Source organism: Odontesthes bonariensis, chromosome 8 (assembly GCF_027942865.1).
Source record: "Odontesthes bonariensis isolate fOdoBon6 chromosome 8, fOdoBon6.hap1, whole genome shotgun sequence".
Taxonomy (NCBI): domain Eukaryota; kingdom Metazoa; phylum Chordata; class Actinopteri; order Atheriniformes; family Atherinopsidae; genus Odontesthes; species Odontesthes bonariensis.
Genome location: NC_134513.1, coordinates 5725070 through 5786017, shown reverse-complemented (window position 1 = coordinate 5786017; position 60948 = coordinate 5725070). Strand labels below are relative to the sequence as shown.

The following is a 60948-nucleotide window of genomic DNA, read 5'->3' as shown; positions in this document are numbered from 1 at the left end:
TAATTATGAAGTTGAAATGAACAAAATATAAATAAATATGGATAAAGAAAAATCTCTATGTGAGGGGTGGATTGTCATTGAAAGGCAACAACATGATCAGCGGGTGCATGTGTTGAAAAGTCTGACAGCTGCCGGGATGAAAGACCTTTGGAACCTCTCCTTCTTGCACCGTGGGTGTAAAAGTCTGCTGTACAGGGACCCCACAGTGTCATGGAGGGGGTGAGAGGAGTTGTCCATGATGGATGTCAGCTTAGCTAACATCCTCCTCTCACCCACATCCTCTATGGAGTCATGGGGACTCCTGATCAGTCTCTCTCAGTCTCCCTCTGTCTCTGTCCGTACTGCCCCCTCCCCAGCAGACCACAGCGTAGAAATGACACCCTACTGCTAATTAATATCCCATTCATTGTCTGTTTCATAGGAAATTCTAAAATGTGAGAATTGACTTTCTTTTCTGAGCTTAAAGTTTTTACGCAATGCAACATGTTTTAAATCATTCACGTGACCAGAAAACAGCTGTCAAGCTGTCAAGATCTTGTAAAATGCTTCTTCTTGGCTTGAGGACATCAGGGATTCTACACCATTAAAAATGGGAGAAGACAATTGTCTGTTTACTTGAGCTGTAGTTTGTGATGATGTGGCTTATCGCACAGTGAAATACATCTATGAAACATAGAAACAAAGAGAAAATGTTATCCATGTTTCATAAATACTGCAATGCTCATTGAAGTATCTTCCTTTCTTAATCTTAATTAGCATTCACACATATGTTAATCCCTATATATTGTTCATTAGATGAGTTAAGTCATTGAGCCGAACTGCTCACAATAAGTAATGAGTGGCAGTGAATTGTGTTATAACCTCACTTAACCCATTTGGACTGATTTGAATGACAGTTCGGTGACTGAAGAGCTGTGGGTTGTTTTAAATGACGTTACAAGTGATGTGCCATTTGCTTATGACAATAATCCATCCACCGTCTCACAGATCCAAGCATATGACTCATCTGTTAAAAGTTAATCGCCCTACATTTGGAAGTGCTGTTTCAAAAGTACCTTGCACACATTATGACGGATAAAATGCATTCTTCGTTTGATCAATCACCTTGAAATATAACATCCTGTAAGAGGCGCAGAGGCAGCTTTGCAAACTCATTCATCTCTGGAAGATGTTTCTTCTGTAACAGTAGGGTGTCAGTCATTACCAGTGGTTTTTCCAAAGAAGTTTGACTATACTCAAGTTAAAGTGAAGTCTCATTTCAGTCACTTTAAAATGCCCTAAAATGTCCATGGCTAATTTCAAGTACAAAGTGATAGAAAGCGTAGCTAGTCTAGATGAGAAACCTACAGAACAGTACATAAATCTTGAGAGAGCCCTCATTTCTTTATTTACTGCTAATAAAATAGAAAATGGTTGCAGCAATATAACGCAACATGTGCACGCAGAAGTGGAAATACGGCATAACAACCTTGAAAGTCAATATTTGGTCTGAGCACCTTTATCCTCCAACACAGCCTGAACCCTCTTAGACAAACCTTCTGTCATTTCTTTAAGGAGTCTTCACAAATAGTTCTCCAGGCTTCTTGAAGGAACTTCCCAAAGCTCTTCTTTGGATGTCACCTGCCTTTTGTTCCGTTCTCTGTCAACATGATCCCACACTGCTTCAATAATAATATAATATAATATAATAATAATGTTGAGGTCCGGGCTCTGGGGAGGATTCATCTCGCCATCAGACCTGTTGCCACTGATTTTCAGCCCACTTCTTGTGTCATTTTGCACAGCTCAGCCTTTTCTCCCTGTTTCCCTTCAGTAAGAATGGCTCTGAGACAGCCACCCTTCCATGGAGACCATTTCTGATGAGGCTTCAGTGAACGGCAGATGGATCAGCAGATGGTCCAGCTGCATCTCTCCTGTGTCAGATCTTTGCTGGATTTTTTCCAAATTCTCAAGACGATCTGTTGCAGGCACTGTTCATATGCAGTAAATATTTTTTTTTAGGTCTGCCACTTCTTGTTTTGTCCTCCACTTATTCAGCTTCTTCAAATTTTTAAAGAATATACTGCACTCCATGGTGCAGAGGTGGAGCTAGAGGGGGGGCTGGGGTAGCACTGGTGGATTCCTAATGAGTGACTGTTTAAAATTGTCACGCCCATGGACTCTCGTTTTTAGTTTTATGTTTTAGGTTACGTTTTTGTGTTCATGCCTTGGTTTTTGGTTCTTAATCCATGTTTAAGCTGGGCATACACTGTGCGATTTTTTCAATCGCGGTATTCAGCTGCTGCTCATACTGTACGAGTGAATCGCAAGGGTTAAAACGTCACAGCTCACGATTCCTGTTCTCACACTGTACGACCCGATGGTCTTATGCGATCTGGCTGCTCACACTGCACGACACGTCGGACTCGGTCGCCGGTCGCTGCCATGCTGTTCTGTTGTCTTCTTCTTCTTCTGTTGACAATTTTCTCTTCCGTACCTATGTTTGCGCATGCGTAGTGTGACAGGATGAGGTAAATCGGCTCGTGCAACTGCTTCAACTGTGCGAGAGGCTCACGAGGGGCGACCAGGAATTCAAACAAGTTTGATTTTCATCCGATCGATCGGGAGGTGGTCGGGAGGGCTTAATCGTTTGTCGTTACCCCATGTATACTACACGATGCGAGACGCACGGTTGAGCCAAAACTCGGCCCGATCTCCAAAATAGTCGCACGAGTGAAAATCTTGTCGACATTGGGCCAAAAATCGCACAGTGTATGCCCAGCTTTAGTTTAGTCATGTCTTAGTTTCCCTGCACTCTGTTTATTAGTTCACTCACTTCACCTGTGTTTTTTCCCTCAGCTGCACTCACTCTCACTCCCTATTTAGTTTCCAGTCTCCCCTCTTAGTTTGTCGGATCTTTGTTTGTCATCCATGCCATGCAACCAGGTTTTCCCATGTTCCACGTCGTTTTGTCAAGCTAAGTATTTATTTATCCATGCCATGTTAAGTTCTTTGTTTTGTCTTCCAAGTATTTATTCCCAGCTAAGTTTTTTGATATCCGGTTCGGCCGCGCCTTTGGTTTGTACTTTGTTTTTTTTATTTTTGTAAAATAAATCCAGTTTTTCTTTCTTAAGTCCGCATCCGTGTCCTCCATCCACCCCACCCTGACAAAAATCACTTGCGTGTATCAAGCTAACGTTAACAGTACATCTCATGACGTCTAAAGATGACCAGCGTCAGATTCCTACGGCCGCTCCACACTAACGTCTGCATTTAATACGGCTTACGGTATATTTACGTGTTTCTTAAATGATTTTAGAGGAATTAAACTAGCAGACAATCAGCCAGCTAGCTTTTTCGTGCTTTGTTGGCTTAAAGGTGGGGTATGAGATCTTGGAAAAACGGTTCCTGGAAGCTATATTTTTGAAAATATACAACCTTGCCTCTCCCTTCAGCCCACCCCTCGAAACCACGCCTTCAAAACACATGAACGAGTCACAAGTCTGTGAACGCGCAGGGGGGAGGGGTGAGGGGGGCTGACGGCTGAAGATGCTAGACGGTCAACTAGCTGAAAAGTGGACGGCCCAGATTTCCGATCACGTGATCGGATCGGGACATCCCTATTACTAAGTTGTGTTTTACATTTTGTATATTGTTAATAAACTTCAAATTACATACACAAATCTCATCTCCTGTGTGCTTAATATGTCCTTAAATATATTTCAACATGTAGAGACTCCAATTGCAATTGACTGTTCGAAAAAACAAATTCATTGTCATAGTCTGTGGCCCCCTGAAATAACCTTGGACACCCTCTGGCCACCCCGAGGATAAAAGTCTAGCTCCGCCACTGCCACAGTGAAACATGCAAACAACTCCTTAGGAATCACCTTGATTGTTCCAAAGTTCCAGCTGTGCTAAATTGTGTTATTTTTGGCATTTTTTCTAAATGCAATAGGAGCACTTGAGTGGAGAGGTTAATGACAACGTAAGTTTAAAACTCTTGACTGTCATATGATTCATGTTGTTCAATCACATTGCTTCAGAAAGTGCTTAAATCCAAATATGCATAAAGAGGCCCAACTAGAGTGATATTTGGTAAGCAGTTGCATAGAACTGTCTTGATTTGATTTAAAATAGTTGTATAACTCTCTAACGTGTGTATACATTCTACTGGGTTTTACGTGTAGTTAAATCAATGTTCTGTTTTTAATGAAATTTGTCAGAATTTGAAAAGTTTGAGCAGCTACAGTAGCGTAATCCCCTTTGTTGATATATCTTCGACTTTCATTACCTTGACAGATCTTTTTGCGCTTCCTGTTGAAGTTTTAAAAATCCAGTTGTTACATGGAAAATATCATGTAATATTCAGTAGATCAGTTGTCTTTCCTTTTCAAAACTGGTTCCAGTATTGCTATGGTAACCATGGTGATAAGGGCATTCGTGGGGGCCTATTTGATCTTAAAGACTTTATGACTAATGGCGTCTCTGAGACTTTGACATAGAGGTGAAGACCAGCAGGTGACTGTTAATACTTGTCAAGTAAAAGCACAATGGGTCAATGGACAACAGCAATATGTAGTGGATGTAATATCCAAAATTTATTGCAAATAACTGGAGGTTACCTAATAATACGGGTTTATAATTTCTAGTTATGTTAGAGCTTCATGTTTGGTTTGATAAAATAGGTAACATGGACAGGTTTGTACAGCTCAGAGAGAAGAGACGCGGGAGGCAGGGTGAGGGTGCCGAGTCCCTGCAGAGTCCGCAGGCTCCATTTGATCCTGCTGTGCTGAACGGGAGGAAGGAACTACAGAAGGGAAAATGTGGAAACTCATGTAATCAGTGAGTGACGGGTGTATAAAGGTGTCACTTTTAGAAGGCCCTCAGATATGCAACATGCTGTGCTGTCTTGCACCATATGTATGAGGATAGAGGAAATTAAGCAGAGTGAGTCAACTTAAATCACTCTGCAAAGAGTGACGCATAGGCGCCGATTTATATTTTTGACCGTGGGTGCCCATGGACTCATGGCACAGAGAGGGTGCTGTTCTATTCCGCCGGGTCAGAGGGAGAGATGGTCCTGGGTCGAGGTCGAGGAAGGAGCCGTCGCCCGTCTCTCTCTCCTCACTTCAAGTCGTTTACATCAATAGAGGGAAAACTGAATTTGGGCGTAGCCAGAAAAAAGACAAATACTGGGTTTGCCAAATTTATTTTCAACAGTGTGTCACAACCATGGGGTTTTCCCCATGTTTTTAGTTTTATGTTTTATCATGTTTTAGGTTGTCATGTCTTGGTTTTTGAGTTCATGTTTTGTTTTAGGTTTTGCCATTGTTTTTCCCTCACTCAGTTCATTAGTTTCACTCACATCACCTGTTTTCATTGTCCCCAGCTGCACTCATTTACAATCACCCAGTTCACTACTTAGTTCCCAGGCTTCCCTGTCATGTTGGGAAATCCTTTCTCTGATTTTCACACATCATGCCACGACGCTACGTAGCTAAGATAAGTGTTTTTCAATGGCATGCCAAGTCTTTTTGTTTTCTTTAGTCATAGTCTTTAGTCATTTTTGTCCCACAGTTTGGTTTTTGTCTTCCGGCTCAGCCGCGCCCTTTGTTAACTTTGTTTTTTTTTTAATAATCGCACTGAGCTGAAGGCCAGGTGGGTGTGTCTCGATGCAGTGGGGGGCAAATAGCCCAGGGAAGGCATGCCAGATATTTGCACAATATTGCCATGAACGAGGGTCTCCTACAACCTGAAGCAGCCCAGGCAGACCAGAAGGTGTGGTGCCAGAAGACCCCCCTCATTAACCGCCCCATCATCATGATGAGGCAACAACTGATTGCACGGCTTTAGTTGCAGTCATTGAGTGCCTGGCCATGGCGAGACGTTTTTTTTTTTTTTTTTGAAGCTATTTTCATATTAAACCATTTCTTTTTTATTTCGGTGACATTACAGGTGACACAGAATAACAGCACACCTAATTTCTTCGCTTTAGCAGGTCCCGTAATTCCACTGCTGACACTGCTAAAAAAGACAGATTTTCCTTTTTGGATCTCTGAAAGCAGAACTTCAATCTCAGAGCCTGTAAAGTTGTTCTATTTGCGCCTTGATGCCATTCTCATGACTCAACACTTTCTGGCACAGGAGCGAGGAAGCGCAGCCTTATAGAGTATAATTTTGGGCGTGGAGTATGCAAATCTACTATCCTCGTGCGCATGCACTTAAATACACACGGGTGGGATTCATTATTTACGCAGGTCGTTTACACACTTTTTCCGAAGTTAAGAGCGCTTGTTGAAGCTGACGTGGCGTGTTCGTACGAGACCTTCGTACGAAAAAAGTGAGAGAAATTTAGAATAAAAATACGAAAATGTTCTTGCATGAGGCCCAATGTCTTTTATGTACTTGTGGCTCTGTTTTGACAGATGGTCAATTAGCACTGATTGGTTACTAAGTCCCACTGAAAAAAATAAGACTGGACAGTCCCAATTTCCCAATTTGTATTTCTTTATCATTTAATTTTACCTTTCTTTTTGATCTGTGGAATTCTTTCACCAAAGATCCAGAAGACAAAGCTCTGTGTTCTCTGCCTCTTGTTCTGTCACATTCCACATCTCTCATTCCAGAATCTTCACTTGAGCCTGAGCTTCACTGTGCAAGTCATTGAGCTACTGATAACGTGCAAACTACCGCACACAGGTGATGTGGTGGGTGGGTCCAATCCCTCCCACATGTATATGCTTAACTAGATCCAACTTGGCCTAGTTGCACTCTACATACTCCATTCTTTATCTTTCTGGAAAAAGTCTAAGTGCATTTTAATACAGCCAAATTCCAAACACAACGGCTCTCATTCACACATTTTTCTGTTTCTTTTGTCACTCAAATACTTACATCTCTCTCATCTATATAGATAGAAGGGAGGAGACTGGATAACCTTTTAGAGTGGCATAACTTTCTATTGCAAATCTGATTCAATAGCTGAATGACACATTCAGTGTTCACATATATGAAACAAGTGTGAGGCCACTTTGTGTAAGTGCTGCAGCATCTTTGGTAACTTTGGCAAGGATGTGTAGCTTTTCTCCTTAGCAATAAAAGTTTCTGTTACCTCATCATTTGCTGGGAGTTTGGCAACTGCATTGGTCAGCGGCTGGATGTTCAACTTGTTTCAACTCTTAAAGCTGGCAGATTATGTAAATACATTTGTGGTCAACTTTAACAACAAATTGAATTGTGACACCAAGAACTGAAATCACATGTAATCATGTGACATAAAGTTCCGTAGGCTTTGTTGAAATGCATCTGCTGGCTACCCATCAGCCCTTCTTAGGGCACACTGCGAACATGATGTCGAGGGTGAGTGCACAGGTAGACTGCCTGAACACAGCCATAATTAAAAGAAAATTGTTGACTGTGCACTGTACTTAAAAAGTATTTATTTCATGTGACATTTAAAAGAAAATAGTACATAGTCAGGCTCAAACCACAAGAGAGACATCGAGTTGCTGGCGGTAGGACTCAGACCGTATTACATGCCCAGAGAGTTTTCCCACGCCATTGTTATTCGTGTTAACGTTCCTCCGCGGGCTCATCCCGAGACCGCGTGTGACGTCATCCACGACACCGTATCCAGGCTGCAAACACAACACCCAGACGCATTCATCGCCATCTCTGGGGACTTTAACCACATCACACTGGACACCACACTACCAGACTTTCACCAGTTTGCAAGCTGCCCCACCAGGACTTTAGACCTCCTGTATGCCATCATGAAGGAAACTTACATGGCCACTCCTCTGCCCCCACTGGGAAAGTCTGACCATTACCTGGTCCTGCTCACACCACACTACAAGCCAAAGATCCAGAGACAGTCCACAATCACACGCTCCTTCAGGAAATGGTCTCCTGAGGCAGCTGAGGCTCTGAGGGACTGTTTGGAATATACTGACTGGAACGTCCTGCAGGACACACATGGTGAGGACATCGAGGGGGTCAGCCACTGCACTACTGACTACCTGAACTTCGGCATGGATATTGTGGTTCCCATTAAAACTGTACGCTGCTTCCAAAACAACAAGCTCTGGATCACCAGTGATGTTAAGGACATCCTTAACAGGAAGAAGAGGGCATTCAAGGATGGTGACAGAGACGAGCTGAAGCGCCTACAGGGGGAACTCAAGGTCCGGCTGAGAAAGGCAAAGGACGAATACAGAAGGAAGGTGGAACAGAAGCTGCAGCGGAACAACATGAGGGAGGTCTGGAATGGCATGAAAACCATCACAGGCTGCAAGAAGAAGGGCAGCAGCACAGATGAGGGGGATGCTGGCAGAGCAAACCAGTTTAACTTGTTTTTTAACAGGTTTGATTTTCCAGCTCCCACAGCCAGTGACTGCCCACTTCACACCCCCATCACAACCATCATCACCTCAGACGGCAGAACACCCCCACCCGCCACACCCACGGACATTTCAACCCCCCTCCCCTTCACTATCACCAAGGAGCAGGTGAGCAGAGAGCTGAGGAAGCTGCGCCTAGGGAAAGCAGCGGGCCCGGACAAAGTGCGTCCAAGGATGCTCAAGGCCTGTTCTGCTGAACTGGGGGAGCCGCTTCAGGATCCACTGCAGTTTGGATACCAGGAGAAGGTGGGCGTGGAGGATGCCATCCTCTATCTGCTACATAGGGCTTACTGTCATCTGAACAAGGAGAGCGGTGCGGTGAGAATCATGTTTTTTGATTTCTCCAGCGCCTTCAACACCATCCAGCCCCTCCTGCTGAGAGACAAGCTGACAGAGATGAGGGTGGACTCACACCTGGTGAGATGGATCACAGACTACCTCACAGAGAGACCACAGTACGCCAGACTGAAGAACTGCATGTCGGACACTGTGGTTAGCAGCACCGGAGCACCACAGGGGACTGTGCTCTCTCCCGTCCTCTTTACCTTGTACACATCTGACTTCCAGTACAACTCTGGGCTCTGCCACATGCAGAAATACTCAGATGCGTTGGCTGTATCAAGGATGGACGGGAGGGGGAGTACAGGAGCCTGGTGGAGGACTTTGCGGGGTGGTGCAGGTCCAACCGCCAACAGCTGAACACCTCCAAGACCAAGGAGATGGTGGTGGACTTCAGAAGGAAGAAACCACAGCTCCAACCTGTGCCCATCGAGGGGGTCGATGTGGAGGTGGCCAGGACGTATAAATATCTGGGGCTGCAGCTGGATGACAGGTTGGACTGGTCAGCAAACACAGACTCTGTACACAGGAAAGGACAGAGCCGTCTGTACTTCCTGAGAAGGCTGGGGTCCTTCAACATCTGCAAAAAACTGCTGCAGCTGTTCTACCAGTCTGTGGTGGCCAGCGTCCTCTTCTACGCTGTGGTTTGCTGAGGAGGTAGCAGCAAGAAGAGGGACTCTGCCCGACTAGACAGACTGGTGAGGAGAGCTGGCTCAGTGGTGGGCACAGAGCTGGACTCTCTGGTGAAAGGGGCAGAGAGAAGGACCCTGTACAAACTGCTGTCCATACTGGACAACGCCCACCACCCTCTGCACAACACCTCCATTAGGCAGAGGACTGAGTTCAGTGGCAGACTGCTGACTCAATCCTGCTCCACCAACAGACTCAAGAACTCTTTTGTCCCATCAGGCTGTACAACAGCTCTCAGTGATGGTACTTCTGTATTTCCTTACTATCTGTACGGTCACTTTATATTTTTAAATAGTTTTTTAAATTGTTGATAATTGTATAAACATTTTTATTGCTTTGTTATGTCTTACTACTGGATGCTTGAATTTCCTTCGGGATCAATAAAGTATCTATCTATCTGTTGGAGCTATTTATTCCTTATCTTTCTTTACTTTGAATTTTGTTTATATTTATTCTTGGGTTACTTTATATTTTGGGGGGTTATTTACAGAGTTTATTTGAAGATTAATAATTGTTTGTTTTTTGTTTATTTGTTTTGCATTGGGCAGAATAACTGTGGGTCCATTCCCTATAAAAATAGGCACTGGTATTGGACCAGGATGGATTGGGGTGGAGCTATGGTTTTTTACCAGAGTAGGAGAAGCAGCAGAGAACAAAGGAATGTGGTACCTGTATCATTTGCTTGCCAACTGGAAAATAAACCTTCAAAACGCAGTTTCAGGTATTGGACATTGGACTTCTTTTCTTTGCCTGTGTACGAAACCCAACCCCAGTCCAGTAGTGGCACATGTCAAAGGATGTTTGATGTGACAAACAATTGCCACTACATAAAGTAAAAAACCTGCCCCTGGACCACAAAGGAATAATCCCTCATCATTGGACCTATTGGATATATGGACCTGTTGGATGTATGGATCTTAAGGAATACCTTCCGACAAAGCTATTGGAGCCTCTTATGAAGAAATCAAATGACTTGGTGCGTCAGGCCTAGATCAACACGTCACTCATTCATCAAAACTGGTATGTGGCAATATTGTGCAAGCTGTAAAGGAAAACGGTGAAACTATTGGAGTTTAAAGACATTATTTCACTGCAAAAGACTGATGGGATGAGTTTTGATGTGTCAAATTGAATCGTAATTGGATCAAGACGTGTGCCGAAGCGCATCAGGAAAAGTTTGTTATCAAGAATTGATCTCCTTCTGCTTTTTGCTGTGTGTTCTCAGTCGATTGTACAGTTTTGGAATGATTCAGATAATTCAAAAGATCGCTAAAGATGTCCGATGTAAAGAGCAAACAAGATGATGACACTCATGATCAGCTGTCACAAGAGAAAAGAAGCATCAAATTCACACCAAAAGGTTTGGAGCTTTATATGAAAACATGTCAAGAAAAGCGGAGTTTGAAATGTAAACAAGCTTCAAAGTTCATGGAGAAAATATCCGCGTTAATGAAGACACAAGAAAATGTCAAGGAAGTGTCTTCTCACTTTGCCAAGTTTATTAATTGCACTCAAGACGCAACCGAGTTACATGAATCCTTTTTGAGTTTGCCATTGCCAGAAGAGGAAGTGAAAAGACAAACATTGTATTTTCAGTCCAAGGTGACAGCATTTTCTGATTTTATGGACAATGTAAAGATTTGGTTGCAGAAAGCAGGCGATCCGTACACTGAACAGAAAACCAATGTTGATGATGATCAAGTTGATGCAGATCTGGATGAAATAAATCCTGAGGACAGTGTCTCTAATATTTCCAGTGTAAAGCCACGTTCAAAAGCTTCTTCACAGCAGTCTCGGGCTTCATCCACCTCTTCTGCTCGCATTAGAGCTGCGGCCGAAAAGGCAGCGCTCATGGAGCGATTCGCTGCATTGAATAAAAAACATTTGATTGAAGCTCAAGAGGAAATACTGAGTAACAAAAAGGAAAAACTGAGAAAAGAAAAGGAAAAATTAGCTTTGGAAACAGAGTTGGCAGCAACTAATGCAAAACTTCACGTTTTACAAATAAAGTCAGTTGCTGGTTCTAAACAATCTGACGGCATGAACTCTTATTTTGAAAGAGGCCAAGAAAAGGACACGCTCCAGTTAAACCCCCGCGCTGATGCGTTCAAGAGAGTCTGGCTGCAGACCTGCACTGTCAGGACCCACAGACCTGCACTGTCAGGACCCTGTTGCAGACCGTCACCTGCACTGTGAGGACCGGAAGTGCACTGTGAGGACCGGAAGTTGATTCGAAGCCTTTCAAAATAAAAGCGTGTGTATCGGAAGCACGTATTTTTAAACTATTTTAAACGCTATATTTTTCAAGAGGTCCTCACAAATGAATTAATTAGTTAACAGTATTCCCGGTCTATTGTTTTTATTTGTATTGTAAACTTTTGTTTGGTCACTGCACACATTTTCTCTTAGGCTCATATTCATAAGCCAACATCTCACAAGATGCCATAGGCCTATACTGTACATTTTATTGTATACTATAGAGTAAGTCACTGCTATTTCATTATCATTTCATTTTGACTTTATCGCACTGCTCTTTATATATATATATGTATTTGTTTCAATTAGTTTTTCTGTTGTATTATTCTGTATTTTTATCCTTAACCACCATAAATTTCATGTTTGGTTCTATGTCTATGCCAATTATGTTCTTGTGCTGCTGGAACACCTTAGTACCACTAAATAGTACCCTAACTCTTGATATCTACAGTATAATCTTAGTCAAATTATTAAGGGATCAATGAGAAAACATAAAAAGCACACCAAGTCACAACATGATCAAATGTTCTGTAGTGTTTATTCAGTCAAACATTCACAATATGACAAAAAATCTTTGTTTTTGTCGACTACCTGTTCACAAAATATCAACATGTCGTTAATATTGTGAAATATCATTTTGAAAGGCTCCAGGATCGCTTCTCTTTCATCCTCGTCCAGTTCTTCGTTCCACAACCTCCCTAGCCTGATTAACATAGACTTTCAAATCTCTTCGAGATTCTGGTCTGACCAAGACCATAACGAATACGATTCGAAATGGCCTGGTCAACCCGCCTCCCTCGGGTTGCTACTGGTTGTGGCCAGAAAAGGCTGTGCCTAAGCTTAAGCCAATCACACCACTCTTTCCTCTGACGTATGATTTAGCTACCAGCGGGGCCCGGCTAACTGGTAGATTAAACTCTTACCAAAGCCAGTAGGGAGCAAGGCGAAAACGTCTTTCCTGTCAAGAAATGATTCAAGGGCTGTTCTTTGCTCGATTTTTAACGAGAATCTCCCGTCGAACACTTTCATTGCAGCATCTACAGCAGTGTCAAAAGCTTGACGCTGCTCCATGTTGATATTGAATGAAGCGCTTCCGTGTACAATCCATGGGTTGAGTGGCAGTTCAACCACGTCACTACCTTGAACACGCCTCTACCCTGGGCCGTTGGCGCTGCTCAAAGTTGATTGCTTCCCGACAAAGTGGGTGGAGTTCCCATTTTTTCGGGAACTCGAATCCACCTGAATGAGCAGTTTGCCTGAGTAAGTGTAGCAGAGCCGAAGGTGTTGCGTCACTGCGAGGGCGGAGCCTGGGTACAACCTCCCATACTGTAGAGCAGCCTCTGCCTGTTCCTCTTCCCCCATGCCCAGAACGTCAGGCAGGTCCACTCGGGCAGACAACAGTGGTTTGTTGGCCTCAGCCCACTCTGCTGCATGTCTGCAATTTTGAAGAATGCGATCTTCAACCGAGTCCTATGGAAAAGACAGAAAGAAAGATGTCTGTCCTATAGCTGCCACACCAACAGTATCTGACCAATAGATACTGTGCAAAAGCTTACGCCTTCCACTGGTGTGTCCACATCAGCAAGTCTGGCTCTCTTGGAGACCTCTGCCTGCTGCTCTTCTTCCTGAGTACTCAACTATTAATATGAATACATGCATTATACATACTTTATACTCTTACCTGAATTTGTAGTCCAGTTTTCTCTGTCCAGTTGCCAGGATTTAGTGACTGGGATAGGTTTCTAAAAGACAGAAAGTGAGGTGTCAGATGTTCTTCACTGCAACCTACATTCCCTTCATTTTCCTTTTACCCTTTTACAAACCAAACCACAACCTGCCAGAAGTTAGAAGCGTTGGCTAATACTTATGAGTACAAACAAACAGACAAATACATTATGCTTACCTTTAAATAAAATGCCACCTTTTGTATGTGCCTCTAAGTGGCTCTGCAGCTTGGACAATTTTGTTGGTTTAAATTGTAGGCACAGAGGGCAGTGAAACAGTTTGCAACATGACGTGCAGCGTTCGATTTTTGGCGTAGTGCCGGCGGTTGTTATTGAAATGTGCATCTGTAAGAGACAAATAATGTCGTAATAAGTAAAACTAAATTATATATATATATATATATATATATAAATGGCGCATTTAAGTGAGCACTATCGATACGATAACAACGCTAAAGACTAGCCAAAAGTAAATAAACCTCATTCTTTAAAATTAATATAACTTTACAGTATATAGTTATTGAAATATGCATCTGTAAGAGACAAATAATGTCGTAATAAGTCAAACAAAATTATACAAGTCAGCACTATCGATACGAAAAATGGCACATTTAAGTGAGCACTATCGATAGGATAACAACGCTGAAGACTAGCCAAAAGTTTAAAAAAAACCCTGATTCTTTAAAATTAATATAACTTTAGAGTATATAGTGTGCAACGTAACGTTCCAGTGAATAAAGACTGTTTCTGTTTCTTCGTATGAAAGAAAGAGTAGTTTTCACTCGACTTTTACTCACCTCGTCGTCTCCACAGTTCAAATGGGGAACGAAAAATACGTGCTCCTCACTTGTCGCTTCGGGTCCTCACAGTGCAGGTGACGTCACAGTGCATGTCTGCAACTAAGGGTCCTGACAGTGCAGGTCATGGGTCCTGACAGTGCAGGTCTGCAGCCAGACCCCTCTCGATGCGTTTGCTCCAAAGGGAAGAGTTCACGCTGTTGCAAAACCTCAGATATCGGAGTCACCTGTCGTCAGACCAAAACAAAGGCAGAAACGGCCTCAGATGGATAAGATGGTGGCAAGAATGGATGCTTCAGCCCAAGCAATACAGCAAATACAGACTCAAACTCCCCCTTTGACTGAGAATTGTGATATTGTGAACGTCATGCAAAGACAAAATGACATCACAGCCTTACTTGTTAAACAAAACTTATCGTCTATTCTTCCAGTCAGAAACATCCCTGTGTTTGATGGGGACCCTCTACAGTATAGATCATTTATGAATGCCTTTGAAAACGGAGTGGAAGCTAAAACCGATAGCGGGAGCGACTGTTTGCACTTTTTAGAGCAGTTCACCAGGGGACAGCCTAAAGATTTGGTGCATAGTTGTCAGCACTTACCTCCTGAGCAAGGTTATTCCACAGCCAAAGATCTTCTCGAAGAACATTTTGGGAATGAAAACAAAATTGCTTCTGCATATATGGAGAAGATTATGAGTTGGACACCAATTAAAGGCGATGATGTGGAAAGTCTTCAGTCATTTTCTCTTTTCCTTCAAGGATGTTCAAATCTAACACAACAAATTGTTAACATGAAAGAGTTGGATTTACCCTCAAACATGAGAATGATTGTTTTGAAACTTCCATACAAATTAAGGGAAAAATGGAGAGTTGAAGCTTATGAGCTGCAAGAGCAAGATGGTCACAGAGCATTATTCACTGATCTGGTTGCCTTTATAACAAAACAAGTGAAAATAGCATCACATCCAGTGTTTGGAAACATTCAAGACTCACAACGTGGGAGCAACTCTAAAGTTTCAAGTTCCACCAAGCAAAGTAAAAAAGGAAGCAGTTTTGCCACTAATGTCAGCACAGTTCCAGGAGCCAAAACTCAATTAGCTGAAAACAAGACCAAATTCCCAGTTCAACAGAGCTGTTTGTTTTGTTTAAAAAGAAATCATTCATTGGAAAACTGTATGCAGTTCAAAGCTAAAATGCATCGGGATAAGTTGACCTTCATTAAGCAAAAGGGGATTTGTTTTGGTTGTCTGAAAGTTGGCCACACAAGCAAAGACTGCAGGAGTCGTTTGGATTGCAACGTGTGTCACCAAAGGCACCCACAGGTTCTTCATATAGAGCAAAAGGAGCCAGGAGCCTCTTCAGAACAAATCCAACAGACAACAAGATCTCATATCAACTTCTCAACTGCAACTACTCAGACATGTGGGCATATTGGGGCCGGTCATGATGATGATGCTGTTTTTTCTATTGTTGCAGTTAAAGTTAAAAGCCAAAAGAGCAATGAAGTTGTACAAACTTATGCATTTCTTGATCCAGGAAGTTCAGGTACATTTTGTACAGAAACCCTGGCAAAAAGACTGAAGCTAAAGGGAAAAAGGACAAATATTCTGCTGAGAACAATGAGTCAAAATAAGATCGTTAATGTACAAGTTTTGTCTGGTTTGGAAGTCGCTGGTTTGGAAACGAATGACTTCATGGAGCTGCCAGATGTTTTAACTCAAAGTACCATGCCAGTTTCTACAGTGAATATTCCTCAGCAAAAGGATATTGATCAGTGGCCTTATCTAAAACCTATTAAGCTTCACAACATTAATGCAGATGTGGAACTGCTGATAGGAACTGATGCCTCAAACGTTTTAGAGCCCTGGGAGGTGATAAACAGTGTGGATGGTGGGCCCAATGCTGTAAAGACCAAAGTAGGCTGGGTCATAAATGGTCCCTTGCGCACTGTGAGTACTGTGAGTAACAGCAGAAACAAAACCCTCTGCACTGCTGTAACAGCCAATAGGATCTCTGTTGAGCATCTTAAAGAAATGCTGGTTAAACAATACAATCATGACTTTAATGAAAGATTAGAGGAGAAAACTGAAATGTCCAGAGAGGATCTACACTTCATGAACATTGTTCGTAGCTCAACAAAACTTGTTGGAAACCATTATCAAATTGACTTACCTTTCAGGAGTGAAAGTGTCAGCCTACCTAATAACATCTGTGTTGCAGAACAGCGCCTCCAGAGCCTCAGGAGGAGATTTGAAAAGGACTCTCACTACAAGGAGGAATACACTGCATGTGTAAACAACATGGTGCAACAAGGATATGCGGAAGTTGTACCAGCAGATGAGCCACTGAAAGATGATGGAAAGATCTGGTACATTCCTCATCATGGAGTGCATCATCGCACAAAAGAAGAAGATGCAGTGCACATGGTGAAGAGGCTGACCGATATCTGTTCTAAAGGAGGATTCACGCTTTCAAAATGGGTCTGCAACAGTCGTACAGTGCTCATGACAATTCCAGAGGAAAGGAGAGCAAAGGAAATCAAGAATCTGGATTTGGACACAGATCAACTTCCAATTGAGAGAGCATTGGGTTTACAGTGGTGCATCGAAACAGACGAGTTCAAGTTCAAAACCTCTGTGCAGAACCGCCCTCAAACCAGAAGGGGCATTTTGTCTGTGGTTGGCTCACTGTATGATCCTTTGGGAATCCTGGCTCCCTTCTGTATGCCAGCTAAGCTGTTACTTCAAGAACTTTGTCGACAAAATTTGAAATGGGATGAAGTAATTCCCCATTCTCTCTCGAAGCAGTGGTGTGATTGGCTGGAGGATCTCCAGCTGATTTCAAGATTTAAAGTGAAACGTTGCATCAAACCAAGTTGCATCATAAAGTCAGACAAAGCACAACTTCATCATTTCTGTGATGCAAGTCAAGATGGATACGGAACAGTGTCGTATTTAAAACTGGAAAAGAATAACATCTCACATGTTGCTTTCATCCTAGGAAAAGCTAGAGTTGCACCTCTTAAGCAAACTACAATCCCCAGGCTGGAACTGACAGCTGCAGTTCTTGCTGTCCGAGTGAACAAACTACTGCAAAAGGAGCTGCAAATAAAGATGGAGAAACCTGTTTTCTGGACTGATAGTACAACAGTACTAAAATACATCTCTAATGAAACCAGAAGATTTCACACCTTTGTCGCAAACAGAATTTCTGTCATACGAGAAGCTACAGATGTAAACCAGTGGAGACATATTCCCTCAAAGGACAACCCTGCAGATGATGCATCCAGAGGCATGGGAGCTGAGAAGTTCCTCAAATCCAGGAGATGGATAAATGGACCAGAATTTCTCCACAGGTCAGAAGAAGAATGGCCCAAACTGGATGAGGATCACCATGCAATTCCTGTAGACGACCCAGAGGTCAAAAGGGGCCTAACAGTGAGTGTTATTGTGAAGGAATCACAAAATGCTACGAATGATCTGATTCAATACTTTTCATCTTGGACTAAGCTTAAAACCTCTGTTGCCTGGTTTTTAAAACTGAAAAACATCCTGGTGTTGCTGCGACAAAAGAGGAAAGAGTTGGCTGCTGCATGCCTGAGTAAAATGAATCTGGAAAATCCAAAGAAAGAAATGGAAAAGCAAATGGAAGGGTTTAAGATCACTCTGAAGAAAGAAAATCTGACACCAGAAGACTTGGACAAGGCAGAAAAGGCTATTATTAAACGCAACAGAGGAAAGTTTATTGAACAAAGGATGGCAGATCTGCCAGAAGAAAGAGTCCTGCCAGACACCGCTCCCTTCACAAACGTTGGAGTGGATTATTTTGGTCCTATAAGTGTCAAAAGAGGACGAAGTCTCCTTAAAAGGAAAGACAAAAATGGACAAGAACTAAAAGATGTCTCCTTCCTGGAGATGTTGTCTTAATTGCAGACTCTACAGCTCTAAGAGGATCATGGATGATGGCTAAAGTCTTAAGTGTAAACCAGGATGCAAAGGGCTTGGTGCGTTCTGTGAGACTACAAACAAAGACCAGTGTTTTGGAAAGACCTGTGACTAAACTTATTTTGCTATTGGAAGCATCATCTTGAAGAAGTAACATCACCAGCAAGAATGAAGGATATGTTTGAGGGAATAGCTCCTTTTCTTTAAAGTAATTGTGATTGTGTTCACAATTAGGGGCCGGAGTGTTGGAGCTATTTATTCCTTATCTTTCTTTACTTTGAATTTTGTTTATATTTATTCTTGGGTTACTTTATATTTTGGGGGGTTATTTACAGAGTTTATTTGAAGATTAATAATTGTTTGTTTTTTGTTTATTTGTTTTGCATTGGGCAGAATAACTGTGGGTCCATTCCCTATAAAAATAGGCACTGGTATTGGACCAGGATGGATTGGGGTGGAGCTATGGTTTTTTACCAGAGTAGGAGAAGCAGCAGAGAACAAAGGAATGTGGTACCTGTATCATTTGCTTGCCAACTGGAAAATAAACCTTCAAAACGCAGTTTCAGGTATTGGACATTGGACTTCTTTTCTTTGCCTGTGTACGAAACCCAACCCCAGTCCAGTAGTGGCACATGTCAAAGGATGTTTGATGTGACAAACAATTGCCACTACACTATCTATCTATCTATCTATCTATCTATCTATCTAATAATATCGGCTATTGGCTGTTTCTTAGCAATGCGACTATGCTCACGCACATAGCTGTAATACTTTTCATGGGATAATGTGGTTCAAATAGGTGCAGTTCATTTTAAAGATGCAGTTTTATCTATTTTTTTTTATTTTTTATGGCTATCCCCCAGTGGGTGCTCAACCTTTTCAGTGGGTGCTCGAGCACCGGAGCACCCAAGGGAACGGTGTCTATGGTCTAACGGGCAACAGATGTGACAGATGTTTCAAAGATCAGTATGATGTTAAACTGTCAGTAAGTTAATCATGTTAAAATGATCAGGGACTCAAAGCTAAATGAATGAATGACTGTGGTTTTTGCTGTGATTAGGATAACATAATTACTTATAATACAGTAAAATTATACATGCCTAAAGATTCCTTATGAAAAGTGACATTACAGAACACATTTAGTATTTAGTGTGATTCATGATAGTCTGAATTGGAACATATCTCGTCATGTATTCAATCACATACCTTGGTCCACTCAGCGTCACCTGCTGTTTAACAGAATCATCAAATGATATCTAAGGAGTCTTTATGGATAAATGTACTCTGTGGAGGACATGCTTTTGTATTCATTTACAGTTAGATTTCTATCACTGCCTCCTCAGTCTGATAGCAGGGCTTTTATTACCACTCCAAGTGTAATCACTGTACAACCTGCCCAATAACGGTAATTCAGTTGGTTCTGAATCATTCATTCCTTCAAAATCAAATGAGAGGTAGGCCCATAGGCTGTCATTTATGCAGAAAGTTTCATGAAAAAGCACAGGGACCTTAATGATTACATTATTAAATGCATACCATATACTGCATCACGGTTTCATTGTGACCTTATACAGAAAACTGTGATAGACAAAAGCATGTGTAGTTTTTTTGGCATGTAAGGCGATGTCTCGGCACTGTTGACAGGACAGTGCGTGATTAATCAGGAGGGACTTTCTTTGGATGTAATGGGTTAACTTTAAAATGATATATTAATTTAATCAGTTATCATTTTTATAGTTGTGTTCCATAACAAAGGTATGCAGTCACACTTCACCCTCCCTCCATCCTTCAAGTCGAACCCCCCCCCCCCCCCCCCCCCCCCCCTCACAGTCACCAGTGACGCCTTCAGCGCTTGAGGAATAGTACGCTGCGCTTTATCAACGCCAGCATGGCCAAATCCCAACGCACGGTCAGTGTGCAGGAACATTAGCCGAGATCTGCTGTTGGGGGACATAAATAAACGTCAAGAATTCGTGCCCAAATGGATGGCAGCATGAACAGCCCTGTAAAGGCGCCGGATGAAGATGGAGCTCTGCACGAGCGTTTTGCGCTCGTAAGAGCTGGAGTTTTGGGATTGGTTTTCGTGCTCGCAACGTGCAGTAACCTCTTCTTCTTAGGTACCCTTTGGAAGAGAAGAAAAAGAAACACAAGGACCCAGCTATTCCTCCTGCACCTGTGCTTGGCGGACCTAGTGGTCGCCTTTTTCCAAGTCTTACCGCAGTTTTCCATTGAAATTACGCACAGGTTCCGAGGGACAGACTTCCTCTGTCGCTTGGTAAAATACTTGCAGGTGGTTGGAATGTTTGCCTCCCCATACATGATAGTGGCTATGACTATAGACCGCTACCATGCGGTTTGCAAGCCCATGGTTTCCTTCTTGGAGGGTTCATTTAGGAGGTATATCTCCATAGGCGCAGCGTGGCTCATCTCTCTCGCCTTCAGCTCTCCGCAGCTCTTCATCTTCTCTCTCCAGGAGGTAGAAGCGAACCAGTACGACTGCTGGGCGACATTTATCGAACCATGGGGGAGCCGGATCTACATCAGCTGGATCACGCTAGCAGTGTTTGCACTACCTGCCGTTATTTTGCTCTACTGCCAAATGAGAATATGCACAACAATATACTTCAACATGAAGAGAAAGGCTGTTCAGTCAGGACGCGCAGGCACAAAGGGGGTCTCCAACGCAATGCTTAAGACTGTCAAAATGACTTTTGTTATTATAATGGCATATACATTGTGTTGGAGCCCGTTCTTTGTTGTACATTTATGGTCTGCGTGGAGTCCCAGCAGCGCGCCTTCACAAGGTTAGTCTGTGTCTCTTACGCAACTTGCTTTTGATTTGTTTTTAAAGACCTGTTACTCCTTAATCCACTAACCTGCAAAAAAAGAGTCTTCTTTTTTTATGTTGTATGAAAGTTTGTTCACATATTTCTGTCTCTCTGTCCCCCAGGTCCAGTTTTTGTCATCATCATGCTGCTGGCCAGTCTCAACAGCTGCACCAACCCTTGGATATATCTCTTCTATAGCTGAAAAAAAGTAGTTCTGAGATTAAAAGAAACAAAAAAAAAAAACATTTGCATCTGTAATGTTATCCAGATTCTCTCTTGTGAAGTCTGACGTTTATGATAAACATCTTCCTGCAATTGTGAGACCATGAATGACAAACACTTCTGTTAAGAGGAAAATCCTGTAATAGGCTGTGTGAAAGCATTGTAAATTGCAGCTGTGAAGCAGAAAAGTATTCCAGCACAATTATCCTTTTAACGGGTTTTACAATAACTTTGCAGAGCACAATACTACCATTTTGAATGATGAGAAAATGAAAAAGAACAACAAGGAGACATTGATTTTCATTCTGAACACGTTTTACAGATAAACAAACTATCTGGGTGCTAAATTATAAGCACATCATTTAAGCTATTTTAATACATATATGCAACTAAATTAACTGTAATATTAGTCAATGAACATACACAAACATTAACAGAAAATACTTTCTCCTGTGTACTGCAAGCTGTTCAAAGTCAACAGGAGTCTGTTTCACAATGGCAGATTTAAGAGTCATAAGTCACTATTTCATCCTCAACCATTCTTTTATGCTGTGATTGTTGTTTTGCTTAAAAACAAAATACCTTTGCCTCAAACCTCATTTCTGACCCTATCACATTTTGCCAAAATGGTATTTCTGAGGCAGCATCTTAGCAATGCAGCCCCACAGCATGATAGAACACCACCATGTTTTACTGTGTGGAGGAGGATTTTTCCTTTGGGGCTTCTTTTTGCTGCCTTTAAAAAAAATAACCTGATCTTCTGTATTACCAAACAGCTCAACTCCAGTTTACCTGAGAGAGACAGCGGTTTATCTTTGAAATATCACAATAAATCAGGAATTTAAAAAAAATTATTTAAAAAAAAATTGTAGTCTTTGGCTTAAACATATATGACATATATATATACTGTATATATTTCAGATTTCTCTTTTATCATCATTATTTATCGAGAAACAGCCTGCCCATTTTTATGCAGTCAAACCATAATTCACTGATTAACTCAACTCTCACATTTGAGTCTTTACTCTTTAAATTTTTTTTGCTGACTAAGATAAATCAAAAGGATGCAAATAACTGTATCAAGGACACGTGTTGTGTTTGTGTGTTGTTTTACGATTTTTCTTTAACTTTGTGAATACTTTTGGTTGTTATGTGATTTAGGGAATTTCATAATAATCAAATATTTTGAATTTAATTATTTATTCATTTGCTTTTATTTCTCAAGTTATTCTAAATGTGTGTATTATCCAGGTGTGCCAATAACTATAAAAAGCATCGCTTACATCATGAAAATCTGACTTTGTTGTGCAGGTTTAAACAATGTTATGATGTTGGGAACTTTGCACCACTTGTTTTGGACCAATTCAAATCTTTGTTTCATAAGAATTAAACAAAAAATGCAGTCATTTATTTTCTATATAGATAATTTATCATGTTCTTCTTCACCTGTGAAATGTATCATCCTGTAACCTTTTCCCCCAACGGAGCACTCTGGAGTCACTTGAAAGGGCACTTTGCAAACCAGCTCACAGGTACAATCAAGTATTTTGGAATCGAGTTAAAACCAATTTACCGCAGCCTCGCTCCAACATACACTTGAGCACACTTCATCATGCCAGCTGAATGACTGCACGCTCCCCTTAAAACGAAAAGGGAAATTTTGCATGCAGAGGATAATGCAACGTTGACTAAAAACAACTTTTGTGTTTTCTGGTTTGCGTGATGAAAAGGGGATAGATAAGAAGATAAGATGTTATAGTATTGTTCACTGTTCCTCAGATTTTGTAACCAGACGGCCAGTGGCAATCCTGTATTCTGGAAAGCTGCTTCAAATGAGATTAGGTATCTCATGTGGCCAAAATACTATGGCCACTAACTCGGGGCCTGAGGGTGGAGAGGCGGCAGATAAATCCGGCTGCAGGCTTATGCTCATATAATTGTTGGCTTTAAAACAATCACTATAGACATGGTGGAACAAGGAAAAAAAAAATGACTTCAGAGATGCACATGTTTTTAAGAAATGCATTTACAGTAAAATGTCCTCATTTATATCTCAAGACAGCAGCCATTTATTTCAGTCAGGCACAGTATTTTGAGCTTACACAGACTGACAGCACAGTGCAGACATTTGTGATGTTACATGAAATGATAGCTACATGCAAATGTTTGGGCACCCAGGTAAAAAATCCTATAATTTTAAATTATTTAATTAAATATGCCTCCATTTAAGTAAAAGGTGACATATTTCTTTCATACTTCTACGGAGATGGCCGTCTTGTCCCATTTCTAATGGGTTCAAAGTAAAAAAGGTAATGGTACAGGGAAAAGTTTGGATGTATTTTGCTGACAGCTAAGAGTCTTCCAGGTCTTCCCTTTGATCTTTATGTTTAGAGGAGTTTGCTGGTAATTAGTTGAACACATTCTTTTCTCTACTAAAGTAATGTTAATCGACCCAGTTGCTGCAACGGAAGCCAAAAGCATAACAGATCCACCCCCGCGCCATACAGCTGGAGATGATCTCTTTTTGCAAAACTCTCCCCTCTTTGCTGATGTTAGGTATGGTATGTAAGGTTTCAGCTTTGCTTAGATGTACATTTGCAAACCTCTGAGGCAGAATCATGCAGAGAGAACGCAGGAAGCTCTCCTCTGACAGGTCCCCCATGGGGTCTCAGTAGTGCAGGTGTGGCTACACAGTGGAACAGTTTGCTAAATTAAGGTGTTGAGCAGTCAGGGGTTCGATTTACCTACCTACCACTCCTACGAGCAGTCCCCAAGAAAATGTTGTGTTGAAGACCTCAATGTGACCTCCATCATTCCTCTAAATAACCATTTCCTAATCACATTATGAACTGAAGAAGCAGCTGCCTGAAAACGCTCTGCTATCCTCTTATAACTCTCTCCTGCCTTGTGGGCGTCAATTATTCAAATTTTCAGAGTGTACAGCAGCTGCTTCTGGGAGCTCACTAGCTTGCCGAATGTAGGGATGAAGTTTGAGGAGTCACAGTACTTATAACACATTAACAACAGTTGGGTTTCAGATTTTGGTAGAAGTTATCCAAGAGCTCAAACTTACTCATTTTTGAGTGATGTTAAACTCTCAAACGCACAAACATAATTTGTCTTTTAATGTAGTCCTTTTTCCTGCTCTGCCTTGACCACTCGAAGTAAGAGAATGATCAAAAGAGTTAATAAATAAATATATTTAAAAAAAGAGCAATTACGTTAATTCATACGCAACATGGGACCACTTTAACAGCAGGGTAGTCTGAGAGCAACAAGTGTTATTTTGTTTCTTATGTGACTCATAATGAATCATCAAAGTTCAACACATTTCAAGCATAAAAGTTGAAAATATGAGGACCTAAAGAACAGGTACACTATGTACTGGTCCAAATATCTGAAATAGAAGCAGGTGGAATGCAGCATTGAGCACAAGTTTTGATTAACCACTGGGTTTTCAAGTAATAAAACAGTTTTGATAATCAACTTAAGACAAAGTGCCGTAAAGAGAAAGCTTCTTCTCTGAGGAACCTTATGAATACGTACTGTACTGTACGTACTGACCTTATAACTTTACTGTGGATTCGAGCTGTCATACGCCTAATTTAAGGGGAGGTGTCAATGGGAATCCCATTATCTGCAGAGGGACTCCTCATTTCTTCATTAGTTTTTTACAACTGCGGCGGTGTTTTGTATGGTTGTCATGTCGCAGGATGAAACTGGGATCCGTTCAGTCCTGCAGACTGATATAACATAGCAACATGCTGAAGGAAAAGCAATGTTCAGATAGAGCAATGAAAATTCAGAAGTGCCACCATGTGGACACAATCAGACATACATCTGTATGGAGTACTTTTGCAGAACATTCCAAACTAATAGACTTTTGTAAACCCGAGCAGAGGTTGTGCAACAGTGCTTTATGTAAGGTAGCAGCTACGATACACGCACACCAACAATCATATCTCCAAATATCAAAGCAACACAGCCGATATATAATCCTCTAAAACTTTCTGCTTCTCTTTAAAATCAGCACCGTCACGTTTCAGGGAGGCCATCTCGTTCTCCAGAGCTTGGATTTTGGCCACGGTGCTCTCCTCCCTGCGATCCAGTTCCAAAATCTTCGCATGCAAACCCAATATCTTGTTCCACAGCTGATCTCTGTCAGTGTCTGGTCTGCAGTATGAGTGCTCATAAACAGAAATGTGCTCTCCCTCGCTAGGTCGCCTCCCCTCCAAAACACAACCTGAAGGTTTGTCCTTGATTGTTTCCACAGGGGAAAACCGAAAAGTCTGTCCCAGTACTCCTTGGAGAGCGGCTGCCTCCACATGTGCCTCTTTTTCTGAATAAGGGCCCAGCGTCTCACAGCACAACACGACTGCAGTAGAGTCAGCCGGCTCTGAAGAATGCGGCTCGCTGTGTGGGGACAGCGCACAGCAAGATACTGTTGATATTTCATTGCCACCGGTTCCCTTACAAACAGTACTTTGTGTCTCTGGGAGATTTAATAGACAGCTGGTGCTGGCATTCGACAATGCAGACTTCATCTCTGAGTGTTCTGCAAAGATTAAACTTTGTGCATTCGGTTGAACTGTCTTACACACCTTCCTCAAAATAAGTGGCCTCTTACAGGGGAGAGACTCAAGTCCTTTGAGCTCAGCATCCGTCTCTGAAGTGCTGGGTTTGGGACAAGGGCTTCTTTTACTGGTGCAACATTTTTTCTCACCATCCTGAGACAAAGGAAAATGAAGCACATTAAATGTGATCATTAGCACAATTATTTCACAAGTACTATGATGCTAGGGGCTATGATAGGCAAGTACATTACAGAAATGGCACAGGTCAAATAAGGAATTTGTATTTGCAGTAGGGTAACAGTAACTGAAATAAATCAAGAAGATATGCAAAAGAGATTCATACATCATCAGATGCAGGGAAAATAGTGGGAATGGCTGTACTCTTCAGGTAACGGATGCCCCATCGAATATCAAAGCATTCTTCTGTGAAATGCTCGCTGCACAGATACTGATGTCGACTTGGGGTCCACTCTTCCCGTCTCATGTTGTCCACCCACTTCTGAAGTCTGGGCTTGTCTTGCAATGGAAACCTTTGCATATATAAAATAATAAAGAACGTTTTAAACCCTGAAATCAAATACAGTAGAATATGAATATCATATTATTATTATTATCATTATTATATCTAACTAATTTATTCAACTGATACCAGGAAAAAGTAACACTTGCTGTCAAAGTATAACAATTCACCAAGTCGTCCCTGCTGAAAGAAAATATTTCATACGGGTAGAAGCTAATTCTCTTGTTGTCCTGTCTTGAGGAAGTCCCTCCACGATTTCGACAACATTTCACTGCACAGTAACGTGGCATAACTGCAGGGAAACGACATGAAAAAAGCTATGAGTGGCACGTTTGTTGCTACAATTTTTAAAAACACGAAACAGCTTGTAAAAGACGACTTCCGGATTATAACCCAATAACGGAAGTGACGTCCCTGCACTTATCTCAAGATAGTTATCCATTAACAAAAACGGCCGCAAATGTCACTGTTATACAAAAACCCCGCCCATAATAACATATGTGGCGTATGATATGATTTAAATAACTATACATATGTGTAGCTGTTAGACACCAATCACTAATCTGCAAAAAAATGAGAAAAAAATAAGAAAATGAAAAAAAGTGGAGCAAAACGAAGACGGAAATACGTGCCACTAACTGTCTGGCTTCGTTCGGACTGCTCCCATTCCTCCACGTGCGCACAATTTCCACCAATCACATGTAACTGAGTCACTGTGTTAAGAAATGGACCAATAGCATTGCGAGTCGTGGTGTTACAGCTCAGGAATGCATCTCGTCAACAATTGCTAGGTTTCGATTCGCATCAGCTGGAACTGTTGGCGGTTGACAGAAGTCCCCCCCAGGCTGTTTGTCACATCGTCTCCAGGTAAGCTCTATTTTTCACTTCGCATAAACGTTATTTGTTGTGGCTCGTTTGTCTGCAGCTGAAAACAAGCAAATGCCCACCCGCTAACAAGTTTGCTGGAAGACTGAGGCAGTAGTGAGTTTCTAGTTTATTCCAGCAAATTAGCGAGTAGTCATTTTTTCAGCTAACGCTTTTTCGTTTAAACTGTCTAGCAAAGTAAGTTTAAGTTTTTTTGCGTGTCGTTACTTGTTTTCTTTGAATAGTTAATACACAAATCTATCATTTTTAGACTTTTGAAAGTATTTTTGTGTTTCGTAAACAGAGCTATCCAACTGCTATCTTCACAGCCGAAAAGGTGTCAAAACCATCAGGATGGCAACAGCGCAGTCGGTGTTGCTGCTAGCAGTGTATATTCTGCTCATCTCAGAGTTCATCTTGGCCAAGAGAGACTACTATGACATACTGGGGGTGCCCAGAGATGCTACTGAGCGGCAGATCAAAAAGGCCTTCCATAAGCTGGCCCTCAAGTACCACCCCGACCGAAACAAGAGCCCAGATGCCGAGGCGAAGTTCAGAGAAGTAGCAGGGGGTAAGTGGGTCATTATATAATGTCAAAGAATTACTTCGTTTTGCTTTAAATTCCTGCTTGAACACAGCAGGGTTTTTTTTTCTGGGTAGACAGAAGATTTTCACAAACTATGACTAACTAACGTATAATATATAATCAGAGAATAAGTCTATTCACCAAGGCAACTACAGTAAATTGGAGGGTCTATCCAGCTGTTCTGTGCTAGAAACTATTTATTTTTTTCGTTTTAAACTGACCGTCTCTGTGTAATGGCACAAAATGATAACAGCTGAGAGCTTAAAGCATTGCTTTATAGAACCTGCTTTATTTCCTAATTTCCTTTAAAGCAAACTGCAGTGGAAAAGTAAACGGTTCAAGCTCACCTAAGATGTGTTTCTCTCTCTCTCAGCATATGAGACGTTATCGGATGATAAGAGAAGGCGTGAGTATGACCAGTTTGGCCACGATGCATCACCAGGGGGGGGCAATGGAGGAGGAGGGCGCAACAGTGACTTTGACTTCAAGCAACACTACCAGTCCTACAACTTCAACTTTGATGACATTTTCAAAGACTTTGACCCTTTTGGTCAACAACAGCAGCACCAGCACCACTTTCACTCCAACTCCCATAATCAAGCCCACCAAAAGCGACACTTTGATAGCCACTTCCAAGCTCATCGAGAGGCCATGAACAGGCAGAGAAGGGGGTTTCAGCAGGGCGGCTTTGGTGGAGGACTCTTTGATGACATGTTTGAGGACTTGGAGAAGATGTTCTCCTTTAACACGCACACCAGGACTGAGAGCAGATTTCAGGGCTCAGCGAAGCAGCACTGCAGGACAGTGACTCAGCGCAGGGGGAACATGGTGACCACCTTCACTGACTGCTCCTGAGGCAAGAAGAAAGAGGAAGATGGCGCACTTGAGAGCGCAGCCACCTTGGAAACTGCAGTGTTTTTCATCGTGGTTTTGAAATTGACTGTTAATTTATCATTGAGTGGAATAGAGAATTGTTTTGTGTGCCTTTTCTAATTCTCTATATACTCTTCTTTAAACAAATGTCTAAGCTGGTTTGAAAAATGACTGCTTTAAAGCAATAATTTGTTTATATTGTTGCTCACAGCACAGCAATATGTCTTAGGATCATTCAGATACCTCCCCTGTATTTAGCTATCCTGGTTGTTAATGTTTACTTGGGTTTATTTCTTTTTTTTTTGTGATGGTACAATCTGATTGAGTCAGGTGTGGCCTATGGTTCAAAGATTGTTGAAAAAGATTGCTTTTTCTTTAGTAGGCTGTGAGGCAATACGAGTTATTAGAAACCCTAAAAAATCAACTCAATTGGTCTTTCTGGATCTGGATAAAGGTTCAAATTGGACGAAACAACACAATTTTTGACTGACTAGCACGTTTATTAAATTTCCGTGCTGTTGCCTCACATGCTGGATGGAGTGTGTGCGGATTGGCCATCATCAACTGTTACCTCATTTCAGTTTCTTCCTCCAGAGTTTCATCTACTTTCACTCAGTCGGGGTAGGAATTTAACATCAGTCCCATGACAAATACTGGCGAACCCCAGCTGAAGGCACAGTATCACTCAGCTGTTTTCTAACCTGCTGTTGTGAACGTTCAAAACGGTGTGGGGGTGGGTATTCGCCAGTGAAGCTGGATGGTCTGAAAAGTTAAGCTTCCCAAACTGGTCAGGATGTGCAATATTTAGCACCTTTGCTCTTCATGTTGCCTATCTTTCAAAGACGGTGCTTTGTAAATGTCATTGTCTAATGTCTGCACTTTGTGTGTGTGTGTGTGTGTGTGTATGTGTGCGTGCATGTGTGCGTGTGTGGCGTTTAACCGTGTGCAGAGCTTATTTACTGCAAAATGGTTCGACAGTAAATAAAACATTGCAAGAGCAAACATCTGTGTTAAATGTGCCTAATTCTTTTAAAGAGGATTTAATTGTAGTGTTTGTGCTCTTGTAGTTTTTTTTTTTTTTTTTTTTAAGGCTTTATTTCAGTACATTCAGCATTATGCAGTATGCTTCAGGCAGCTGTTCTAGAACGCTCCAGTAGAGTGTGCAATTTCTCAGTGAAAGCAAAGTTTTAGGATCTGCAGCAGTCGCTCAGAGGGAATGGCAAACGGCAACAATAAACACTGAATCAGAGATTTCTGTGAAATTATGCCATAAAAAGCAGAGACATGCATTGCTTTGAGGATTTAAAAAAAAAAAAAAGAAAGGAAGTGGATAGATAATACATGCTGTCTGTTCTTCATATCAATAACACTGGTGACATGTACCAAACTGAAAAAGAGCATGCAAAAATACCTGAGGTAATGCCAAAAGTTATCATTCAAAAAGTAGCTCCACACTTGAAAGCAATCTGCTAAAATTGTGCTTTAATTCTTCATTTTCATAAAGGCATCGCTGAGTTAAAAATCCACCACATATAACCAGTTCACTGCCCGCTTTATTGCCATCCACCTTAATATCAATGCCTCAACTCAAACGAATGCTTTGCTTTCTTTTAGCTCAACAAACCAGAGATGACACAATTCCAGAGGGAAGTGCACATGACAAAGAGGAAGAATCTGTTTTGCCTCAAAGTACAGCTGATGGTGCATGAGATCTAACCTCAAATCTGTTAAAAAGATAATAATAATAAAAAAAAGGCCTGTGAAACTGCATAGTCATCCAGGCTGCACCACACCCACATATAGTTTAGCTAATGTGGCCAGATAAGGGTACTACTTCTGAAGGCGTTGTGAATTACATAAAGATCAAATGTGCTGTGTCATCCGACCTTGACAAAATTGTATTTGCATGTGTTTTCTTGACAGTTCCTGAATGCACACAGACTTCTCTGAATGCACAACACTAACTCGGCTGACATCACGGTGCCTTTTCTGTTTTTTTTTTTTAGCTAACATCACGTATTGAGCTTTTTAAAGACAAAATCTATGAAAACAGAGTGAAAGATGGATTTAGGGCCAATAAAATCATTTAAATACTGAAGACTTAATGTATCATTATTAAACGATGATAGGATTAAACAAGAAATCCGCCAGGAATTAAAACGCTATTTTGAGGCAAATGAAGATGACACAATTTCTCCAGTAACCTTGTGGGAGGGGGCCAAGGCTGTGATGAGGGGTTGTATTATTGCAATCTCCTCTAGATTAAAAAAACAGAGGGTTAATGGTCAGAACAAGCTAGAAGAAAAAATAAAGCAACTAGAAAGAGAACATCAACAATCTAACGAAGAAGAAAATTTCTTCTTCGTTAGATTGTTGATGAAATTTTACATGCTCTTTTACATGCTCTGAAAGAGACAAGGAAAGAATTAGATGACCTATTAACGTACAAAACGGAAGGGGCTTTAAGATTTATAAATAGAAAATACTACGAAATGGGGAATAAAGCAAGCCGACTACTAGCATTCCAACTGCGGAAAGCGCAAAGTAGTAGGGCAGTTCACAAAATCAAAAGCCATGTCCCTATGTGCATCATATCGCCCCATCAGCCTTTTGTGTGTCGATTTTAAAATCCTCACTTCAATAATAGCAAAAAGAATTCAGAGAATTATTCATAAACTGGTAAAGCCTGATCAAACTGGGTTTATCAATAATCGACATGGTGTCGATAATGTGAGGAGAGCCCTAAATCTACAGTTTATTGCAGCCAAAAGGACCACTCCTTCAATGCTTCTTAGATAGTTCACAAAAATACAGTGAAGTTTCTGGATATAAGATAAACACTAGCAAATCAGAAGCAATGATGATAAGTGGTGAATGGCCCCAACAATTAGATAGTATAGTAACATTTAGGAAATCCAAAAATGGGTTTAGATATTTAGGAGTCATTCTGACACCGAAGCCATCACAGCTTTTCCATTGTAATTATGATAAACTAATCAGAGAGATCAACCAAGATCTAAGCAGATGGGATATGCTACCATTGTCCCTGTTTGGCAGAATAGAGTCAGTAAGAATGAATGTTTTACCTAGGCTCATCTTTTTATTTCAATCTTTACCGATTCCTGTTCCACAATCAACAATTAAGTGTCTTGAAAAATGCATCTCAAAATTTTTTTGGCAAAATAGAAGACCAAGAATACGCTTAAAAATACTGATGGCAAGCAAAAAAAGGGGTGGGCTGGGATTACCTCATTTTAAAATGTACTACTGGGCAGCCCAACTCAGGGCGATAGTGATATGGATGACCAAAATCGAAGAAACTGGATGGCTATCCATTGAACAGAATTCTTTGGTGGGGAAATCATTGTCTGTGCTTCCTTTTCTTGACCAAAGGGCTCAGAAGAAGATAAAAATAGAAAATATATGGGTTAAACACACGCTGCAGATTTGGAACACTACACAAAAACAAATAAAAGGCTCTGTGGCTTTATCGAGGGTAATGCCTATTTTGGGAAACTTTGATTTTCTCCCATCATTGACAGACTTGGCATTGAGGAGATGGGCAGAACATGGTCCGGTCAGCATTGACCAATTGTTTGAAAACAACACACTAAGATCGTTTTCACAACTCCGGGAAAAATTTGATCTGCCTACGAATGACTTGTTTAGATTCATGCAGATACGAAGTTACCTCACTAGACACACTGACTGGGATAGTATATAAAGAGATCCAATGGAGGTTGAAAGGTATTTTATAGAGATTTCTCAACATAAAGTTTCATCAAAACATCAAGTGTCAAATATCTATAAGAATCTTTTGAAAGACATCTCAGACAATACCTTGCATATTAAAAGTGAGTGGGAATTAGAACTCAACACAATTATAGAAGACGAAGCTTGGGAAAATATATGTTTACCAAGTCATAAAGGGATTGGGAGCCAAATTTGGAAAGAATTTGACTGGAAAGTGAAATTGAGATTCTTCAGAACACCTCTCAAGGTGTCAAAGTTTTCAAGTAATACCCCCAACACTTGCTGGAGGAACTGTGGCATGGTTGGGGACCATGCTGCCCACATATTCTGGGACTGTCCAGTGATACAAACTTTTTGGAAACAAATTAAAGAAGAATTGGACACTGTCTTCAGAGTTGATATACCTCTGGACCCTTTAATTTTCTGACTGGAGAAGATATCAGAGAACTTGCTCTCTAAGGACCAATGCTACATGTTACATATTCTGTTAATGATTGCGAAGAAAATGATTACAGTTAATTGGATGCAGCCATATACACCCACAAAAGCTCAATGGATACAAAAGATTGAGCAGATGCATACCATGGAAAACATGACTGCTATTTTAAAGTTTAAAATACCACTATTCACAAGAAGATGGGCCCCAGTCATTCTGGGACTGAAATTAGGCTAAAACCTTAAATGTAATGTTGCAATTTTATATCATGCATGTACTTTGACCCTGTATAATCAAGTGATGTATAACATTTAATGACAAGGTGACCTTTTTGTTTGTCTGTTTTGTTTTGCTATCTCAGTTTTTGTAATTGGTTTTGTTTTTATTTGTCTTCTTATTTGTCTTCCTGTGTATTTTTGAATTGAATGTGTGTCTGTGTTTGTATTGCCTGCAAGTTTGATAATGGCAATAAAGTTAAAAAAAAAAAAAAAAAGAGCAGAGACATGCATTGCTTTGAGGATTAAAAAAAAGAAAGGAAGTGGATAGATAATACATGCTGTCTGTTCTTCATATCAATAACACTGGTGACATGTACCAAACTGAAAAAGAGCATGCAAAAATACCTGAGGTAATGCCAAAAGTTATCATTCAAAAAGTAGCTCCACACTTGAAAGCAATCTGCTAAAATTGTGCTTTAATTCTTCATTTTCATAAAGGCATCGCTGAGTTAAAAATCCACCACATATAACCAGTTCACTGCCCGCTTCATTGCCATCCACCTTAATATCAATGCCTCAACTCAAACGAATGCTTTGCTTTCTTTTAGCTCAACAAACCAGAGATGACACAATTCCAGAGGGAAGTGCACATGACAAAGAGGAAGAATCTGTTTTGCCTCAAAGTACAGCTGATGGTGCATGAGATCTAACCTCAAATCTGTTAAAAAGATAATAATAATAAAAAAAAGGCCTGTGAAACTGCATAGTCATCCAGGCTGCACCACACCCACATATAGTTTAGCTAATGTGGCCAGATAAGGGTACTACTTCTGAAGGCGTTGTAAATTACATAAAGATCAAATGTGCTGTGTCATCCGACCTTGACAAAATTGTATTTGCATGTGTTTTCTTGACAGTTCCTGAATGCACACAGACTTCTCTGAATGCACAACACTAACTCGGCTGACATCACGATGCTTTTTTGTTTTTTTTTAGCTAACATCACGTATTGAGCTTTTTAAAGACAAAATCTATGAAAACAGAGTGAAGCTGATGGCAACCACGAAGACAAATCATTAAAAGTTCGTAAAACCCTGCAGAGTTTTCCATGTTTCTACACAAAATACCCAAGTTTGAAGAAACTTTCAAGTTATCTTGTAAGTATGTGTGTTTTTTTGTTCCCCATCTCAATCTACTTTACTTTCACCCCTTTAAAACAGCTGTTTAAATGGTTGCAGGTGTGATTTTGAATTAACAAAGAATGAAACAAATATGATTGAATATGTAATGAACAAATGAATGGATATTGGACTATCTTTTACTGTTCACTTGAAAGTTGCACTGACGAACTCCAAAGCACGATGGCAAATGTTTTAGAAAAACATCATTGTGTTGTTTTAGTTTAAGTGGATATTGGCATTTCTTTCAATTTATCTTTTTTCTCCCCCGATTGTTTTAGTGTGTCATCAACACGTGTTGTTGAGGCATTTAAGTCTTAAGTCGAACATTTCATAGTAAAACCCTCTGCACTTATCTCTTAAACACAGAATATGTTGCAATACTTCAACCTGCCTTAGTGCGAGTCATGTGCATTAACCCTGTTACATAATCCCTGATTTCACTTCCAGTGTTATCTGTATTTTTAAAGCATTACAATAAAGTCCTGTGGGAGAAAATATCACAAGTGGATGCAGCTGAAAAGCTGATGTTTGTGCTTCTAGGCTAGGCTAATGTTAGCATCTCATTACCCGGGGAGCCAGCCTGCTGCCTGCGTAGCTGCATCTTTATTAAATCTTTGTTAGTGTCTTTGTCAAAATGAATCATCTGAAAGATGAGGGCAGCAGATCCATGTCCTCTTGTGTTTCAGATGGATCACTACCATGTCTCTAAATAAACTGAATCTATTTTTTTCCTTTTCTAACATCTTTCGGTGAGTTATGAATACGACAGAATATTTTTACACGCTATCACAGACAAAAAGAACATGTCACGTCTGCCATCTTTGTGCCAGCTTCTCCTTTAGCGTGCGAGCTTTTCAGGTCATCATTTCCTCACACATGACTCATGATGACTCATACAAACCAACAGCAGTAATTACTGATTGTTAATCTTACAGCATGTGTAGGAAATTAATGTTCATAGTTATCTCTGGTTTTAGACAATAAACTAAACAGCTATATCATGCTGATATTAAGTCTGAGAAGGTGGAGTTTAACAAATGTATTGACCCAAATTAATTCACACTTCAAGCAGAAAATATCCTTCAACAAGAAATTTAATGTGTTTAACAAACCTTTGTTCATCCAAAACATTAAGAAAATGCATTACACATGACAGTCCATATCAAATATATCATAAAGAACCAACAAGTGATCGATACCTGCTGCTGATCAGGGCTTTTTAATCAGTCATAATAGTTACTGTTGTTAGTGTGGCTGTTCTTGCCTTTAGTTCACATCTGAATAACCCCTGTTTTCTTCTCTATATCCTTGATGATAGGCTGGCTAAGCTCACCAGTTTATCACGGATCGCACTGATACCCAAAGCCAGTTCAGAATCACCTTTTACCTTCGATGTTGACATTAGGCACAAAGTTTTAACTTGGAGGCCCTTTGCTGTGATGTCTCAGTGCTAATTCATCCGTGAAATCCAACCTTACTCTTTCATCAACACCCTTAATCTTTGATATAACAAATTACATGCTTAACTTTTTATTTATAGTCTTCACTCCAGTCACAATCACCCTTTGCAAACACAAGATACATCCACTGTTACATATAAGTTACACCCATAAAAGCTGCAAAAACACATTGTGTTCAATTTATTCTTTAATTCTGCAGAAAATACAAATTAACAAAGTTTAGAGCAAACAGGAATAAATCAGGCACAACTCTCAGGTTGTAGTCTGATCACAATAAGTTGATTTTGCATTAAAAAAGTCTCCAAAAGTGACGTAAACCAGAAGCACGTTGATGCACGATGTCTGCGGAGTTAGTATTCTGTATTGAAGGGAAAGTCTTTGTGTTTTGAGGCCCTGTGGAGAAAAGACACGGAACATTTTTTACTTGGAGATGGTTCTCTCTATATGCTTTTCCATTTTCCTTTTCATGTTCCTCCATCCCTACTCACCACGGTGCTGGGAATCCCCTCCAGTTCTTGTTCAAGTTCAGCATGGTCTTCATGTCTTCTTGGCTTATCTCAAAGTCAAACAACTGAAAGACAAACAATAGCTGAGAACCAAAGACCAATGGCAGTAGCTTTTATTAAAAATCCAAGTTTGTCCCACAAAACATCTCTTGAAAGCGTGTTAACTATGTATCAATCTGAGAAATGTCTGTTCACTAGTTCAACATGAGGTGAATAGGAAAGAATCAACCTCTGAATGTTAGCAGAGATATTCATACCTGGATATTTTCCTTGATACGATGAGGTGTTGCTGACTTGGCGAGGACAATCACGTTCCTCTGAGTGTGGAACTTGATGAGAATCTGGAGAGAAAATGGGAGCACCGCTGCATGATCACATTTAGCAGGTCATCACACAATATTTATTTTGCACCCACGATACCCAAGACACCAACTATTAGAACATTTTACGCCACATTTCGGAGAACTTGGCATGTGACCAGTAACTTTCCTTTGCTGACCCACTTTTGTGCGTTACGCGGTTTTAGGTGAATCGATTACACACATTTTGAGGGTTTTCTGTGGTGGGAGGGAGTACCCACTGACCAAGATACCTCACAGCAAGACACTACATCTGTTTCTTTGTAACGCTAATTCATGCTGCTGTTATTGGTAATGTCATCTTTCAGGATGTAGTCTGAGGCCTCTTGTGCAAAGGTATGATATTGCTCACAGTAATTCCTGATTCATACACACTGCTCTGCCTTAGTTATCAGAATGAACTCTCATGATATTTATACACATGTAATACTTTTTTGAGCCTAATTTTATCAAGAAAAAGAAAGAGATGCACCTCAATTCTCTTCTTACCTGTGCTGGAGATTTGTTGTACTTTGTGGCAATGGCCTTGATCGTTGGTTCGTTGAGCAGAGAGGGGTCATCAGTAGAAGCCCTTTTTTAGATAACAAATAACAAGAATAAGGGATGATTAATATTCTTGTCACGACTCTTTTCTGGGAGTCATGTGGATTTTGGGTTTTACATCCTCTCACCAAGGTCTGTCAGGTACAGGTCCAAGTAGTCCAGTTTAAGATCACGCAGGGTCTTCTCACATGCTCCCCTCAACAAAGGTTGGAACATGGAAGGTGCATCATAACTAAGAAACAAAAAAGGGTATTACCAAAAGTATTAGGAGGTGAAAATTCGACGTCTCTTTACATCTGACACATCGCTGGTGCTTTATCTAGAACCTGTTCAGTAACTCTTCACTGAAAAAGACTGATGTCAGAGCCAAAAAACTGGTAAGGAGCAGTTTCAAGAAATGCTCTGACATTTTGATAAAATACGAGTGATTCCATGAGTGAGCAGTAGTGCTGGTCCAAACCACTATAAAGGGATATAATGTTGAATTACTTCATGTGCAGTTCTCAAATCTGTCAAAATGCAGACTTGCTCTCAATTTAAACCGAGGCAGAGCTGTTCACACTGTCATGATTAAAAAGAAGCCTTAGAGTGACACGTCGGTAGTTTTGTGGTGAAACTGTCATGTCACTTCACTAAAATTCTGGTTTTCAGCTTGTTAACATGTCCATACAATGTTTTATATTCATTTTATAAGGCGTGTCAGAAGAATTATCAGCCACCATGCTGTGGCTGGGGATTCCTGCTCTGAGCGTGCAAAGTGCTGCTTACAATATCAGAAAGCCAAGCATAGACAGACTGTATTACATACAAGATTGGAGCAACCAGTGCTATCTACTTTCAATTTGTAGCTTTACAGCTATTATTGGTGCTCTGTTAGGGTCCAAAGAGATTCAAAGCTAGCACAAGACAAAAGGAGAAGTTAGTTTGGGGTTAGACGGTGCTCGCCACTAACTGCCTGACTTTCAGCTGACCAGGTGAGCGGGGGTTACCTGCTGGGACTCAGCCCAGCCAGGATAGCAACGGCAGATTAGCATATTCTTAGATGCACTTTCACTGAATAAGGAGAAAGTGAACAGTCATACTCTTTTAAGGCCATGAGTGGCTTTTTCTTTTCTTCTAAATGTACAATTTTGAGGAACACAGATAAGTTTTTAAGGAAGATGATTAATAAAGATACACTGTCTCTGCAACCAAAGAGGCCACATGATTGGTAATCGTAAAAAGACGTGCAAGTTGGGAATTACTGCTGTATTTCACTAATGTTGATGAAAATTGGGAGAAGATCATAATCATGAAAAAATTGAGAGAAAAAAGCTAACTTGGTCCATTCGTGCCATTTTAGTTTTGGTTATAACAAACAAAAAAAGAATGTTTTAAATTTAAAAGCCTGTGTGAGTTCATTCACTGCCTCTTTAGCCTACCTTACTGACGATGAATAAATCCTCTCTCTTTACCACTCCTTGGTCAATCATAGAGTGAATTCCAGCCCCAACTTCTTCTTCATTCTTGTACACATAAGCACCATCAATGTGCCTGTAGCCACAACTTATAGCCGCCTTAACGGCCTCGCTGAGCTGACCTGGTCCTGCCTGTAGAGGTGATGAAAACACAAGGAAACTGTACAAGCAAGAATCTCTTATGTAAAATATGTATCAGTGGTTATTTTTTGCGTTTTCTGGCCTGATCAGTGAAAGTGACATGTTGTTATCATCACGTTACAACCCCTTTTCTCAAAAAGTACGAAATATATTTGTATCCTAAATTTAACTGAATATATTTGAAAGACAGCAAGTCAAAGCAAAACAGCTGAAATCTTGGATCAAACAAGAATGGGGGGACATACAGCTTTCAAAATGGCGGTTAATATACCTTCTATACAACCTTTTTTGAGACATGTCAGTTGCATCAAGCTCAACATGATCCTGCATTTTTTGGAGAATAAAAGTCCTGAATTTCAACATCTGATGTGTTGCATTTATACTAAGCAAACAGAAGGTAATATTTACCCTCTGATAGCAGAAAATGTTGAAGTGTAGCTTGTCAGTGTACTTGTTCTGCAGCTTCACTACTTTTCATTACTTTTGATGCAATACTTTTAAATCCAGGCAACAAAGCTGGGAATTCATTACATAAGGACAATACAAAAATAAATAAAAAACAGGTCAATCCACTGTTGAAAGGGTAATGAGGAGAGTTGGAAATTCAATTGAACTCTAACTTAGTCATTTCTTTCTATGTTGCTCAGAAATAATGAGAACATTATGCACTAATTGCACCAATTTAACTCCAGTTTTGTACAAATGTTGCGTATAGTCATATTTCAATTGGTGAGGATGCACAGCAGGCAGAGCAAATGTTGCTGAGCCCTTCGGCTCCTCCCATTTCACATTTAAATAGGCTGCCTGCTCCTTCACTCAGCAGAACAAATCTGCTTGATCTGTGAGCTCCTTGTTGGACTTTTGTACTAGACTGAGAATATAACCTCACCAAGATGATACCTGCAGTGACACTCAGCACTGGAGCAAAGATGCCTGTGGTGGGTCTGGGAACATGGAGGGTAAGGCTAAACTTTTACATACATTTAGCACCTCTGTGGTAATACTGCAGGCCTGTTTATGTTGATCCTGATTCTAACAAAAAACATCCAACTCTCCTCATTACCCTTTCAACAGTGGATTGACCCGTTTTTATGTATTTTAGTATTGTCCTCATGTAATGAATTCCCAGCTTTGTTGCCTGAATTCAGAAGTAGTGACATCAAAAGAAATGAAAAGTAGTGAAGCTGCAGTACAATTACACTGACAAGCTACACTTCAACATTTTCTGCTATCAGAGGGTAAATATTAAACTTTTAGTGCACGTTGATCTCTGCCTGCTGAGATTAGTAGATTAGATTAGGTCAGCAGTTGTTGCAAATCATTTGAAGTCTACATGTCATTGAAAATAGTATAAATGCAAACATGTCAGATGTTAATAATTAAAAAATGCATCGATGCCACTGACATGTCTCAAAAACAGTTGTGCAGAAGGTATATTTACCATAATTTTGTCTTTCCATTCTTGCTTGAGTCAGTATATATATTTATAATCTTTTCATTTCACACAACAAGAAGGGTTGTAACATGTGATGATAAAAACATCTCACTTTCACTGATCAGGCCAGAAAACGCAAAAAATAACCACTGATACATATTTTACACAAGAGATTCTTGCTTGTACAGTTTCCTTGTGTTTTCATCACCTCTACAGGCAGAACCAGGTCAGCTCAGCGAGGCCGTTAAGGCGGCTATAAGTTGTGGCTACAGGCACATTGATGGTGCTTATGTGTACGAGAACGAAGAAGAAGTTGGGGTTGGAGTTCACGCTATGATTGACCAAGGAGTGGTAAAGAGAGAGGATTTATTCATCGTCAGTAAGGTAGGCTAAAGAGGCAGTGAATGAACTCACACAGGCTTTTAAACACTACAAATGTAAAACATTCTTTTTTTGTTTATTATAACCAAAACTAAAATGGCACGAATGGACCAAGTTAGCTTTTTTCTCTCAATTTTTTCATGATTATGATCTTCTCCCCATTTTCATCAACATTAGTGAAATACAGCAGTAATTCCCAACTTGCACATGTCTTTTTACGATTACCAATCATGTGGCCTCTTTGGTTGCAGAGACAGTGTATCTTTATTAATCATCTTCCTTAAAAACTTATTTGTGTTCCTCAAAATTGTACATTTAAAAGAAAAGAAAAAGGCACTTACGGCCTTAAAAGAGCCTGAGTATGACTGTTCACTTTCTCCTTATTCAGTGAAAGTGCATCTAAGAATATGCTAATCTGCCGTTGCTATCCTGGCTGGGCTGAGTCCCAGCAGGTAACCCCCGCTCACCTGGCCAGCTGAAAGTCAGGCAGTTAGTGGCGAGCACCGTCTAACCCCAAACTAACTTCTCCTTTTGTCTTGTGCTAGCTTTGAATCTCTTTGGACCCTCACAGAGCACCAATAATAGCTGTAAAGCTATAAACTGAAAGTAGATAGCACTGGTTGTTCCAATCTTGTATGTAATACAGTCTGTCTATGCTTGGCTTTCTGATATTGTAAGCAGCACTTTGCACACTCAGAGCAGGAATCCCCAGCCACAGCATGGTGGCTGATAATTCTTCTGACACACCTTATAAAATGAATATAAAACATTGTATGGACATGTTAACAAGCTGAAAATTAGAATTTTAGTGAAGTGACATGACAGTTTCACCACAAAACTACCGACGGGTCACTCTAAGGCTTCTTTTTAATCATGACAGTGTGAACAGCTCTGCCTCGGTTTAAATTGAGAGCAAGTCTGCATTTTGACAGATTTGAGAACTGCACATGAAGTAATTCAACATTATATCCCTTTATAGTGGTTTGGACCAGCACTACTGCTCACTCATGGAATTACTCGTGTTTTATCAAAATGTCAGAGCATTTCTTGAAACTGCTCCTTACCAGTTTTTTGGCTCTGACATCAGTCTTTTTCAGTGAAGAGTTACTGAACAGGTTCTAGATAAAGCACCAGCGATGTGTCAGATGAAAAGAGACGTCGAATTTTCACCTCCTAATACTTTTGGTAATACCCTTTTTTGTTTCCTAGTTATGGTGCACCTTCCATGTTCCATCCTTGGTGAGGGGAGCATGTGAGAAGACCCTGCGTGATCTTAAACTGGACTACTTGGACCTGTACCTCATGCATTTCCCAGCAGGGATGAAGGTCTGAACTCCTCTGTACTGACCACAGAAAACAGCAGCCGGCTTCAATAATGAAATACATTTCTGGTCAAGCTGATACTAGTTCCACAACTTAACATTTGCTCTCCAGTCTAAAGCTGTATTTCTTTGATGATTGAAGCCTTTTATTGTAAGATAAAAGCATTCTGTTTAACTTCAGGCTGAGTTTAATACTTTTCTTTATCCTCGTAGCCAGGGGATAATCTTTTTCCCATAGATGAGGAAAAGTTCATAATTCCTGATGACAGCAACTTCTTGGACACTTGGGAGGTAAATAAAGAGACAAACCACCCCAGTATGCACACTCAGTGACAGTTAAATCAAACTGAATATGAACTCGTAGGTAGGTTCAAAGCTTTTGGAAATGTGCATTTATGAACACTGCTGTGTAATTTCCTTCAAAAAGGCGATGGAGAAGCTGGTGGACGATGGGTTGGTCAAAGCTATCGGCGTCTCAAACTTCAACAAAGACCAGATAGAAGCCATACTCAACAAGCCCGGCCTCAAGCACAAGCCTGTCAACAACCAGGTGAAAAACAAGGCTTTCTTCAAGCAGAATGTCCTGGAAAATATCAATCAAATCTAAAACATTTGATCACATTTTTCACTTTTAGATTGAGTGCCACCCGTTCCTGACCCAAGAGAAGATGATCAACTACTGCCACTCAAAGGGCATCTCAGTGACAGCGTACAGCCCTCTGGGCTCCCCTGACAGACCTTGGTGAGAGGATGTAAAACCCAAAATCCACATGACTCCCAGAAAGAGTCGTGACAAGAATATTAATCATCCCTTATTCTTGTTATTTGTTATCTAAAAAAGGGCTTCTACTGATGACCCCTCTCTGCTCAACGAACCAACGATCAAGGCCATTGCCACAAAGTACAACAAATCTCCAGCACAGGTAAGAAGAGAATTGAGGTGCATCTCTTTTTTTTTCTTGATAAAATTAGGCTCAAAAAAGTATTACATGTGTATAAATATCATGCGAGTTCATTCTGATAACTAAGGCAGAGCAGTGTGTATGAATCAGGAATTACTGTGAGCAATATCATACCTTTGCACAAGAGGCCTCAGACTACATCCTGAAAGATGACATTACCAATAACAGCAGCATGAATTAGCGTTACAAAGAAACAGATGTAGTGTCTTGCTGTGAGGTATCTTGGTCAGTGGGTACTCCCTCCCACCACAGAAAACCCTCAAAATGTGTGTAATCGATTCACCTAAAACCGCGTAACGCACAAAAGTGGGTCAGCAAATGAAAGTTACTGGTCACATGCCAAGTTCTCCGAAATGTGGCGTAAAATGTTCTAATAGTTGGTGTCTTGGGTATCGTGGGTGCAAAATAAATATTGTGTGATGACCTGCTAAATGTGATCATGCAGCGGTGCTCCCATTTTCTCTCCAGATTCTCATCAAGTTCCACACTCAGAGGAACGTGATTGTCCTCGCCAAGTCAGCAACACCTCATCGTATCAAGGAAAATATCCAGGTATGAATATCTCTGCTAACATTCAGAGGTTGATTCTTTCCTATTCACCTCATGTTGAACTAGTGAACAGACATTTCTCAGATTGATACATAGTTAACACGCTTTCAAGAGATGTTTTGTGGGACAAACTAAGGATTTGGATTTTTAATAAAAGCTACTGCCATTGGTCTTTGGTTCTCAGCTATTGTTTGTCTTTCAGTTGTTTGACTTTGAGATAAGCCAAGAAGACATGAAGACCATGCTGAACTTGAACAAGAACTGGAGGGGATTCCCAGCACCGTGGTGAGTAGAGATGGAGGAACACGAAGAGGAAAATGGAAAAGCATATAGAGAGAACCATCTCCAAGTAAAAAATGTTCCGTGTCTTTTCTCCACAGGGCCTCAAAACACAAAGACTTTCCCTTCAATACAGAATACTAACTCCGCAGACATCGTGCTGCAACGTGCTTCTGGTTTACGTCACTTTTGGAGACTTTTTTAATGCAAAATCAACTTATTGTGATCAGACTACAACCTGAGAGTTGTGCCTGATTTATTCCTGTTTGCTCTAAACTTTGTTAATTTGTATTTTCTGCAGAATTAAAGAATAAATTGAACACAATGTGTTTTTGCAGCTTTTATGGGTGTAACTTATATGTAACAGTGGATGTATCTTGTATTTGCAAAGGGTGATTGTGACTGGAGTGAAGACTATAAATAAAAAGTTAAGCATGTAATTTGTTATATCAAAGATTAAGGGTGTTGATGAAAGAGTAAGGTTGGATTTCACGGATAAATTAGCACTGAGACATCACAGCAAAGGGCCTCCAAATTAAAACTTTGTGCCTAATGACAACATCGAAGGTAAAAGGTGATTCTGAACTGGCTTTGGGTATCAGTGCGATCCGTGATAAACTGGTGAGCTTAGCCAGCCTATCATCAAGGATATAGAGAAGAAAACAGGGGTTATTCAGATGTGAACAAAAGGCAAGAACAGCCACAGTAACAACAGTAACTATCATGACTGATTAAAAAGCCCTGAACAGCAGCAGGTATTGATCACTTGTTGGTCCTTTATGATATATTTGATATGGACTGTCATGTGTAATGCATTTTCTTGATGTTTTGGATGAACAAGGGTTTGTGAAACACATTAAATTTCTTGTTGATGGATATTTTCTGCTTGAAGTGTGAATTAATTTGGGTCAATACATCTGTTAAACTCCACCTTCTCAGACTTAATATCAGCATGATATAGCTGTTTAGTTTATTGTCTAAAACCAGAGATAACTATGAACATTAATTTCCTTCATACACGCTGTAAGATTAACAATCGCTAATTATTACTGCTGTTGGTTTGTATGAGTCATCAACACACATTTAAAGTTTTTTTGTAACTCAAGTCATGAATCATATTAAAGTTAAACATTTCTCAAGTGAATCAAATATAATACAAATGCTGCTAAAAGAGAAGCTGGCACGAACAAGGGACAGAAGCTGTTTTCCATGTTCTAATCTCGTTGTAAAGATGGCAGACGTGACATGTTCTTCTTGTCTGTGATCGCGTGTAAAATATTCTGTCGTTTTCATTACTCACCCAAAGATGTTAGAAAAGGACAAAAATAGATTCAGTTTATTTAGAGACATGGTAGTGATCCATCTGAAACACAAGAGGACATGGATCTGCTGCCCTCATCTTTCAGATGATTCATTTTGACAAAGACACTAACAAAGATTTAATAAAGATGCAGCTACGCAGGCAGCAGGCTGGCTCCCCGGGTAATGAGATGCTAACATTAGCCTAGCCTAGAAGCACAAACATCAGCTTTTCAGCTCAGGAAACTTGCATCCACTTGTGATATTTTCTCCCACAGGACTTTATTGTAATGCTTTAAAAATACAGATAACACTGGAAGTGAAAGCAGTGATTATGTAACAGGGTTAATGCACATGACTCGCACTAAGGCAGGTTGGCATATTGCAACATATTCTGTGTTTAAGAGATAAGTGCAGAGGGTTTTACTATGAAATGTTCGACTTAAGACTTAAATGCCTTAACAACAGTCGTGTGAACAAAGGTCACATATAGCTTTTATAATGTGGGGAAAATGCAGTTGATTCAAAGTTAAATGAAAACTGAATATTTAGGAGTATCACAAAATATGTTTTATAGTATCTTTATAGGAATGACTCATGATTTGTAGTTTTTCCTCTTAAATGTGATAGTTTGATGTTTTTGGAGATGGATTATTCTATTCTCAGAGCCATCTGTCAGTCAAATTTTCGCTGATCTTTACTGTATATGGCACAAGTTTGTGTGTTTCGCTAAATTAACGCCACGCTGAAGACACACTAAAACAATCAGGGGAAAAAAAAAAAAAAACACACCAATATCCACTTAAACTAAAACAACACGATGATGTTTTTTCTAAAACATTTGCCATCATGCTTTGGAGTGCGTCAGTGCAACTTTCAAGTTAACAGTTAAAGTTACTGTTTTTCTGAGAAATATAACAGGAAAATACAAAGCCTCAGTAGCGGCCCACGTGGACCTGAAGAACATGAGAATGAGCAAGCCTGCAGGGCAGAGAAGCAGACTGCAGCAGCTGAGGAAAATCAGCTGGTCTCATGTTAGAATTCAGCGTTGAATGGATAGTCCTTGTGCTTTAAGCTCCTGTAGGGAACAGAAAAATGAGATGAAGAATTGAAAAGCAAACTAACCTCGACTGTCATGCAAGCTCACAATGTTATAAAGTTTAATGCAGTCTCACCACTGCATTGGACATGCTCTCCAGTTCTTGTTGAATGTCAATACAGTCTTCATTTCCTCCTCAGTCAACTCAAAATCAAACACCTGCAATCATTTCAAAAGCTGTTTGAATTCACAACCCAAAAAGGGGCAAAAGTATAGCAGACTGAAGGCTAATCCCACGAGACAAACTGCTCAGCCAATCACCTGGAAATTCTCCTGAATGCGCTGTGGTGTGACTGACTTGGGGATCACGATCACGTTTCTCTGGATGTGGAAGCGGATCAGGACCTGTCGGGGAAGGAGGCGGGATTTTAACACGCGAGCACCATCAGTACTCACTGAACACTTATGGCAAGGCCAATGACATTCACATCCCGCACAACTTTATCTCTAAGATCTGTGCTTGTTTACCTGAGCCGGTGTCTTCTTGTGCTTCTCAGCGATGCCTTTAATTACAGGATCCTCCATAAGTGAGGGGTCTTCAGGTTTAGCCCTGCAATTAAAATGAATTATCCAGTATTTCCTTGTTCCGGGGGTCATCCGCTGCTATTTTGGTGGCAGAAAATTGGGAAACAAAATAATTCCCAGTAACATGAAACAATCCATGTTTTATTGAGATAAAAAAGAAAAAGGAGCCTTTTTGATGCTAGTATTTCCTGCCAATCCCATGACAAAATAAGCCACATTGACAAATGACACAGACAAAAGGGGAACAACAGTCACACGCTGAAACGCACCAAACAGCTGTGGCAGGCAGGACAGCACGGATAAATAATCAAATGGCTATCAACCAAATCTCACTCCTCTTTAGCAGCGTGGAGACTTTGTTATTCCCAAATAAACTGATTTCTCAAGCTGTTTTGACACAGCTACGATTGTTCACTAACCACGGTCTGTCCGGGGACCCGAGGGGGCTGTAAGCTGTGACCGAGATCCCCTGAGAGTGGCAGTAGTTGATCAGCTTCTCCTGGGTGAGGTATGGGTGGCACTCGACCTAGCAGAAAACCACAGAGCACAGCAGAAACCAAGTTGCATACGTGCATTTTAACATTTAAATTTAGCAGTTTGTGTCCCGATGAAGGTGTCTGTGAAAGCGTTTGCCCCGAGTTTGGGTAAATAAATTATATTCAACACACGAACACTCCTTTGTTTTGCGTTTGGTGTATATGACACAAGGCAAATGGTGCTTTAATCTTATTGAGAAAAAAACAAGAAACATCACCAGACAAAGAAGGACACTTATTGGGAACTATGGCTCAAGAAGCACAAAAATAGAAGGTCAACTCAGCTAATTGGTCCTGCCTGAGGAGAAACTGCTGTGGTCCATTATGCATTAGCAGGACATGTATAAATCTCTGTGCAGATTGAAGGAGATAAATAATATCATTACAGCTTCTTGGCTTTTGGGAGCCACAAGCTAAAAATCTGTTCCTGCAGTGCAATACCCTGAAGTCAAACATGTCATATCAACAGCAAGCACCATTTTCAGGAAATGACACAGGTTAACTCAAGCCTACCTGGTTGTTGGCAGGCTTGTATTTAAGGCCAGGCTTCTTGAGAATGGCTTCAATTTGCTCCTTGTTGAAGTTGGAGACGCCAATAGCTTTGACCAAACCAGCATCCATCAGCTCTTCCATTCCCTAGGAAAATAGACCATAAAAAAACCAAACAAACAAAAAAAACCATTTAATTTTCTCTCACGCTAAGTCCAATTTGTGCCTGATATTAATAAAAGTACCGATAAGTTTTACAAGGAACAGTCTGACTGGCTTACCTCCCATGTCTCAAGGAAGTGAGTACTATCATTGATGGTCTCTCCAGCACTGTCCAAAGGAAAAAGTTCACTGCCGGCCTGCAACATAACAAAAAGGGTTTAATACTGCAAAATATCAGCGGAGACACAGATTTTATTAAAATGGTCAGAGTAAATCAGACAAATACATTTACACGCGTAATATTGTTCCCACCTTGAAACCCATGGGCCAGTGCACCAGGTAGAGGTCGAGGTAGTCCAACTTAAGATCACTGAGAGTCTTCTCGCAGCCTTGCCTGACCATGGCCTTCTCATGGAAAGTGCACCATAGCTGTTAAAGGACGAGACGAGAAGCCAGCGTTCAGAAGTGTGTTGACAACTGTCATCTAAACAGGCAACGTTGAGGTCTACCTCTTTTTTTTTTCTTTAGGGAGAACTAACAGTCAGTACATTCACATACAGCTGACTTCTGAACTCACCTTGCTAACAATGAAAAGATCCTCTCTCTTGACCACGCCGTCCTTGATCATGGCCTGCACACCCTCACCCACCTCCGTCTCGTTCTGGTAGACGTACGCCCCATCGATGTGCCTGTAACCAGCTGAAATGGCCGCTTTCACCGCCTCAGTGACCTTCCCAGGTGGAGACTGACAGACAAGAACGATTAGTAGTCACTACTCCAGCTTACAAGCGACATGTTGGCTGCAACTCTGAGCCATGACGCTCAAACAAAATGCACAAAAGTATTAATGATCATTCATCAAAACCTGCTTAGTTTGCTTCATGGCACAAATTGACATATGAACGCTTCTCCATGATAAAAATCTACTAATACCAGCGCGTTTTTTTCTTGCATGTGTTTTGAAGTTTGCAGCGTTTCTCTCTTGCATGTGTTTTGGGGTTTGCAGCGCGCGTGCTCTGGTCGTTTTTGTGATCGCCGCATTTTTCTCTTGCAGCATTTTATTGTTGGATTTGTTTCGGCGTTTGCAGCGCGTTTGCACGTGTCGGCCACCGTAGTATGTTGATTAACGATCCATTTCTGATTCACATAAGTCAAGTTGGCACCCTAAATGTGACAACACCCAATTTGTATAAAATCCTGCTCACATTTACTGGCCATTTGAACGTTGAACGGTGTGAAAAGAATATTTTTTAACTTCAGGGGAGCTTTTTCAACCCGTGACAGACCGCAAACATATAATTTTTACAACGCTTAAGTACACAAAAACCTCATTTGTTCCTAATTGGACAACAAGTAAGAGGAAATTGCCTGCTCAGGCTTTACGACTGCTCATAATAAAGTATGCTTACATTACCTATTGGAGGTAAGTTCAGTTAACACTGAACAAAAGTCCGCACACCCCACCTTTTTTTCGAGAAAGCCGCTGTATTGTGAGCTTTAGCCACAATACAGTGGTGGCCCTCAGCCTTCTAACTGGAGCCTCAAAGCAACATCAGTGTCAAAGATTAAGTTACATTAAAAGCTATTTATAACGAATTTAAACTCAAACACGAGCACATACTTGGAGGAAAGTTATATTTAACAACAGTCGACACGCGCAGCTAGCTTACGTCACAGGTGGATTATTAACTAGGACTCCTAACTAGTAGGACAACACAGTAAGGGAAAATAAACGCACCTTCCATGTCCCCAGTCCCACAATGGGCATCTGCACCCCGGTGTTCAGTTTCACTGCGGTTGCCATCGCTGCAGAAGACGAGCAGAGCCTGAATGTGGATGAGAAACTCGGGTAATGACGGCAGCGCAGCAAAGAGCGATTGCATCGTCGATCGATTAGTTTTGCCTTTTAACTCACTTTGGGAGCCGAGGTCACAGCCTTCCTTCCACGCGCTCCTGTCAGTCTCTGTATTGGTTGTAGTGTGCGCGGGGAAACCTCCCCTCACCGGCAGGAACACACAACAGAGGAGTGTCTTGTCTCGTCCACTGAGCAAAAATGTCCCAGAAGTGTTCAAACATCAGCAGATTAGAGGGTTTTAACAGTCTGTTCTGTTCTACACCTTCATGACAAAGAGGTGAAGAAGTGTAGGATAAAACTAGCCTAATGGAGTCCCTCTAGTTACATTTCCTTTACAACTAATAAACAACAAGGCTGTCTATCATTTCTAAATGGCTTCAACTGATTCTGACTGGTTTTTACATGTATTTTCCATTTAATGCCAGGGAACAGTGTGTACCATGAAAAATAAGTCAACAGTTTTTATTAGTATTTTAGTAATTTCTAAACTCATATTTAAATCGTTTATACAAATGTATGAAAGCTGACATATTTCAGACACAGCTTATGGTTGGCACAGGAAGCACATTTTGACACTATGTTTTAGAATATAAATAGAATAGAAAAATACTTTATTCATCCCCCAATGGGGGAAATTCAAATTAGTCAAGTAGCTAAAAAAAAATAAAAATATTTACAATGATTGTATATTAACAACAACAATAATAATACCAATTCTAGTAAAAATACTACTACTAACTTATAATAATAATAAATGACTAAATAAATGAATAAATAAAAAATAGGACTTTTTATTTTTTTTTAAATTCAGCAAAGAATGAAATATATAACTGAAGTGCACAGTTAAGTCATTTCTTTAAATATCTCACAGTCTATTCAGCTTTCATTTTATTTGGAATCCACAACTCTAATACACCTCCTCGTTGGTCGTTCTGCTACTGAACCACTAGAGGGCACAATTACACTTTTCATACACGTGAAACATTCTCCACCGATCACCAAGCTGTGGCTCAAAAGTAATATCCCACCATTTCATACATTAGCTGATATGGCCAGTAATTACAGCAGCTGAAATGATTAATCACTCCACTTCACTTAAGGCTCCCAAAAACCTCAAGCACACATATTAATTTTTGATTTAAGATAAATCAATAGAACTGCTCTTTAAACAAGCTTTGGATGTGATAAATAACCAGCACTTGAAGCACAGCAAAGATGGAGATGCCGTGTTTAAAAGACATGTTTTTATATGAGTCTACGTCCTTCTCACTGTATGAAGCTTGAAAAAGATGTATACCACTGTACTCGAAACAGACTAGCTTTAAACCCCAAGAGACAGCTGAAAAGGGAGAGCACATACAAGGTGACTAAAATCAGATAAAACCTCACAGACCTTTAACTGAGCCATTCAACAGTCTGAGCAGAAGATAAGAAAGGGAGAAAGCAGCCTTATAAAAAGAGCAAAAAAAAAAACATACAAAGGAGAAAGTTATGGGAGCTAGCAGCCACTGTGTACCTCACAATGGCTCTCGCTAAAGTTTGTGTCTCTTCTGATCTTCTCCCAGCTGGACGGCTGATTTTCAGGCCCCCTCGCCTCTGATCTAGCTTCAGACATCAGAGGGCCTTTTGACAACCTCCGAACTGTCAAAGTACCCCAGGAATCAAACACCGTCGCATACTGTCGGGATCAAAGAGTCACAGGTAAACCAGATGAAGACACAACCACATACGACTGCAACCTTTATTTCAGAGCCTCAATTTTGCATCCGCAGACAGATACCGTTTTACTTTACCAATGGCATTGATGAGAAGAAAGAATAAGGGACACAAACGTGTATTTGAAGATACAGCAGAGGCTCAAAGTAAAACCAAGTGGAGGAGAATTTTGGACAAAGAATGGAGACTTTAGGTGGGTTTTGTGTTTAAGGAAGTGGGTTTTTCTCGAAGAATCTTAAGGAACAAGGTGATGAATCTTCGTAGGAAAGTGGAATGGACAGAGGGACGATCACAATGTCACAAATAAATATATAGGTCACAATGAGCCGCTTTCTCCTCTCCATTATGTGTGGCCATAATGAATTCTCTGTCCAGACTTCCACTGCTTCTACATAAGATCAGACACTCTGCCGGTAAGACATAACCTGTCCCGGGGAGATCAAACACTGCATTAGATTTCATGGCATTTGTTCCACTCCCTGGCTTTTCTTCCTTCAACTCATGTCTCTGCCACTGGACTCGGCCTTGCTGTCTTCTTCTCTGTTTCTGCCACAGCGCCCTGGGTCATATTCTCCACCCATAAATCTAATGTTGAGTGTCAGCTCGTGCTGGGTTCACTCACACACTTGCATTCCGCACATTCTGGCTGCTGAACAATAACAGGATCAAGGAGAGAAATCCCTACGTCATAAGTAAGTCAGTCATTTCTCAAGTGCATTACATGTTCTTGGAGGCAGGGGAGATTATTCAAGCTGATTTGAGCTGATTTCGTTAAAAGGTAACATTTAGAATAAATCAACGGATACCTCAATGAGGTGCACAGTCTAATAGAATTATTCCAACAATTTGATAACCGTCTTTTACACAGCTGTAACTAAAAGTGACGATTTTGCTCTGTTTTTGCTCTGATGATTGGGTGTCTTTCAGAAGTAAAAGTTGGAGGGGTTTATCACTCTGTGTCAGACAGTGTGTGTAAATAATTTTTCATTTTTCTATTTTAAAATATGTTTTTTTTCAGCGTAAAATTGAAAAGAATTCAATTGTCTACAGGACATAATGTCATTAAAAGATTCCGAGAAACCAGAAACATTTCCGAATACAAGGATTAAAGATGAAGAACGGTATTGATTCACTGGATCACTACACAGGCTCGAGAACCGGTCTGAAAATCTTAATCAGTTAAAGCAGCGGGTTGCTGCATCTACAAATGCCCATTTAGCTTTAACAAGCAAGAAACAACAAAAGGTGTGTTTCGACAAAAAGTGCCCCAAACTCGGCCTAGGGGCTTGTTTAAAGGTGCTAAAGAAATATTTCAGCCCTGGCTTTTCTGCATTGCCTTTTAGGTCTCAGGTGCATGGGAGATTAGGCAAATCCCACCCTTTTGGTGCTTGCCATGTCGATCAGAGTTGCCTACACGGACGGTAAAAACCAGGAAGTCTGCTTCAGCTGTTTTAACTCAAAATCTGTTCATGTTGCACATCTCCTCAGGTTGGGCATATTTTTATTGTGTCTTCGAACATAATCCCTGTGAAACAACTAGAGATGCAGGATTTATGGCTCTAAATCCCTTCTTTGATATCATGACCGCTGCTGGCTCTTTTGTTCGCAGCGCTGATCAGAGCAGACTTCAAACAGTGAAACAAGAAACACAGCTGATTGCAGCTGCACCAATGGAGTCTGAAGGCTGCGTTCACAAACAGTAACAATTCCTGCAGCACAGGTCAAAGTTAACAGGTTAACAGATTTCACAAGCCAAGGTGGTGATTAAAGCAGAGAAAACAGAGACAGAAAAGTGGGAATAAAACACTAAATTGGTTGGAAATACTCTAAGAAACAGAAATATTCAGTGCTGCAAACCTTCCTGTAAGGTTCAGGGTAATCCTAAAAGTACTACCTCCCCACCAGGGCTGTTTTTGTGGGTAAAATGTCTGCCCTTGAGCTCCGTTTAGCCTCTGGTGGCTGTGGTGGAAATGGAAGGGGACCTAGGAAAGGATCCCCTAAAAGAACCGGATTCCTGAAAAAGTTCCGACGGTCAAAATGCACCTTAACGAGCAAAATAAGATAAGAGAAATGATAAGATAGACCTTTATTCATCCCAAATGGGGAAATTCCAATCGCTCTTCTCCGGTGCAAGTACAAGTGTTTGAATTTTTGCAAACCACGTTATAAACTTTCCTTTCTGAGCCTTTGATGTCAAGGCCATGATGCCAGTAGTTGCCAAGTACTTATATTTAGCAACAAAGTCCTCATTAGGAGTTTGGAAGGATGGTGGTGCATTAATTACCCTGAACACCCTGGTTCAAGCACTGAAGGGAACCTTTATTTCATTTAGCGTCACCTTGCACTCTGAAATAAAGTTTATTTTCAGTGCCATGTAAAACCAAAGTGTTTGCTTTCTTTTCATTATTTTGTCAAACTATTGTTTCTTTCTTTTTATTTGTGCTTGCTTGGTTAGCTTTCGGCATTAAAATGACAGTTAGGAAAGTGTTGGGAAAATAAAGGAGCTTGTATTTACTTCATTTAAAGACCCAGTAAAATATCCCATATGTATGTGTGTATATGAAACAACAACAGTACAGGCTTTATGAGGAACATAGATTCACCGCATACTGTTATCTTATTTAGCAGGGACTTGTAAGAATGAATCCAATGTTTTTATGGCACTAAATCAGCGAAGGCACTTTAATGGGACTGTAGTGCTCAAGTTCCATACCGGGGTATTATGTTAACAAATCCAGCTTCAGACAACAGAGGACTTGTGTTGTTGGTGATGGCATGTGAATGCTCACATAGCGTTAAAATTGTGTTAAGGTCCTGCTCAAAGGGAAAAAGAAGTTTCCGCCACCACCAGAATAGTTCAGACAACTTGTCTGGATAATGTCGCCAAATGAATGTGGAAATGAGCCTCAAGATAAACTTATCCTCAGAAAACCTTTGTTTTTGTTTTTTTTTCTCCCCCAATTTCTTGAACTCCCTTTAGGTCACATTCCTGTCTGAAAGTACAAAACTTTCTTTTTTCGATAGTTAATCGTGAGCATGGATTTCTCCTTTAGCCGGGTAGATCCTCCTAATTAGGTTTGGATGCAAAACATACACACATTTGTGTATTTTCAATTGCACTTACATACAGGAAATTCTCCAAATGCACTCATGGCTTCGGCCTTGTGTGTGAGCAGGGGTGTCTCCTCCCTGGCTCCTCAGACGCGGTTCGTTTTTTTGGCTTGATTAACCACTTAGTTCAGTCTCTCAGACACAAGATTGCAGGGAAAAAGTAAGTAATGAAGTGCTTTTGAATTTGCATTCCTGAGAGCATTTGCAGCCGCCTTGATTTCAGTCTGCCTTCGCTGTTTGTTCTTCGTCAAGAGATGCCTGCTATTCTAACGGTAACACCTAACAAGTGTCCATCCAACCTCCTCCATATTGCTCCCTCATCAACCTAACTGCCACGAACAAACACAATCAACACCCATCTGAAGGGGAATTTGGAGGCTTTTTCTCTCAAATGGCCCCTGACGGGTTGTTCATCATTGTCATTATGCAGATTAGCGTGACCGTGAATGAAATATTGGAGCCCTTTCTGTCTGGAAGGAAGTCACTGTTTCATAAAGCTGACCAAAAACACTTGTGTGTTTTGCTCTTACAATCCACGCAGCGCTGATCAGTTATGGACAAACCGTCTCAAGAATATGACATTAACAGCATTCAAGCTACACTTGAAAGTCAAGCCTTTATTTTTAGTCTTGCCCTTGACAACAAAGTGTGCTGCGTTATCAGCCGGAGTATCTGTTGTAATTTACCAGGTAAGTACCTTGGTTTTTGTTGAGAATTTCCAGGAAAAAAAAAAGTTAAATTCAAGCAAGTTAGACACATAAGAGGACACCGTAAGACTGCAAGCTTTTACGGTAACTCTTTATGTTTTTTATCTATTTGACTCATTTATGGGCAACTGTGGTTATGTCACGCGATGACTTGCCAGAATCTGTGATTATTTCTGTCTCGGAGACAAGGGGTGTTGACGTAAAAGCTTCCCTTTGCACCCCGCTCCTGGGTGCGGGTAAAAAGAGGAAACAGTATTTGGTTTAAATCTGGGGCCCTTTCACTGGCTCATCTTCCAAATATTCAAACATCAATAGGAGGCTCATAAATTTGGATCATTTGAAGCTGGACTTTGAAGCAGAAAAGCAGACAGTACACCAAGAGGAGCTGTTTTCCACAGACCACAAATATCAGGTAATTAAAAGAAACTACAAGCATCTTACAGTGGACTGCAGATAATATTGTCCAGCAATCAGAGGGTGCTGTGCTAATATTTGCTGTGTTAGAGCTGTTCTTGCTGACATTCGTGATATCGGAGAGGGAAGGACTTTATTTCTCCACTCCACAAGCAATATCCTGCTAAACAGGAAGTTTGTTTTTGGCAGGTGGGAATGTTTTGGGATATGAAGTAGATCTTTTTTCCGCTCCTTTATAACTCATAGAGTTGTAAATATGGTATTCTATAGTTCTGTTTAAGCATACAGTATTTGTAGTGACTTTAGAATTTTAGGAAGGTGTAAAGAAGCAGTTTTGAGACAGTTTGAAAGCTAAACTTTCTTGTTTGTGTCAGAATACTCAAACAGCAGGACATTATTTTTCCAGACGACTGGGATGGAACATTTTGGATATGACAGTGCTGATTACTGTTTGCAACTAAAACATGTTGCTGGTTTTATTTGAATAGGAAATATAAGACATACTTAGCTCCAGGTTTATCCATCAACATTGTTTTCTTTTATCCTACCCTTTTCCCAGGATCACTTCTTTGCACAGCTCATGTAAAGTTACCTTTAGAAGATGCTACATTGAGTCTCGAGGTGTCTTTCGTGTCCTGGTAAAGCTTGAACAACGTCTTGAATCAGCTTGGACGTGTTGTGTGTTTGTCTGTGTGTTTGCAGCCATGAGTGATCAGAATGACACAGCGGGAAAACTTCCTCTTGGGGCACTTCCTCATTGTCAGTCATCTGATATTATTTACAATATATTCAGAAAACCCTGAACTTCTCTAATCTTGCATCACGGGAATGTTGTTTTGAGAGTGGAACGTGTGCAGGTCAGACCAGGACGGAGGGAGGGGTGGAACCGTGCGGGCAGAGTTATACGGAGGAGAGCGGGGGCCGTGTGTAAAGAACTCATGAGACGATGAGTCACAGCAGAGATGACTAAGAAGAATCTTAAACAAAGGACCTTCCTGGAAAGCAAAAGAATATGATGAGCAACCTATTTAGTTTGGGGCGTTTGAATTTAACGTCTTCTTTTTAAAACACGAATGAGAGCGGCGCAGATGTGAGAATTTGTCCCAGCAGCTTGATCAGCAGTGGACGTGTGCAGTCAGTGAAGCGTTGCTGGTGTGGGCACAAAGGGTGGGGTGCAGAGTCAGGGCGCAGTGTGCAGCATTATGCACAGGGCAGTGCTACTTTGACATGGCATTCCAAGAGTTTTGCAATTTGCCTGTTTGACTCATCACTCCTGACTAATGCCATTTGGACTGTTAATGACTAACACCTCAGGGTTTTTCTTCTTATTCTATTCCTGGTTAGTGCGGGGGCACTCATTGGGGCTCCGAGAGGGAAATAAATGTGTGAGCAATCCCTTTTTAAGATGTCAAACGAGTGCGTACACCACCCTCTTGTGGATCACACAAAAACAGCAGAATTTGCACTTCCACAAAAGTGCCGATTTATTTACATCCTGTCCAAAAGAGTTAGGTTTCCTAAAAAGCTTTCGAAAGGGAAAAAAAAAAGAAAAGCTTATTGATCTTAGGGTTCAGTTGCCATTTCTGCAGTCAATGGAGAGGTGTATGTAAGAAGTGGTGGGCTGAAGGAGCAAAAGCACTGGAAGAATGTAAACATTATCTGCTCTGAGGACTGACTTCAAAGGGCGCCCGTGGTAGCCTCCTCTCAGCAGTGCTGCACATCCCAGACCGATGAGAAGCCAAAGTGAATGCTCATCCACGGTCTACAGCCTCTTCCTGAAGATGCTCTTTGATGTCACAAAATGGATCTGATTGACTTTTGAAGTCGACACATATGTATATCCACCCAGCTCGGTAGTGTTTGGGAATGCACGAGACTGCGTGTCTCTTGGACAGTTCAGACAGTTCCGCTTTGTTCTTGAAGCTTTCTACACACGGAGTATTTTCTAGACGTTAATGATGTCAATATCTGACAGCGGATCTTAACGTTCCAGACAGGAAGAATCCAATTTAAAAGTAAATGTATTAGCAAGCAAAGATATTAACCGCTTGATGATTGGGGAAATGACTGAATGAAGACAAAGCATTTTAAGTACATTTTTACGACAGGTAAGGCCTGTGATAGAAATATATTGACACATCATAGAAAATCAGCAACTTTCACTGTAAATTCCAATTATTTCAAAATTACATCAAAACAGAACATGGATAATTAACATATTGTAGATTTAATCAGACGAGTATATCATTTTGAAACATATACTTTGTCCATGTACTTATACATATGTGAATACTACTTGTTCATATGTAATAATCAGCCACGATAACACATATGAATTCTTAATTTTTTTATATAACAATCCTCTATTTGTAAGGCTCTAATTAGCAGTGTGATATCAAACAGCATCCAAAAATTAAAAATACCTTTTATTGACAAACTACAATTATTTCTAACATTATAATTAAATGAAAAACTACTATTAAATAGCCTCAGGGACGACCTTACAAAAGAATCAAGTCTACATTTCTGTGGCTCATAGTAAGCAAATTTTTAACTTTATTTAACTGTATAAATCCACACTATATTTAGCAGTAAAGTACTTAATGTGAAAGCTGCAATGTTTCTCCATCAAGTGGATTAGTCTGTTTTACGAGTTTTATCAAAATGTATCAACATGCATTGAAAAAGAACAGAGGCTCCCTGTTGACGGGGTTTGAAGTTCTCTTACATTAAACCAATTTTTCTATCATTTAGTATGAGGCATTTATTTAGAATCTTTGCATCTACTGCCAGAACCATAAAAAACACCCCCACACATGCCTCGCTGCCTTTTTTCAACCAACACACAAACAGTTTTTGGTCTTTCTGTTTCTGCCTCAAAGTTCATCATACATGAGGTTAGTTGATTTAATGTTATTACTGCCCGAGAGGCAGACTGAGTTGAGTTTGAGTTGAGTGTTTATTTCGAGCTTATTTCAGGCAAATTACAAAATAAACACATTTCCATAATACATATCAATTTACATATTCATATAAAACAAAGGTAACATAAATCAATACTAGCTCGAAAGGGAGTGAGATGAAGTAAAAAATACTTATTTTCTCCCACCCCCATGCAAAAATTATGATTTATAAGGATGCATCTTACATACATTGACATAGTTTTTAACTTTCAACTTAATTTTAACATATTATTACACATATCTTCTTATCTCTTATTTGATGTTATTATTTATTATTTAAACACAATTTATAAGATGATAACATAATAGCCCGTGAATATACATTACAAAATTTCTTCAGTTTTGTATTTTCTCATTACTTCCACTTTATATCTGGCCTTGAACTGATGAATTGAAATACACTGCTTAAGTTGTTCCTTCAACCCATTCCAGAGCCGAACCCCAATCACAGACACACACATGCTTTTTCTGGTGGTTCTCACCGCTGGCACTTTAAATATTTTACATCCCCTTAGGTGATGTTCTCCATGTCTCAATTTAAAGAGTGTTTGAATATTATCTGGCAGATTATTCATGCTGGCTTTGTACAATAATTTAGCTGTATAAAAGTTTACCAAATCTAGCAATTTGAATTGTTTAGATTGCAGAAATAATGTGTGTGTGTGATCATAAAATCCAGCTTTGTTTATGGTTCTAATAGCCCTTTTTTGCAATTTCCAGAGTAAATTTAAGGAGCTTTTGTAGTTATTACCCCAGATTTCAATACCATACGTTAGATAAGGCAGCACAAGACAACTATACAACAGATGAAGAGCTTTATAATCCAATACATATTTTAATTTATTGATTATTGAAATGTTTTTTGAAACTTTATTTTGTATGTGGCTGATATGAGCCTTCCAATTTAGTTTACTGTCAATTATCATTCCTAAAAATTTGTTTTCTGAAACATTTTCAACTTTAACACCATTTACTTTTATTCCCAATTCTGTGTTTTTACAATTTCCAAATATAATTACTTTAGTTTTATCTAAATTTAAAGATAATTTGTTCAGGTCCATCCATATTTTAATTTTTTCCATTTCTTGGTTTGCAATATTCATTAGCGCTTTATAATTCTCATGGGAAAAAAATATATTTGTATCGTCTGCAAATAATATCATATTTATTGCTTTGGATACACTAAAAATGTCATTTATGTATAAAATGAATAATTTTGGACCAATTATAGATCCTTGAGGAACTCCACAGACAATTTCTTGATGCTCTGACTCATACTCACCCATCTTAACAAACTGTTTTCTCTCTGATAAATAACTCTTCACCCAATCCCAAGCCACTCCCCTTATACCATACCTTTCAAGTTTTTTCAATAAAATTGAATGATTGATGGTATCAAATGCTTTTTTTAAGTCAATAAATATTCCAGCTGCAAATTTTTTACTGTCTAATGAATTTGTAATTTCCTCTACTGCTTCTAATACTGCTAATATTGTTGAATGGTTGGATCTAAAACCATATTGACCATCATTTATTATACTACACTTATCAACAAATTGTTCTAACCTTTTATTAAAAAGTTTTTCTAAGATTTTAGAGAATTGGGGAAGCAGAGAGACAGGTCTGTAGTTTGTGAAGATGTGTTTGTTTCCATTTTTGAATATGGGTATTACTTTAGCTGTTTTCATTTTGTTGGGAAATATTCCAGTCTGTAATGACAAATTACATATATAACTCAAAGGCTTCAGAATGGCATCAATAACTTTCTTTACAATAATCATATCTATTCCATAACAATCAGTGGATGATTTACTTTTGCATTTGTATACTATAGTTTTAATCTCTGCTTCACTCACATCTGAAAGGAATATGGACTTTGTATTTCTAACAATAGGTGAGTCATTTATATCCTTGACATCTGGAATATTTCCTGCCAGGTCCGGGCCAACATTCACAAAAAAGTCATTGAATTTGTTCACAATGTCAATCTGATCTGAGAATTCATTTTTATCATCAATAAAATATTGTGGATATGAATCAGTTTTACTATCACCTTTTAATAACTTGTTTAGGATGTTCCATACCTCTTTGATATTATTTTTATTTTCATTTAATACATCAGAATAGTATTGTCTCTTGCTCCTTCTAATTATGTTTGTCAGCTTATTTTTGTATTTTGTGTAACGATTTTTTGCTTCATCAGTCCTTAATTTTATAAATTGTCTATACAAATTATTTTTCTTTTTACTTGCATTTTGTATGCCCTTAGTTAACCAGGGGCTTTTTATATTGACTTTAGTCTTTTTGCATTGGCGCACAGGGCAACATTTATTGTATAAGGAGCAGAATGTTTCCAAAAAATTATTGTAAGCCATGTCCACATTCCGTTCCGTGAAAACATTCCTCCACTCCTGACTTACAAGATCACAATACAGGTTGTTAATCATCTCATCTGTTCTAACTCGTTTAGAAGTAGGAGTTTGCATTTTA

General features: G+C 40.2%; 6 protein-coding genes and 1 long non-coding RNA gene across 11 annotated transcripts; 3 read left to right on the top strand and 4 right to left on the bottom strand.

Moving 5' to 3' along the window:
* Nucleotides 1-12119: 12119 nt before the first annotated feature.
* Nucleotides 12120-14344, bottom strand: LOC142385751 (uncharacterized). Of its 2 annotated transcripts, XR_012770224.1 has the most exons (5): nt 14188-14344; nt 13570-13735; nt 13223-13408; nt 12985-13136; nt 12123-12360 (listed from the first exon to the last, which is right to left on the bottom strand). It is a non-coding gene; the product is annotated as an uncharacterized LOC142385751 (long non-coding RNA). The 2 variants fall into 2 exon arrangements; XR_012770222.1 differs by having other exon boundaries at nt 12120-13136.
* A 5770-nt stretch (nt 14345-20114) lies between these two features.
* Nucleotides 20115-21222, top strand: avpr2l (arginine vasopressin receptor 2, like). Its single transcript, XM_075472598.1, is given in 4 exon segments — nt 20115-20186; nt 20251-20308; nt 20311-20937; nt 21084-21222. Coding segments are annotated over 4 exon segments (837 nt in total). The 3' UTR covers nt 21164-21222.
* A 2008-nt stretch (nt 21223-23230) lies between these two features.
* On the bottom strand, nt 23231-27494 carry LOC142385165 (THAP domain-containing protein 5-like). The gene is made up of 3 exons (XM_075471421.1): nt 26482-27494; nt 26101-26287; nt 23231-25910 (listed from the first exon to the last, which is right to left on the bottom strand). The coding sequence occupies exons 1-3, from the start codon at nt 26565-26567 to the stop codon at nt 25155-25157; spliced, it is 1029 nt and encodes a 342-aa protein (XP_075327536.1). The 5' UTR covers nt 26568-27494; the 3' UTR covers nt 23231-25154.
* Nucleotides 27048-29624, top strand: LOC142385168 (dnaJ homolog subfamily B member 9-like). Of its 2 annotated transcripts, none has more exons than XM_075471427.1 (3): nt 27048-27144; nt 27446-27712; nt 28101-29624. In XM_075471427.1, the coding sequence occupies exons 2-3, from the start codon at nt 27496-27498 to the stop codon at nt 28580-28582; spliced, it is 699 nt and encodes a 232-aa protein (XP_075327542.1). In that variant the 5' UTR covers nt 27048-27144; nt 27446-27495; the 3' UTR covers nt 28583-29624. The 2 variants fall into 2 exon arrangements, with proteins under 2 accessions (XP_075327542.1, XP_075327543.1); XM_075471428.1 differs by having other exon boundaries at nt 27054-27144; nt 27471-27712; nt 28101-29623.
* Nucleotides 29625-34056: 4432 nt separating this feature from the next.
* Nucleotides 34057-44442, top strand: LOC142385167 (aldo-keto reductase family 1 member B1-like). 2 transcript variants are annotated; one of them, XM_075471425.1, is made up of 10 exons: nt 39450-39613; nt 40306-40473; nt 41680-41796; nt 42006-42083; nt 42220-42342; nt 42428-42534; nt 42634-42715; nt 43223-43306; nt 43506-43588; nt 43684-44442. In XM_075471425.1, exons 1-10 carry the CDS (start codon nt 39548-39550, stop codon nt 43724-43726), a joined length of 951 nt encoding a protein of 316 aa, XP_075327540.1. In that variant the 5' UTR covers nt 39450-39547; the 3' UTR covers nt 43727-44442. The 2 variants fall into 2 exon arrangements, with proteins under 2 accessions (XP_075327541.1, XP_075327540.1); XM_075471426.1 differs by lacking the exons at nt 39450-39613; nt 40306-40473; nt 41680-41796 and adding an exon at nt 34057-34164 and having other exon boundaries at nt 43684-44441.
* LOC142385916 (aldo-keto reductase family 1 member B1-like) lies at nt 35265-37272 on the bottom strand. The gene is made up of 5 exons (XM_075472597.1): nt 37175-37272; nt 37003-37084; nt 36412-36495; nt 36137-36219; nt 35265-36041 (listed from the first exon to the last, which is right to left on the bottom strand). Exons 1-5 carry the CDS (start codon nt 37270-37272, stop codon nt 35999-36001), a joined length of 390 nt encoding a protein of 129 aa, XP_075328712.1. The 3' UTR covers nt 35265-35998.
* A 449-nt stretch (nt 44443-44891) lies between the features above and the next one.
* Nucleotides 44892-49701, bottom strand: LOC142385166 (aldo-keto reductase family 1 member B1-like). Of its 2 annotated transcripts, XM_075471424.1 has the most exons (11): nt 49608-49701; nt 49431-49518; nt 48270-48437; nt 48005-48121; nt 47812-47889; nt 47555-47677; nt 46925-47031; nt 46449-46530; nt 46242-46325; nt 46057-46139; nt 44892-45959 (listed from the first exon to the last, which is right to left on the bottom strand). In XM_075471424.1, the coding sequence occupies exons 2-11, from the start codon at nt 49494-49496 to the stop codon at nt 45917-45919; spliced, it is 951 nt and encodes a 316-aa protein (XP_075327539.1). In that variant the 5' UTR covers nt 49497-49518; nt 49608-49701; the 3' UTR covers nt 44892-45916. The 2 variants fall into 2 exon arrangements, with proteins under 2 accessions (XP_075327539.1, XP_075327537.1); XM_075471422.1 differs by lacking the exon at nt 49608-49701 and having other exon boundaries at nt 49431-49588.
* Between the last annotated feature and the right edge of the window lie 11247 nt (nt 49702-60948).

Bases quoted from the DNA above. Each gene is read 5' to 3' on its own strand.
- LOC142385165 (XM_075471421.1), bottom strand. From the start codon at position 26,567: ATGCCACGTTACTGTGCAGTGAAATGTTGTCGAAATCGTGGAGGGACT. The intron at 26,288-26,481 runs GTATGAAATATT...ATATATGCAAAG, and splicing joins AAGAGAATTAGCTTCTACCC to GTTTCCATTGCAAGACAAGC. The intron at 25,911-26,100 runs GTATGAATCTCT...CCTTTGTCTCAG, and splicing joins TTTTCCCTGCATCTGATGAT to GATGGTGAGAAAAAATGTTG.
- LOC142385167 (XM_075471425.1), top strand. From the start codon at position 39,548: ATGATACCTGCAGTGACACTCAGCACTGGAGCAAAGATGCCTGTGGTG. The intron at 40,474-41,679 runs GTAGGCTAAAGA...TTTGTTTCCTAG, and splicing joins ATTTATTCATCGTCAGTAAG to TTATGGTGCACCTTCCATGT. The intron at 42,716-43,222 runs GTAAGAAGAGAA...TTTTCTCTCCAG, and splicing joins ACAACAAATCTCCAGCACAG to ATTCTCATCAAGTTCCACAC.
- LOC142385916 (XM_075472597.1), bottom strand. From the start codon at position 37,272: ATGTTCCAACCTTTGTTGAGGGGAGCATGTGAGAAGACCCTGCGTGAT. The intron at 37,085-37,174 runs GTAAAACCCAAA...TATCTAAAAAAG, and splicing joins ACAGACCTTGGTGAGAGGAT to GGCTTCTACTGATGACCCCT. The intron at 36,042-36,136 runs GTGAGTAGGGAT...TTTTCTCCACAG, and splicing joins AGGGGATTCCCAGCACCGTG to GGCCTCAAAACACAAAGACT.
- LOC142385168 (XM_075471427.1), top strand. From the start codon at position 27,496: ATGGCAACAGCGCAGTCGGTGTTGCTGCTAGCAGTGTATATTCTGCTC. The intron at 27,713-28,100 runs GTAAGTGGGTCA...TCTCTCTCTCAG, and splicing joins GTTCAGAGAAGTAGCAGGGG to CATATGAGACGTTATCGGAT.
- LOC142385166 (XM_075471424.1), bottom strand. From the start codon at position 49,496: ATGGCAACCGCAGTGAAACTGAACACCGGGGTGCAGATGCCCATTGTG. The intron at 48,122-48,269 runs GTGAGTTCAGAA...GTCCTTTAACAG, and splicing joins ATCTTTTCATTGTTAGCAAG to CTATGGTGCACTTTCCATGA. The intron at 46,140-46,241 runs GTGATTGGCTGA...AAATGATTGCAG, and splicing joins GCATTCAGGAGAATTTCCAG to GTGTTTGATTTTGAGTTGAC.